This window comes from Myotis yumanensis, unplaced genomic scaffold (genome assembly GCF_028538775.1).
Source record: "Myotis yumanensis isolate MYYU_CA2020_CCGP unplaced genomic scaffold, mMyoYum1.0.hap1 SCAF_4, whole genome shotgun sequence".
Lineage (NCBI taxonomy): Eukaryota > Metazoa > Chordata > Mammalia > Chiroptera > Vespertilionidae > Myotis > Myotis yumanensis.
The window spans coordinates 23,317,643-23,389,731 of record NW_027223755.1 but is presented as its reverse complement, the minus strand read 5'-3'; positions in this window follow the sequence as shown (position 1 = coordinate 23,389,731).

Sequence of the window (72,089 nt, the reverse complement as noted above, 5' to 3'; positions counted from 1 at the left end):
AACAAAACATTGGCTCCGACTCATGTTTTGTGCTCATTAGTAAGTCTTGCTTTTCCTGGAGGAGATTGTTAATTTTGTTTTTTTCCTCCTAATGATTCATTTTTACCGACACAACTTCTGAAGGTAAAATTTCCCTGTGGCTCAGTCGAGACGGTGGATCTGAAAGTCCCTGAAAGACCAGCCCTCTGGATTGGATCACTGCAGCGGTAATGTGCAGAGTGAAACTCTCATATTTCTAGCTCACAAACGGTGATTTCACTAATTATTTAAATCCAGCCTCTAGTTGGCATACGCCAGTATGCTCCGGAGGTTCTCTTCCAACTTATTATTTGCAAACTATGCTCTCTTGTGCCAGATAAAATTTGAAATGTCTCCATCAATTTGAATTGAAATAAGGAATATCACTTTCTTTTCCTGATAAATATATTTTTATCACATTAGTATTTAAATATGGATTTGGTCTCTTAGTAAGATTGGGTGTGTGGTAAAAAAGAGGGAGGAAAAGCAAAGTACTGGAAAGGAATTTTAGTTCCCTGGTAGAAACAATCTTGGGCTCAGAGTTGGAAGCAGAGGAAAAAGTGCAGACACACTACTAATACTCCAGAACTATGAAATATCTAAGTAGAGATATTAAGGACAACATAAAATATGAATGCGTAATATTTCTAGTCATACACTAGAAAACAATTTTGAATCTTTCAATATTCTAATAAATATTTAATGGCCACATTTACTCATTTTTGTACATCATCAGGCTTTTTATTTAATTATCACTTGACAAAATAAAAAAAAAAGGTTTTATCTTATTATGGACTAATTTGAACAATTTTATACAAACTTAGTTGATTTTGCATTTACTGCATGCAGGGCTTAATGTGCTTCTCTCTTGATTTAAGGATGTAACTGTGGACACAGGGCTCCCAAGTAAATACCCTAGGGAACTCACAGCGATACAGAGAACACAGGTTGTTTTTGTTTTGTTTTTTAATATAGTGTTATTCTTAAGGAGTATGTGTATGTGAGTGTTTGATATGAAAGCAGAGATAAGCTCTGTGTGAGGGACTCAATGTTAGCATATAACACTAGATACAACTTACTACTAGGCACTGTTAGAATTGCTTCATCATTATGGGTTCACTGTTTTAAATGAACTTAATCCATGCATTAGTATATATATCAGTGGCATAACATTTATGTTACTACATGTGCCGCTTAACCCTATGTTCTTTTGAGAACCAATATCTTATCAATTTTGTAGGCTGACATTAGGGGAAAGCACGATGCATGCGTATATGTCTGTTGTTGCAGTGAATGCCATTGTTCTGTGACAGCACCACCTGCCCAATTTCTCCCTCTTTCCCCCCATATTCTGACAACTGCTCTCTTCTGAGCTCTCACCATATGACTCCTGGACGACCCTCTTGTTCTGACCTGAACCTGACACTGGGTATGATTGATGAATATTTCATTGATTGTTTTGCCCGATAGGAGAAAAAAGGTTTAAAATATCAACATCAGGACCTTTTGGAAATTCTATCACTCCATGAGGAGCAAGCTTCTCTGCTGCTCAAGAGAATGACAGCTGAATGCTGAAGTCATGACAGAATTCAGGTCTCCATTTCTAGTTAATACTGAGTCCCGGTGGCAACACCACTGTCCCCAACGTTAGCTTTTTCAACTCCTCCCTTAATTATGTTATGTAGTATTATTTTTTGTCATCCAAATTGGTCTGAGTAGGATTTAAATAGCTTACAAATAATGTACTTTTTTTCAGATGCCAAATACTGAGTCAAATGTGTGTTGACCCTGTGGGAACCAATTATTATTCTTTCTGTAACAAGGAGTGAGAAGTTTTTGTTGTTGTTGTTTGGGGATTTATAAGAACAACAACAAAATAAAATTAGTTAGAAAAATTGAGGCACTAAGGGAATTACTTAAAAACTTTTCATTTTGTTGTTAATTAATTATTTTGAAAATAAAAATACATTTGTTTGCAGAAATAAACTCGTTCTTGGAACTAAAATCCAGGGTGTGCCAGGTCTGTGCCTATTCAAATTCACTTAACCTCTGTGCCTATTCAAATTCAGTTATTTTTAGTTAATATAAATTTATACAAATAATGAAAAATGTTAAAGCACAGAAAATCTCAGATATAGAATATTTAACATGTTTTAGATGATTTACTCATTTGTGGAATAGGAATTGAGGCCAACTAAATGGGGTGATGTCCAAGACACTGGGGATACATGGTGATTAAGGAGAGAGGCCTGGGCTTCATGGACATGGACTTGCGGTGGTGTTGGTACTGGTTCAAGGTTGTCAGACAGTATAAAAATACACACAGCAGTTTCAGAGATGAGTGTGTCCTATGCAAGAACTAGAATAATACAGTATGATATAATGGTGAGAGATGGATAGATACACAAGTAGGAAATAGTGATAATTTATAGACAGAATCATGACAAAGACTGCCCACTACTGACCTGACATCTACTTAACTTTTTTTTCACCGAAGACCTCTGACTTAGCTTGCCAAGTTTAAATATTATTTTTACCAATTTACTTTGTGTGAGACCAAGCTCAGGCCAATGATAAACACTTGGAAGTATTGTGTGGGGCCCCTGGAGAAGCTGCATTAAGAAGTTAGCTCAGTTGTAGATGTGCCCCCTTTGTAAGGATATAATCTTTAAAATACACCCCCTCCTCCTTCCCCTAAATAATCAAGTGAACTAGCCACCATCTCAGTCCTACTCTGCCAATGTATATTATGTGGGAAGCTCATTTTTACTTATGCAAATCTTCATTTATTTGGCTTTGTTTTACACTGGTTATGTATAGCCAAAATCAATCCTAACAGGTGTTCAGGAAAACTGTCTCTGAGGAGAAACTAATTTAAGCTAAGACCTAAATGTCAAAAAGAAGCTACAGTTAGGAATAACTACAGAATTTACATTGCATGATAGTAATATTTGCCATGTTAGGATAGGGAACATTGAAGATGGAGTAGAGATGTAAGCCTTGGTTAGAATATTGATTTTATTCTTGGACACAAATAAAAGGGATATTGATGGACTTGAAGCAGGAGAATGACATGAATTAACACATGCTTAATAAAATTCATCCTAGTCTGAATATGGAAATATGACTTTGGGGGATGAATAAGTGAGATTGAAAGCTAGAAAATACAATAGAAATATATTACTGCAGTCCATGTGCAATGAAAGCAGAGGTGGAGTGAAGTGAAAAAACATTGGTGACACATTTAGGAGGTAGAACTTACATATGTGCTGATGGATTAGACATGCATGAAGTCATCAAGGGAGGTGATGCATTTATTGTTGCAAAAGATTCTTTGTTCTCCTTTGCTCTGCTGCTACTTCTCAAGCTCCTTTTTGCCTTCCTCCTCAATATGTTGATTTCATGGATTAAGTTTCTTTCGTTTTATTCATTTCTGTAATTGTAACTGCACCAATATACACGAAATTTCTTATTTATTTAAAATTTAAAATTTAGCCCTCCTATGTACTAGTTACTACAGGGGTACTTAAATTTCAAAATGAAATAAGGTTGCCCTTAAAATAGTGATAAATGGGGAGGTAGTTATTTAAGCAATACAGTTGAGTGAAATTAGATAGGGGTAAGAACGGTTTAGGAGAAAGACGATAAAGAAATAGAGAGTTCTAACTACAGTAGAGGCCCTTCAGAAAGACTTCAAACTTATTTAAAACCAAGTTGAATTCAATATGAATGCTGTAAGTTTTGCAAAAGTATAAGAAAGAAAATTCCAGGTAAAAGCAACCATGTGATGAAGATGTATGGAAACAAAATGGTCTGGTTATGCCCAGGGAAACTTGTGCAGTTCAGTGGAAATGGAGTAGGTCAAGATGTTTGTCAAGAAATCGGGATTAAAAAGCAAACTAAGCTTTATGGCATATTATGTGAATACTAGAAGCCCATTGCACGAAGATTCGCGCAATTGGCCTTCCTTCCCCTGGCTGCTGGCACCGGTTTTCCTCCAGCACCCGGGTCCCAGGCCTTTGGTCCAGCCGCAGCGAGGCTTGGCTTCTCCACTACTGCCACAGCAAAGCCAAGCCTCTTCAGTCTTCAGTCTTCACTCCAGCTGGAGCCTTCAGTCTTTGTTCCAAGCCTGTGTATGCAAATTAACCGCCATCTTTATTGGGTGAATTTGCATAGTCACTCTGATTGGCTGGTGGGCATAGCAGAGTGATACCAATTTGCATGTTTCTCTTTTATTAGTGTAGACTAGAGGCCTGGTGCACAAAAATTTGTACACTGGGGGGGGTCCCCCCATGTGCCCTCTCGCAGTCTGGGACCCCTCGGGAGATAACGACCTGCTGGCTTAGGCCTGCTTCCGCGGGGCAGAGGGCAGGCCTAATCCCTAGGTGCAGCCCCTGGTCAGGCTCAGAGCAGGGCCGATCGGGGAGTTGGGGCGCCACCCCGTCATGCACAGAGCAGGGTGGATTCGGGAGGTTGCGATGCCACCCTCAGTCACGCTCATGGTAGGGCTGATTGGGGGGTTGGGGCACCGTCCCTGTCACACTCAAGGCAGGGTCGATGGGGAGGTTGTGGAGCCACCCCCGTCATGCACAGAGCAGGGCCGATCAGGGGGTTGGGGCACCGCCCCCTGTCACACACAGAGCAGGGCAGATCAGGGGGTTGGGGCGCTGCACCCTGTCACTCTCAGGACAGGGCCAATGGGGAGGTTATGGCTCTACCCTGTCACAGAGCATGGCCCGTGGAGGGGGGTTGGGCGCCACCCTCTATCACCCACAGAGCAGGGCCGATCAGGGGGTTGGGGCACCACCACTGTCACACTCGGGGCAGGGCCGATGGAGAGGTTATGGCTCTACCCTGTCACACACAGAGCAGGGCCCGTGGTGGGGAGAGGTTGGGGCGCCGCACCCTGTCACACACAGAGTAGGGCTGACCAGGGGGTTGGTGCACTGCACCCTGTCAAACACAGAGCCGCAGGGCAATCAGGGGATTGGGGAGCTCCCCCCTATCAGGCACAGAGCAGGGCAGATAGGGAGGTTGTGGCCCCGCCCCCTGTCACACACAGAGCCACAGGGCTGATCAGGGGGTTTGGGCGCTGCCCCCGGTCACGCTGATCCCGGTGCCGGGAGCCTCGCTGCTCCGCTGATCCCGGTGCCGGGAGGCATATTACCCTTTTACTATATAGAATAGAGGCCTGGTGCACAGGTTGGGGCCAGCTGGTTTGCCCTGAATGGTGTCCTGGATCAGGGTGGGGGTCCCCACTGGGGTGCCTGGCCAGTCTGGGTGAGGGGCTGAGGGCTGTTTTCCGGAAGCGAGTGACTGAAGCTCCCAACCGCTCCTTGTTTTCTTTTTTTTTTTTTTTTTATTCTGGGCCAGCTTTAGCTCTGAGGCCTTGCCTCTGAAAACATCGATACAATGTTGCTTAAGCCCGGCTGAATGAAAGCTGGTTTCTGGTGTTTTGTTTAGCTTCTTATTTGCAACATAGTACATAGTTGCTTAGAGTTGCAACTCAGAGGCCGGCAATGAGGCGGGGAACGTTGGAGTCCGCAGCAAGCAAGCCTCCCTGCTCGCTTCAGTGCCTGGCTGCTGGCCGCCATCTTGGCTGACAGTTAATTTGCATGTACTCACTGATTAGCCAATTAAAAGGGTAGCGGTCGTATGCTAATTACCATGTTTCTCTTTTATTAGTGTAGATTGGAGGCAGTTAGAGGTTTTGAAAGTTGGACTTCTCACATAACATAAGCAGGCAATATAAGATTGAGAGGGTGGCTAGGTCTATCCTTCACATGATTATTTAAATGAAGGTGTAGGGTTATATTTTAAAGATTACCATAGCACCCTAGCCTGTTTGGCTCAGTGGAAAGAGTGTTGGCCTGCAGACAGAAGGGTCCTGGGTTCAATTCCAGTCAAGGGCAAGTACCTCAGTTGCACGCTTAATCCTGGTCCTAGTTGGGGTGTGTGCGAAGGCAAAAGCAAACAATCAATGTGCCTATCGCACATTGATGTTTCTCTCTCTCTGTCTCTTTCTCTCCTTTCAGTTCTCTCTAAAAATCAATGGAAAAATATCCTCAGGTGAGGATCAACCAAAAAAACGAAAAAATAAAGGTTATCACAGTGAAGAAGGCACATCTCCAACTGAGCAAAATACTTCATCTTCATCATTTTCATCGACTTTCCTGTTATTCTGTCTGCCTTTGAGTTCTTACTAGAGTTAGTTATTGTGTCAAATATTTTACTTACTTTCTCTGTGTTATTCTTCAAGAGGGATATTTGCCTTCCCATTCTATATATGAAACCATGGCTATGTAACTAACTGAGGGTCACACACCTTTAAGGTATGTTTTATGCTCCATCTAGCTGTTTTTGATTTTGTTATTTTGTTTGTAGTACAGATAAGATTGTGATAAAAGTATGTAAAACTTTCTTTGTAGGCAGGACAATAAGGAAAATAAAAAACATCAAGAGAGGAAGTTTTGTAAGAGTAGAATGTCATGGACATTCTTATGAGACTTTTTTTCCTTGAATAGTAATGAGCAAATGACCAAGGATAATTTCATTTTTTTGTTAATTCACACTTTTTAAGAAACCAAAATTAATTAGATTGTTAGAGTTTACTCAGTTGTCCAAACTAAATTTCATTTCAGTTTCTTCATTCTGTGTGGAAGTGTGTACACATGTGTTTGTTTATAAACTAAATATAGTTTAATATTCTTTAGTACATAACAGGGAAGATGAAATATAATTTGTATAAGTAAAATATAGAAATGGAAGAAAGTATAGAAATTCTAGTATGTAAATGTCACCAAGTTTTCTTTTTCACAGCACTGAAATACTATAACAAAATGACTAACATATTTTAGGGAAGATAATTAGAATAAGATAATTTTTATATCTAGTAATTAATTTTCTTCAGATAGACAAAAATTTTGACCACAGAAATTATCATTAACCACAAATAATAGAATGTTCTTGTACTTTCTACTGCTGAATGACTTTATTAATTTAATATTTATGGATTTCATTATTGAAATCAAGTATAGAGAACAGTCTGAGATATTGATCACATTTGGGAGAAATGAAAATTACTTTAAAAAAATCTCAAATAATTTGCAGAATTTTGTCTTCATTTTAGCTGCTTTATTTATCTGGCTCTTGCTGGCCTGTCACAGAACTGAGGTTAAATAAATCCCAAATGACTAGGCCCTGCAGGCCCACCCTGTAGAAATGATTGTGAGATATGTCTATTAATCATCTGAGTCCAGTTCTGCTTCTGGCATTGTGTAGCAGATGTGTGTCAGCAGAGCAAAAGCTTCCAGCTAAAAACATATCTTTTAAAATTAACATGTATTTTGTAAGGATTTTACTTTGGGAATAAAGACAGTGTTGCAATTTATTGAATGTAAACTTGAATCTTATCAAGTAGTCAACATTTCTTACCTTAAATCAAATTAATGTTTGCTTTTGTTTTTAAAAAGTATAATAGAGGTGACAATAATCGGTGTAAATTGCAGAACCCTGAAGCCCTCCATTTTTTAAATTATGTGAGTTTCCAAGATCAGCAATAGTGATGAAGCTTCATTTTTTAAATAATTCATCCGAATAATATATAACAAGGGAAGAGCTTACCTTATTTCCCATAATAATAGTTAAGAACTACATATGAAGACTTTTTTAAGTTTAAGAGAACTTTTTCATCAATTTTTTCATTTGGACCTCAGAAAGTACTACCAGATTAAGATACACAGATATTATTTTTTATCATTTATAAAGAAGGAAATTGGGACTTAGTTAAGGGATATATGAGGTAATATGGTTATCAATTGGTAGAGCCTAAACTCAAATCTGTATCCTGTTTCCAAGTTCCACCAAGAGACAGAACATTTCAAAATAGAAAGCACTTAGACTCTGAAATCACAGATTTCTATATTTGAATTACAGACTTGTGTGTGTGCTCTAGAGCACATATAATAATTTCCCATAATATCCACTTCCTTTTCTATAATACAAAACTCACAATACTAAACAGTTTAAGTTTGAGGTGAGGATTACATGATATAAAGAAACAGTATCTTGTTAATAGTTATTTATATATCATTTGTTTGTTTTAATATACATATCCTTTCCACACTATATTTACCTTTTTATAGTTTTACTATAGGCCTGGTGCACAAAAATTTGTGCACTTGGGGGGTCCCTCAGCCCGGCCTGTGCCCTCTCGCAGTCTGGAACCCCTCAGGAGATGTCCACCTGCAGGCTTAGGCCCGCTCCCTGGGGGGTGGGCCCTAATCTGGCAGTCAGACATCCCTCTTGCAGCCCAGGAGCCCTCAGGGGTTGACCACTTGCAAGCAGGGAACAGGCCTAAGCTGCAGTGGGACATCCTTAGCACTGCTGTGGAGGCGGGAGAGGCTCCCGCAACCACCACTGTGCTGGTAGCCATCAGCCTGGCTTGTGGCTGAGCAGAGCTCCCCCTGTGGGAGCGCACTGACCACCAGAGGGCAGCTCCTGCATTGAGGGTCTGCCCCCTGGTTGTCAGTGTGTGACATAGTGACCAGTCATTCCCAGTTGTTCTGCTCTTAGGGTCAATTTGCATATTACCCTTTTATTATATAGGATAGAAGCCTGGTGCATGGGTGGGGGCTGGCTGGTTTGCCCTGAAGTGTGTCCCGAATCAGGGTGGGGGTCATTCCTGGGGTGCCTGGCCAGCCTGAGTGAGGGGCTGAGGGCTGTTTTCAGGCTGGCCATGGCTCCCGGTGACCCAAGCTTCCAGCCTCTCCTTTTTTTCTCCCCCCCCCGCCCCCCAGGGATTTATTTATCTTCTATAATTGACACTTTGTAGCCTTGAGCAGCGCTGAAGGCCAGACAGGGCAAGCGGGAAGCTTGGCTTCCTACATCGCTGGGGGCAACCCAAGCCTTCTGCTCACTACAGCTCTGTGGCCGCCACCATCTTAGTTGGGTTAGTTTGCATACTTGCTCCTGATTGGCTTGTGGGTGTGGCTTGTGGGCATGGCTTGAGTGTAGCAGAGGCACGGTTAATTTGCATGTTTCTCTTTTATTATATAAGATTAAATTTTGATCAAAGTGTAGGAAAATTTCTAGAAGCATTCTGTGAAATGACAGGAATACTCCAATTTGCATACCAAATACTCTGATTTGGATTTATAGAGCATGACATAGGGAAAAGAACAAAAGAATAATAATTGGTGAACCTAGATTCTAGTCTCTTTTCTGGTTATACCATGTGATAATTAAATTTATGTGTCAAGTTGGCTAAACCACCCTACCCAGTTTTTGGTCAAACACTAGTCTAGATGTTGCTATGAATGTGTTTTTTAGATTTTATTAATGTTTTAATCAAAGACATGGAATAAAGCAGATTACTCCACACCATATGGGTGGGCCTCAGTTGAAGGTCTTAAGAAAAAAGACTGAGCGCCCCTAAGGATGAAACTCTGCCTCCCAACTGCCCTCGTACTTCAGATTGCAACATCAACTCTTTCCTGGGTGTCTGCTGAATCCTGACAAATTTTTCTTGCATTTTTTTTTTTCCTGGTATTCAAATCAAAGCAAACGGAGTTTGGAAGCACTTTAAAACATAGGGGCAAAGGGCATTACATAAATAGTAAGCATTATTATAAAATAATAAGCACTTAGCTATAATAACAAAGTAAGTATTAAGTACATCATGTATGAAAGGAACTATTCTAAAAATAAAATGAAAGGTAACTCAAATCCTCAGAGCACACTGTAATATAGGTACTATTTTTCTACCCACTTTATAAATTAAGAAACTAAATCCTATGTACTTTTTAAATATATTTTTATTTATCTCAGAGAGAGAGAAGGAGAGAGATATAGAAGCATCAATGATGAGAGAATCATTGGTCATTGATAGGCTGCTTCCTGCATACCCCCCACTGAGGATTGAGCCCTTAACCAGGCATGTGCCCTGACCTGGAATAGAACTGTGACCTCCTGGTTCACAGGTCTGCACTTAATTTCTGAGCCATGCCAGCCAGGCATGAAGCGTATGGGTTTTAAGTAGTTATCCCGGGGGCAGACACTAAGTGGTAGAGCCAGGATGCCATGAGGAATATTGATTTCAGAGCCTGTGCTGTATATTTATGACCACACATATATTGTGTTTCTTGGCTAAATGTTCTCTCTACCTTTCCTAAACAATATTTTTTACATTATTTCCTCTTATTGCAGTTCTCCAAAATCTCCTCCATGCATTTTAACCTCAATAGATGAATTTATGTCCAATTCTATAGGGAAAACACAGACATACACAGAAGCATTCAGAAAAGATGTTTCACAAGTTCCCTACACTATATCAGGCAAGCCACCTACATCTGTCTTTCCACCTTAACTAATCACATACTCCCCAGGCCTGTATTTCTAGCCAAACCCTCCCTCTGCTCTTGACAACCATTGAACTCTGAGTTACAGTAATATGTAATTTACTATGTTTAAAACCAGCTGTCTCCACTTCCATTTCCCATTGAACCTACTCCAATATGGTTTTCTTTTTCTCACTTCTTCTCCAACTCACTTCCCCAGCAATCATTTTCTTCATAGCAACCAAAAAGAGCCTTTTAAAATGTAACTTAGGTTATATCACTTCTCTGCTAGAAGTCCTGCAGTTAGAGCTAAAACCAGAATCTCAGAGCAGCCCATTAGGTTGGCTCTCTGTGATCTGGCTGTTTGCTGCTCCTCTCTCAGGTTCACTCTCTCCAGCCACACTCAATCTTTCTGCTTCTCAAATACACCAGCCATGTTCTGACCACAACACATTTACACTTGCTGTTTCCTCTGTCTGGAATATTTTTCAGCCAGTTATCTTCATAGCTAAACTCATCAAAAAGGACTTCTCGTATCACTTATCCCAAAGTAGCAATCTTCACCCTTCCCTCATACTCTCCATCTCTTCATCTACTTCACTTTATCCATAACCACTCGTAACCATTGGACAATGTATGTATTTATTATTTATTTATTTATTCATCATGTCACTGCATAACTTTGAGAGCTCCATGTGGGAAATTACTTTGATCTTTTTGTTACTACTCTAATCTAGTACCTAGAGCAAGTAGTAGCAGCCAATGGATATTTCTTGAATAAAAAAAGTGAATGTATGGTTCTCATAGCTTATACCATGATCCCTATCACTCAATAAGTGCTAACCCTGATATTCCTATACAAACTACACTCTCCCTGCTTCAGGAACATCATATGTGCTGTATCCTCCTCCCTACCCCCAGTCCAGTTGACTCCATTTCTGTTCCATGAACTCTCTCTGTGGTGAGATTCTGTAACTATCACCTTAAATCAACCAATGAGAGTTCTTCCTCACTCCCCTAGTGAAAGGAATAATTCCATGACCACCTACATTCATGGGTATAAAATTATGAGTAAAAGTACAATACACTTCTAAGCACTTTGTCATATACTCTTGGATGCACATTTAAGAAACAGCCTTGAGGCTAATAGAAATTGTGGTACAATATAGCATACAATAGCCATGACATCTGGGTCAGGGGCAGGTTAGAAGGTGTCAATGGGGGAAAAAGAGGGGAATTATGTAATACTTTCAACAATAAAAATTTTTAAAAATAACAATAAAATGAATGATTTACTCTCAGAAGGTATATAAAGCCTCACACTGGAATTTTGAAATCTTTTCATTACTTATTGCCTTCCCTCTAAGAACTGAAGTTTTATATACACATATACATAAGCACATATATCTAATATGTATATATAACATTTATGAGTTATGATATATAGAAGTATATATCTTATTTTAAATTACTTTTATGTCTTTATTAAAATTTAGCATCCCTATACATTAGCATCGGTAGCATTATTAAAATTAATCTTTTTCAATTACATTGAGAAAGACCACCAAAATCTTCAATAAAATATTCATTTCATATTAAAAATATATTATAAAAATTTACTTTAATCTGAGTTAAACATAAGTTTAAGGGTTAAGTTCATTTTCTTAGAAATGCAAATTTAAGAGAGAGTTAACCTCATGCATGATTTAGTTACAGTTACAGTTTTAACTCTATTTTTATTAATATTTTTGTCCTCATTGGGGCTGACCATCTTCATCATCATTTGTTTATTTTAAATGTGTACTGTTTTTGAGGTTCTTTGCTAAACATCCGTTTCTCACTTAAATATGAAATAATTTCCCATTTCACAAATAAGACAACTGGAGCTTGGAGGAGACGTACACTTCTCCTCAAGTCCTACATCTCATTTGTGACATTCCTGGAACACAACTCAGCTACCTCAGACAGGAGGGATGCTTTTAAAGTCCTCAACAATAAACTATAATTGTTCCAGCTAGGAGTCCACTCTCTGACTTTCCTGGACTGTTAATGTGAAACATCGGTATATGGGTGGAACTGCTTCATAAACAGGGCATATGTTCTGAGTAAATGTGGAATCATCAGTCTAAATAAAATGACACGTAGGATTTTAAAACACTTAAACTTATTAGTTTGTCTTAGTTATTTCCATATCTTTCAATAGTGTATGCCTGCCTACTCATCATTACTGGCAAGACCTCCAGAGCACCCGTGTCTTCCAGTACACACATTTAATAGGGGTTTACAGGAAATACCAAGTAGCTGTAGGGTGGGCAATTGTTTTTCACCTTTAACAACAAGCAAATTGGAACTCTTCGTATCATTTTATTTTTAAAAAACATCCCTCCTGGAATGACAAGAAAGTAAAATGAATGTGAATATTTAACTGTTAAATAAAGGTGTCCAATATATATGTTGTCAGCCAATAAACATCAAACTTATGACTTCATTTGCATAAAATATGCAATGCTATATCTCTCTAGGCTTGTTATGCTTCATTAAAGGGTGAAGAGAATGACGTTATTGTCCATGTACTGGTATGGAAATACATTTAAGGTATTTTTGTTAAGTGCAAAAAGGCATATACAAAGATCTATAGTTTCTAGTTTTGTGCAAGAAAGGTCAATATATAAAATATGCAGCATACATTTTGCTTATACCTGCCAAAGAAAACTGCAAGTATCCATAAAAAATACTAGAAATAGTTGCCCATAGGGTATAAAAGAGGTCAAGGTTTGGTCTGTCTTCTCAGTGTGTCTACCTAATGAAGCAGTTTCACTAAATACATACTTTTAGTTCTAGATCTTGTTATAACTTACAAATCTCCAATTATTTTTTCTTGGAATTACTTACCTAATGAATCATTAAGAGCAGTTGCTCTAAGTAATTTTGTTGAATTTATATTAATCATCTTAAACATAATATCATTCAAGGTTACAATTTCCAAAATGAGAGGATGGAGTCAATAGAAAAGTAAAAGTAACAGAAAAAGTAAAAACTATTAGGTAATGATTGCTTAATTTTCCAAAAGTTACAGTTATGACATGACATTTAAAAACAGCTCATATGCGATCATTAAATTCAATAAATGATGCCAGGGAGCACATGTACATGTTTAAGGCCATAATGTATGAAGTATTCAATATTCATAGACTATATGAGAAGCCAAGACTCTGGTTCCCAAATTCCTAACTGTCTTAGGAAAAGTGCCAATTCATGACAAAGTTGACATCGAAGTTAGAGAAATCAGAAAGATGATTTGAGAGTGTTTCTTAAAAATGATGTCTTATGATTTAAAAATTTTCATAGTACTACAATTGTTATTTCTAATTTTTGATACCTCTTTTATGATATATTGGTGATAAATAAATCATTTTTGTTTTTATTTTTAATACACTGACCTGGAAAAAATGCAACTTCATGTGCCTTTGTGGCTCCTCATTTTTCTAAATGGTTCAAAATCCCAAAAATCTAGGAAATACTATTCTACAGAAATTATAAGACATCAAGTTGTAGCAACCAGGAATTCTATTCATAATGTTACACAGGTAGTGACCATATATATGCTCATGAATAGATTTGGCTCATGAATAGATTTGGTTTCAGCTAAGGCCCTATGTGGAATTTATATTATTCCCCTGAAACAAAAGGAATTTAAAATCTGACTCTCATTTTTATATCAAGGTAAAAAGCATAGCAGCAAAGAATGGCTCAGTCACAAAGTTGTAAGGTTATGTGCATAAAGCACGAGTTATTTTCTTTTCTGAGAGAATTAGAGGAAACTTCATTCTTTATCAATAGAGGAATTTTGCATTTAAAACAAGGATTCTGAGTAATTGTACAAAGAATTGAATGTTTTTCTTTAAAGAAATAATCATTTCTTTGGTCATAGAATCACAAAAAATTAAGCAATTGCTACAGAATTAAAAAAAATCAATCCCAACAGATCAGATTACACTGTCTATCTAAAGAGATAGAGATCCTACTGGGTAGGAATTCTGATTTATTAACAAAAGAAAACTATTTCATTTATTGTTTATGATTATCATCTTTTCCTGTCATGAAATGCACTGTAGTTGATCTTCATATGATAGTTAGTTCAAAGGCAATGGATGAAATTAGAAGAGAGGAGAGATCTTTGTGAATTTGATGTCAAAGGCATAGTGACCCTGCCAGCTGTCTGGCCCTCCTCTAGAGAAAGGCCACTGCATTCAGTCACCAGCTCCTGTCTCAAGCTGTCCCGCTGGGATGAGAGCACTCTGACAGAGTGCACTCTGGAATTCCCCCAGCGGCTGAGGAGGGCAGGCAGACAGTTTAAGATACTGTCATAGGACCCAAAAGTTTCTGGGCTTTCGTTTGACTTTATTGCCCCATCTTGCATAAACTGTATGCATTTTGTGAATGTGGCTTCACTGAATTCAGATGCTTGGGTTCACGGCCACTCTGGGACAAACGTAGCATTAAAAAATGGGGGGGGCGGGGAGTTGTTAAAACATAAGTATCTTACTATCATGACTTTTTCACTTATGTAAACCTCTTTTTATTACACAACCTTTGGAAATCACATTACTGTCAGCTCTAGAACAAATTTTATGTGGATTCCCAACTCTGTGTATTATTAGGTTAATTTACCAGTGTAATAAATGCTTATATTTAACTGGTTCTTTGTCACAATAGAGTCCAAATAAAAAACCGTCAGCTTTATTTGGTGTAGCTGGTTAATTCAGAGGTCATAATGGAAACAATTTTTTTTGTGTCTGGAGTGGGCATTTCATTTAAGTAAAAACAAAACAAAATACCTTTATAAGTGCTTCCTTAGCCAGAAGTCTTCCTTTCTGGTTATGCCTAATATCAAATTGATATAAATTTTTTGAGATCCTGTATATAAAATAATTTATTCTACAAATTTTAAAATTTTTGTGACACTAATTTTATAGAAAGGCTCTCTATTATGTCCCATGTATTATGATAATCATTTATGCTCAAAAACATGATCTATGCCATAAATTATGCTAATAAGCAACAAAATTGATGTAAAGACACATTGGGAGAGACATTAATTAAATATTCAGTGTGTATTGTTATCTAATTTTTTCATTATATTTTCTTAGCAATTAATTATTTTCTCTTTTATACATTTTGGCCTTGTTTTTTTGTTTGTTTGTTTGTTTGTTTTTAGCTCTGGTCATGTTTGATGTATGCTGAAGACCCCATGTCTATTTTATTGGGAATTTTAATGATGTAATTAAAATGACTCAAGTGTCATTATTCACAAACCACAGGCAAATAGTCCAATATTTGAAGTTAGTTATTCACGCTCTTTCAGAAAGAACTTATAACAAATACCTCCCACCCCCATTTTTTAATAGCCTACAACCTACAGTGATGGTTTTACTGTAATTTTTTGTCTGCTGGTATGAATTAATGCTTTCCTTAAGAAGGGACTGAGCCTTGTTCAGTTGGGACGTGAGCAGTGCTTTTCTCTGTATTCGGTTCCATTAGTCTCTGCGGAATTATTAACACCGGTTGAAAGTCTCCTTTTTCTGCAGCAAAGCAAAGGTTTCACAGAATTGATTTGATAAAAAGGTTCACCAGGTTCATGAAGTCTCCATGTGCACAGCTCAACTATTTTATATCTTATCATTGTATAAATACTACTTCTGAACAACTTTGAACTCTTTGTGAAATTCTTGAATAGATTAAAAAGACCTGGATTTCAAAAAGTTTAAGGGGACCATTAGAATAACATTTTATTATAATATCTGAAGCCTGTTTTATTAATGAAATCTTAGAGCAGAAAATTTTTCAAACTAACGTGTGGGTGATAGATTGATATGGAACTAATAGAGTACAAGTAATATTTTTCACATAATATAATTTTGCGAAATATTTGTGATCATTTATAGATAATAGATATCATATTGATTTAATTATTCAGTTGTTTGTTGCCTCAACAAATACTTGAGGGCTTATTCCTATGTGCCTGCTCTGAAGAAAAAGCTCTTATGCAATGTGGTATGTTCTATGTAGTTTATACTCTTAGAGTTTAAATAAATAGGTACACATCCATCTATAGCATTTTTCTTAGACATATTGCTTATTAATTTATTGAAGGTTTATTAAACTTATGGCTGTGTCAATACCTACATTGGTACTGTAAACAAATGAATGACCAACTTTAAATCTAAATAAGAAAATAATGACAGTTTTATTTCCTCCCTTTCAATTTGGATGCCTTTTATTTCTTCTTGGCTGATTGCTATGGCTGGGACTTCAGTACTATGATGAATAAGGGTGGTAAAAGCAGACCTCCAAGTCTTGTTCCTGATCTTAAGGGAAATGCTTTTAGTTTTTGCGCATTGAATATGATGTTGATTGTGGATTTGTCATGTATGGTGTTTATTATGTTGAGGTATGTTTCCTCCATTCTCACTTTGCAGAGAGTTTTTAGCATAGATAGATGATAGATTTTATCAAATGCTTTTTCTGCATCTATTGATATGATCATGTGGTTTTTCATCCTTCATTTTGTTTACATGGTCTACAAATTTTTTAAAAGTTATTATATGCTACAAAAAGTAATGGTACCCAACAGCCTAAGTACCCATCAGCAGATGAGTGGATTAAAAAACTGTGGTACAGCACTAACCAGTTTGGCTCATTGGATAGAGTGTTGGCCTGCGGATTGAAGGTCCCGGGTTCAATTCCAGGCAAGAGCATGTACCTTGGTTGTGGGCATATCCCAAGTAGGGGGTATGCAGGAGGCAGATGATCCATATTTCTCTCTCACCAATGTTTCTCTCTATCCCTCTCCCTTCCTCTCTGTAAAAAATCAATAAAATATATATATTTTTTAAAAAACTGTGGTACATCTACACATTGGAATACTATGCCACTATAAAAAAAGGAACTTTTACCATTTGCAACAACGTGGATGGAACTGGAGAGCATTATGCTAAGCAAAATAAGCCAGTCAAAGAAAGATAAATATCACATGATCTCACTCATATGTGGGATATAATGATCAACATAATTTGATGAATAAGAATAGATCGATCTAGAGGCAAATAGTAGGGGAGGGGAGGTAGAGAGCAACCAAAGGACTTGTATGCATGCATATTAGCATAACCAATGGACATAGACACTGGGACAGTGGGGGCTTGCCCAAGGTGGGAATGGCTGGGGGGGGGGGGGGAGGTTAATTAGGGAAAAATGAGACATATGTAAAACTTTAGACAATAAAAAATAAATAATAAAAAAAACTAAAAAAAACAACCACAAAACAATGGTACCCAGACAGGAATGCAATTAATTCTGCTTTATCGTTCTTTTAAATAAATTAAAAATGTGGAAGACTAAAATAAGGACTATAGTGTCAAATGTGGAATCTAGAAAGTAAACTGACCTGAAAACAAGAAACTGAAGTAATATTTATGTATTTTATATTAGCTATGCAAACCTACTTTCTGATGATTTCACTACCTTTTGCTATTAAATGCATAATCTCAATGCCATATATATATATGGTATATCTCATGTTAGGTTTGTGTTTGACCAAGCTCATTAAAAGTCCACCACATGAATATTACTACATTTCAGTTTGCAATATAAAATGTAATTAAGATAAAATGTTCTGAGCCTGTATGATAGATTGTACTGGATCCCATTCTTCATGGGTGGAAACTCAGCCATGAGTAATGCTAATGGATCAAAAAACAGCAGAATTAAGTTGAAAGGGTCTGTGTTTACTTTGTCATATGTTCACTCAGTATATATTAATTTTAAAATTTATAACATAGAATTTTATTGGGAATGCACATAAAATAGCATATCAAAAATAGTTTTTAAAAAAAGTCAGTCAAATTAAATAGGATTTAATTAAAAGTAATGAAGGCAATTATTATTTAACCATTGTGCTAAATAATTTTTAAAATAGTTTATGAATTTTTATGGAATTCTGGTGGCAAAACTGGAAATGAAGACCATGAGGAAATGATCCTTTACTATTTTTAGGCCTTTTCCATAGAATTGGATGTGGAACGATTTTTTTCAGATACATTTTATTAAGAAAAATATAATATACTTTATTGTTATTTGTACCTGTATGCAAACATAATTGCATGATTATTTTTACCAACTAAGTTTTTGTTATGCCTTTGTTCATGGGTTTTACTTTTAATATTTGTGGATAAGTAATGGTAGTATCTTTATTCTGGGATCTAAACCAAAAAGGGTTTAAATACTTGATCAATAAATTGGCCAACAGGGATCCTAAACAACAACCTCTATTAACAATTGAACTTCATTCTGATGTCAACTAGGCTCTGGTCAGCCAGGTTTCATTGAATTTTCTACATAAATCAATTGATCCGAGCTTGTTAAGACTGTCAATAACAGTTCTCCCACTTACTCTCTTCATCCTGCTCTGGCATTTATGACCTGTTAAAGTTGTGCTCAAGCCCAGCTGACTGACAGTTTCTGATTATACAGGAGAGATTCACTCAACCAATCTACAAAAATAAGATTGTTCTGTCTGCAATAAAAAAAAAAATTCCCCAAAATAAAATTCCTGGCATAGTTGTTAGTTATCGCACAAAATATTCAGTGTGTCTGAGTGAATTTGAATAGGCATGAGCTTTGGAGCTCTTGATTGAATCCTGCTAACTAACCCTGACTAACCAGCTGGTTTTCTTGGTTTCTAACTGCATTTTAGGCTTGTCAACTGTAAAATAAAATTTCTACATGCCTACCTTTCTGGATGTTTATTATGTGATTTAAAAATATAAAATTCTCACCCTATCTTGTTTGGCTCAGTGGATAGAGCATTGGCCTGTGGAAGGAAGGGTCCCAGGTTCGATTCTGGTCAAGGGCATGTACCTTGGTTTCAGGCTTCTCCCAGGCCCAGGCCCTGTTTGGGGCATGTGCAGGAGGCAAATAATTGATGTGTTCTCTCACATCGATATTTCTCTCTGTCTTTCTCTCTCTCTTCCAATCTCTCTAAAATTCAATGGGAAAATATCCTCCAGTGAGGATAAATCAATCAATCAATCAATAAACAAACAAATAAATAAAATAAAAATATAAAATTCTCAACACTTTATCATATACAGGCATTTCCAAAATATTAATCATTTGCATCCCTCGTTAAGTCTGAGTCCTCGCTGAACAAATGTAGATTCTCCCACTTTTTAATTGGGAGAGTGACATGATATTATTAGCACTTAGAACAAGGAGGTATGCCATGTACTTAATACTGTTCTGTGATTTAGCCAAAAAAATTGCTTTTAAAATATGTTTTTATTGATTTTTTTGAGAGAGAAGTAAAGAGAGGGACAGAGACATAAAAACATAGATGAGAGAGAAACATCAATTGGATGCCTCCTGCATGCCCCCTATTGGCGACCTAGCCCACAACCCAGGCATGTGCCTGACTGAACCATGACTCCTTGGTTTTATTCCCCATATCTTTGGTAAGTGTCCACTGTCACCTCACAACAAAATCATTAAGTTTCTCACAGTTTAACTGAGTGGCAATAGAGGAGGATTTCACTACATCATACAGTAACAGACAGGGAGAACAAGTTAGTGTTTACTGACAAGAATGTTTTCTCCATTAAAAAATTACCAATATAAACTATTTGTTTTACTGCTGAGTCATTTTCTATCTGTTTTGTAATCCCTCAAAAGACTGCTGGGACTTACTATAGAGTTGACATTTGCAGACAAATATTTGGCATGCTGTCATTCTATGTACTGCTTCTCAGATAAGGAAATAACATTTTTCTATTTACCATAACCCAACAATCATTCATTTGAATTTTATTAGACTGCTGCTTATTTTGAAACACTCATTATTGTTTGCAAGTATGTAAGTGGCATGCTAAGTAGTTCCATATCCCATCTTTTAATTTTGTAATTAGGATGCATTCAAGCTGTGCTTCTGAGTTTTCCTAATGCCCTAAACACTAAATTGGAGTGTATTCCAAACTCATACATTACACAGAAAATCTTTGAATTAGTAACTTAAAGTTTAGCTTTATACACCAAGGAGTTTTACTCATTAGCAGGTAATTTAAATTCTCTCTTTTACCCACCCCCTTTGCCCCAGGGAATGCTAAGCTTGTTTCTCACACCCTCCTTCTGAAATATGAGGGACAAAAATAGTGCAAAAAGGATTTGAGGACACACAGGGATCCTTCAGCATCCTTGAGCTCTCTACGTGAACTCTTTGTATCAATCTGCTGTGTTAGGATAACTGGGCTGTCTTTGGCAAGGCAGAATGAGTCTTGAAAACTGGATCTGCAAAGAGAATACTGGCTTTTTAGGAATTGCTTTCATTTTAGCTCTAGTACCGGTTTGCAAAGGCTACCATAAAAAAGTATCTTTATTAAAATATATATTTTTATTGATTTCAGAGAGGAAGGGAGAGGGAGAGATAGAAATATCAATGATGAGTGAGGATCATTGATTGGCTGTCTCCTGAGCACCCCACATCGGGAATCAAGCCCACAACACAAGCTTGTGCCAGGACCAGGAATCGAACCCGGCCTTCTGGTACATAGATTGATGCTCAACTACTGAACCAAGCCAGCTGGGCATAAAAAAGTATCTTAAACAACAGAAATTTGCTCAAAATTCTGAGATCTAGGTATGGCAGGGTTGATTTCTTATGAGGCATCACTTCTTGGCTTGTTGTCTGTGTGTTCTCACATATACTTAACTCTGTGCATGTCTATGTCCCATTTTTTCTTCTAAAAAGGACATGAGTCATGTTGGATTAAGACCCACCTGAGTGACCTCATCTTAACTTAATTATCTCTTTTAAGACCCTATCTCCAAAGATGGTCACATTCTGAGGGACTGGGGGTTAGGATTTCAACCTATAAGTTTGGGTGTGAGGGGAGACTCAGTTCAGCCGATAACACAAGAAACTTTCTCATTTCCACAGAAATGTTCCTAACACAACCTAACCTCATGGCTGACTGTGATGAAGCAGCAGAGTTAAAGGTCACCGGGTCCATGGCTCACAAAGGTACAGTTGAACTAGAGAACTGTTGTTAATTGTGACAACTCTACACATAAAAAAAGTCTGCCCAGTTGTGTGGATGAGCTTCTGACCTTTAATGCCTCTTACTCCCTTGACAATCCATAATCTTTCCTCTCAAAATAAGCGTATGATTGAAATGGTAATGTTTTCTACAAATTCAACATGGATGGGGCTGACATAGATGATATAAAAAAATGAAGATTAAATTTGCCTTGTGAAGTATTCATAGGCTTTACTATCCAGTACAAAAATACATGAGGAAGTGCTTTTTCAAGTTTTTGCTAAGCCAGATATCTGAAGAATGTTCAAAGATGTTTTACTGATCTATAAATGCTATGAGTTTTGCTGATGGAATAGCATATTTTGCACAACTTAAGTTCTTGTGCACAAATATATGATTTACAATCACTCTATTCTGGGATTTTTCCATCTAGTCGATTTTCTCACCCAATAAAGAGCTGCATGGGCTTTTGTGTTCTAATTTATGTATGTTGGCTGTAGATATTAAGTTGCTGAGATGAGCATTATCCCAAAATTTAAATTTAGATACTGAAAAATAAACCATGATGAAATTCTAAAAATGTCTTAAATAGAGTAGCTAAGAGTTCTATATTTGTACCTACATTGAAAACCATTCCTCAGAGAAGTATTTGAGGTGGAGAAAGTTTCCTTTGAGATCAGCTCAAGGAATGCTCTTGTGATTCCCAGGGCTACCATCTTTGATGAGTTCCCCTGGGGCCTGACCTTTCCCACTTATATTTTAGACTTTGTAGTTTGTCACCCAGCCTTTAACTTAACACAGCCCCCAAACAACAATGAATATTTCTCCCTGAAATATCAAGGGGTGGGGTGAGGCCCTGAGGATCAAAGTGCCAAATCCAAAATATTATTCTTCCACTTTTATGCAAAAATATTTTTTCCTCTGGCCTTGTGAAATCCTGCCGTATCTTCCTCCACTAGACAACTGGGTTTCACCAGGCACTTGGCAGCTTGATTTTTAACTCAAGTCATGTTCTATTCCTAGAGGATTGTGGCACCATTTCAGATGACCATTTTATTATAAAGCTTCAAAGTCCATTACATACTTGACTTTTTAAACTTTTACTACTATTCCAGTTTTGCAACTCACTTCCAAACCACGTACTGAAAATGTTGCTGGCCTAAACCTACTCGTTAGTAATGTGATCCCTTCCATTCATTTGCATTCCTTATTCAGTACAATACCCATCATTTAGGATTATTTTGCATGTAGCTTCACTTTCATCAAAAAGTCCCACCTTGCCCTAGCCGGTTTTGCTCAGTGGATAGAGCATCAGCCTGGGGACTGAAGGGTCCTGAGTTTGATTCCAGTCAAGGGCACATGCCAGGGTTGCAGGCTCAATCCCCAGTGTGGGTGTGCAGGAGGCAGCCAATCAATGACTCTCTCTCATCATTGGTATTTTAGGCTCCATCCCCAGTGTGGTGCATGCAGGAGGCAGCCAATCAATGATTCCCTTTCATCATTGATTTTTTTTTTTTTTGTCTCTCTCTTTTCCTTCCCCTCTGAAATCAATAAGAATATCTTTTTAAAAAAGTCCCAACTGCAGGTCACCTTTGGTCAGTCCTAAATCTTTGGTCAATCATAGTATCTCCACTTCAACCTCCATGATTGGATGAGGTAGCATCTGCCAATGTTTTTTTGTCCCTGACTAACAGCTTCCTTTCTTCTTCCCCTGAGATATTATCCCAAATTTTTATAAGTTTTCACAGGTATCTGTCCTATTCCTGTGTATCTCTCTGCTCTCTCAGTAGAGAAACTGGCTTTATCTTCCACAGATAAACAGAGATTATTGAGTAAAAATCCTTCATATTTCTTATCCTCAACCTAAAAACCTATTTATACCTACCCTATGCCTCACTGCAAGTCTCCATTGCATCTTGTTCTTCCTAACAATGACCAATAATGTGTGTGCTGAATCCATATCTTACTTTTTCATCACGAATTTTCTCCATCAACCCTCTTTCCTCTCTGTATTTTCGGGCTTACCTTCTCCACTAGAGGACATTCCTCTCTCTTTTTTGTTTTATTTTATTTTTAAAATATATTTTATTGATTTTTTACAGAGAGGAAAGGAGAGGGATAGAGAGTTAGAAACATTGATGAGAGAGAAACATTGATCAGCTGCCTCCTGCACACTCCCCACTGGGGATGTGCCCGCAACCAAGGTACATGCCCTTGACCGGAATCGAACCTGGGACCCTTGAGTCTGCAGGCTGATGCTCTATCCACTGAGCCAAACCTGTTAGGGCCCTCTCTCTTTTTTAAAACAATGCCATTCTTTTACTCCACTTTCCTCTAGACTTATATAATCACTTCTTCTCCTTCCCATTCACAGACAGGTTATTGTTTTTTTTAAATACAGTAGCTGCTACTTTCTCTCCTTCCAAACCTCATTCACAGAGAGTTATCTACCCACCTAACGCCTTCCACACTGTTCTTTCTGAATATGTCAGCATCCATGTAAGTGCCAAACCCAAAGGTCATTGTTCAGTACTCATTTCCCTTGGCCCTTATGTGGCATTTTCAATGCTAAAAACTCTTCATTTTAAATGATTTTTACATATTGGTAACACCATTCTAGTTTTTCTTCTATTTATTCTCCTCACTTTCCCCGCAGCCTCAGTTCTTTTCTCCTTTCCTACCTGTCACTGAAATGTTAATCTTCCCCTGTTGGTCTATAAACCTCTTATGCACTTACAATCTACATTCTTGAAATTGCCTTTTGCATACCATGGTTCCTCTACCACCTGTGTGCTAGTAATTCTCAAATCTTACCAATCAACACCAATTCCTCTACTATTGCATACCAGAATAAAGCTATTCCTTAATGTTGCCTATTATAAGTCTGCATATGAAAGCTTTACAGAAATCCAAAACTCAGTATGACCAAACAGAAGCCATTTTATCTCCCCTAATTCCTCAATCTTTTTCCGTGTGCTTCAGTGTATAAATACTATCATTAGGAGCAAAACAGAATTTAAAAGTCCAGGTTCTGGAGTAAGGCAGCCTAAGTTCACATTTCTCTACTGCAGCAGGTAAACTAATTAACCACTTCTGGTTTTCTCTTGTGCAAAATGGGCATCATAATATTACCAACGTTGCTTGCCAATTGAGAGGATTAGATGGAATCATTGAGGAAATCCATTGGTAACATTGGCTATTTATCAGCATAAGGGAAAAGGCCAGATCACAGTACCTGTCACCCCTCAGTTTCATGCTGGGGATCACTGGGCTCAACATAAAAAGCCTCAAGCATCAAAATGGACACTGTCATTTCTCACTCTAACTACTCGCATCAAGATTTCATCCTTTTCCCCCAATAAAGAAGTGGTTTTAGGAAGGACTAGACTTTGAATTTTAATTCAATGGTCATAACGGTTTGGAGGACAGTAGTAAGAACATTTGCCTAGAGTTAACTGAGTCCCACACATTTTTCTCTGCTGCCTAAATCACAGAGGTCAGGTATGTCCTGATTTTACTCATAAGGACACATGGACCAGAGCATCAGTATACTGCCTGATGTATGTGGTTGGCACTATTTGTCTAAAGCCAGTGGAGGGGTGGGGCTGAGATAGTAGAGACCAAACAGGTGGGTAGTGGGTGAATGTTTATGGTCCAAAGTGGAGGTGGTAAATGAGAGAGTATGCCTCCAGTCTTGATTGTGCTATATTATTCTGTCATAGTGGTTCCTGATTGTCTCCTGCTTTAATCTAAAACCACCTCTCTAGCCATAACCTCTGTCACTTAACTGTTTTCTCATAATTATGTTTGTTTCCTTCTATAAGTCCTCCAGGCATTGATCTATGAGGAGGAAACTAAAAGTAATGCTAAATTTAGTATCGTCATAGAAAATAGGATCAGATTAGACTCTAATCAGGACCTATTTCAATTTCTCCCATGTCCTAAAATATACCCATTAAGTAAAGTTTGGTCTCTAGGAGCAAAGATGTTCTGCTATCAGTGGGCACTTGCTTGTGGGTATGTGTGCTAAAATGGTACACAATTTCCCACATGACACTCACCACATCATCTTTCCTGAATTGTTCAAAGTTTCACCAAGACTCAACTAGTGGCAGATTCCTCCCAAAAAGAGAATGTTGAGCTTGTTTTCCATTGTCGAGTGATATATTAGCTGCTTTTATTGTCTCACAGTTCTGTAAGTGAGAATTCTAGGTGCTCTCTGACTAGGCCCTCTGCTCAGGGTGTCACAGACTGTAATGAAAGATTCAGCCAGGTCTTGAATATCACCTGAGACTAAGGCAGTGATGGCGAACCTTTGAGCTCGGCATGTCAGCATTTTGAAAAACCCTAACTTAACTCTGGTTCCGTGTCACATATAGAAATTTTTTGAAATTTGCAACCATAGTAAAACAAAGATTTATATTTTTGATATTTATTTTATATATTTAAATGCAATTTAGCAAAGAAAAATCAACTAAAAAAATGAGTTCACGTGTCACCTCTGACACGCGTGTCATAGGTACACCATCACTGGACTAAGGGATCTCTTTTAATTTCAGAAGTTGTTGACAGAATTTTTTTGCTTGTGGTTGTAGGACTGAGGTAACCACTATCTTGCTGGCTGTCAGCAGGGGCTATTTTTAGTCCCTAGAGGCTGCCTATCATTCCCTGTCCTTTGATCCTCTCAAAACATAGCACTCTGCTTCTTAAGGCTGGCATGAGAATCTCTCTTACTCCTTTCAAGGATGTTACTCACATGGCATAATATCCCTTCCAATTAATTCAGAGTCAACTGAGACTATAATTCTTTATGCCATAAAATATAACATAATTATCACAGTGATATCCCATCACATTTTGTAAATACCACTCACACTTAAGGCTAGAAGATTAAATAGGGCAGGCACACTAGGAGGTCATATAAGAATGTTATAATGCCACACAACATAAAATAAATTAAGAGATATATTGCATTAATTATAGATGTTCAATAACGTGGGCAATTTTGATACCATCTAATAATAATTATGCAGACTGTTAAAGTTTAAGTTCTTCCAAAATGTAAATTAAAGTGGACAAGAATTAAACACCAGTGAGTAATTTAAGAAAGTCTTTTGACAGGAAGTTGGTCTTAAGGTAAATATTAGCACCTTAAAATAATTAATAAAGGAATAATAATTTAATTGTCTTGCTTAATTCTTATGAATTATGAATAAGTGTCTTTATGAGATCACTATAATTTAATTACAAAGGATCAAAAGGCTATAAATAATAAAGTCTTTAATAATAACAATGATGCCTTCATATGATAGATTGCTCTCCTTTTTGTCATTCTTTTCAGAAATCTCAGGTCTACCTTTCCAAACCTCTCAACAATTGCTTAATAATATATGAATTTCTGCTAACTCTTAAAGTAATGCAATAAAGTTTACATTGATCTTTCATATCTAAACCTAAAGGAGTAAAGCTAAATAAGACTGATTATCTCAGGACAATCCTATAAAAATCTATTATTAACATGAGCACAAAACAAGGATACTTTAGTTAAAGAGGAGGCCACCAGATCATTAAACATTTTCTTTCATCTTTACTAACCTATGGTATTCTGATGTGTAACAATCTTTAATTTTGTGGTTCCTGTTTTATAACACCTTATGAAAGTTGATAATATTTAGAGATTGTTAGTTTGAACTACCAGCTAAGTAAGGTAAAGACAAAAAAAACAGTGCACATTTACTTTGACAACAAAAAATAAAACAAACAGAAAACAAAGTAATGAAACAGCCATTTTTACTGAAATATAATGTCAGATAGCTCTGAAAATTTGGGAAAGTTACAAAATTTTGTGAAAGTTACAAAGCAAGTGTACATTGCATTCTTTCTCAAATGTATATGCTGCAATAAAAATTGTATCTATTTTGAAGTTCTGTTCAATGTATTATACTGGCATTAAAATGGAACATGGAACCTTGCGAAAGTTAAGCTTTTCAAAATCTTTCAGTTGCAAAAGTCATAAAATTTTAAAAATAAATTCATGATTTTAAGACATAATTAAAATATTTGGCAAAAATAAATGGCTATGAGGGTTTAAGTATCCTATCTAATAAAAGACAAAAAGGGTAATTAACCGTACCTTCGCTACACTTCCCATTGGCTAATCAGGGCGATATGCAAATTAACTGCCAACAAAGATGGCGGCCGGCAGCCAAGCAGCTGAAGCGAGCAAGAGGTTTGCTTGCTCCAGTGATGGAGGAAGCCAAGGTTACCTGCCTGCCGCGGCCTAGCTCTGAGCCCGAAAGCAACAGAGTTTCAATTATAGAAGCTAAACAAACCCCAGATACCTGCTTTCAGCGGGCTGTGGCCTCAGAGCTGGAGCAAGCAGGATGGCGACAATGTTTCAATTATAGAAGCTAAACAAACCCCAGATACCTGCTTTCAGCCATCTGCGGCATCACAGCTGGGAACGCCAGTGATGGCAACAATGTTTCAATTAAAGAAGGTAAATAAATCCCAGAATAAAAAAAAGAAAAAAAGGAGAGGCTGGGAGCTTCAGTCGCCGGGGGGCTTGGCCAGCCTGAAAACGGCCCTCAGCCCCTCACCCAGATTGGCCAGGCACCCCAGTGGGGACCCCCCACCCTAAAGGGAGGTGTGGCCAGCCTGAAAACAGCCATCAGCCCCTCACCCAGGCTGGACAAACCTCCATGGTGTGAGGGTCCCCACTGGGGGGGGGCTTGACCAGCCTGCAGACAGCCATCAGCCCCTCACCCAGGCTGGCCAGGCACCCCAGTGGGGACCCCAACCCTGAAGGGGGTGTGACCAGCCTGCAAACACCAATCAGCCCCTCACCCAGGCTGGCTAGGCACTCCTATATAATAAAAGGGTGATATGCAAATTGACCCTAACAGCAGAACGACTGGGAATGACTGGTCACTATGACATGCACTGACCACCAGGGGGCAGACACTCAATGCAGGAGTTGTCCCCTGGTGGTCAGTGCGCTCCCACAGGGGGATCTCTTCTCAACCACAAGCTAGGCTGCCAGCTGCCAGTACAGCAGTGGTGGTGGGAGCCTCTCCTGCCTCCTCAGCAGCGCTAAGGATGTCCGACTGCAGCTTAGGCCTGCTCCCCGCTGGCAAGTGGACATTCCCCGAGGGCCACCTGGCTGCCAGAGGGATGTCTGACTGCCAGCTTGGGCCCGATCCCCCAGGGAGTGGGCCTAAGCCAGCAGGTGGACATCCTCTGAGGGGCCCCAGACTGCAAGAGGGCATAGGCTGGGCTGAGGAACCCCCCCCAAGTGCACAAATTCTTGTGCACTGGGCCTCTAGTAGTTTATAAATGGTAGTACTTCTAATTTCTTGGAAAGTATTTCCATAATTCAGTAAGTTTGGACAATATCCCGTAGTTTATCTCTCTTTTGAGAACTCACAATGCGCTATTGTTAATGAAATGCTCCAGGGAAATATATGTATCCTTTGCATTTATTTAAGCCTAATATTATGTCATTTATTTGATAGGGAGCCTGTGTATTCATTCTGAAATATACTGCTCTCTTGCTTTATTTCTACTTTACTTTTTCATCATTTTAAATAAGGATCTTCCTGTTATGTTTCTCTTGATAAAAGCAGTTCTTGAAATTCCACAGACAGAAATATTTATTTTACTTTTTTCTTATAGTTGAGGTGTTTCTACATTCACGTTGATGAGGCATGTTTGTTTGGCAGAAAAATTAGAGTCCTAAAGATTTCTTTCCAACTTCATCTGGAAACACTTCCAGTTTTGTTAGTGTAAACTAGCATCCCTTTAGGTCTCCCTGTTTGATCATTTAAATTCCCATAGACATTTTTCATGCATTTACCAAAATATGAAGTGAAATTTCAGTGCTTTCTTCAGTTATTAAATATACCCCATCCTTTAATATAAGGTCAGTTAACTAATGTTAAAAGAAAGCACTATGAAAATGTATCAAAACTGTTTCAGTTTTAATATCAAACACTCTGTCTAACAAACTTGAAGATAATTCCAAACGTAGAAGCAGTGCAGGTATAGTTAAAGCATGATTTTTTTTTTTGAGTTATGAACTGAGGATTGCAAAACGAAGAGGGAAAGCTATAAGAAAAATATTGCGCTTGCAGATGAATGGCAATGATTTAATCACCAGGGAAACTCTCTTTCCAGATGTTGCCCTTGTAGCATATTTGTAGCAGCTGTGTACACTTTCTGATACTAAAGGCGCAGCAAAATATCCTTCTTTTAACTTGCCTCTTTTCCCAGAGACAACATAGGCAGGTAGAAATGCCTCTCTGAGCACAATTGCATGCACAGCTTTTGAAAAGAAGAATATAGAGGTGGGGGAGGCAGAGGGTAGCATTATGGCTTCATAGCAGTTCTCAGGAAATCGAAGTTGGGGAGTTAAATATATTCTTGTAAGTATTATTGCTTTTATTCCTCTCAGAGTTCAAAAATATAACAATGTGTGTGGGGTTTTTTTTTTCTTTTCTTTTTTTCTTTCTGTTCTTGCCATATTCCTAAAGATCCTAATGTCATGCCAGGAAGAAAATTCAGGACAGACTTTCACACAAGAATAGTGGTGATACAGGGCATTTATTGTCCCTGTCTTCCACTGCCCCCTTCTTTTCCAATTGCTCTCATTTGCCCCTCCTGTACATGCCTTGTGGTGCATCATCGTTATTCCCTCAACAGATCTGCTCACAAAAAAGATTTTATATTTTTTTCATGAATTTCCTCCCAAATGTTATCTTTCTAAAGTTTATTTGCATTTTATTTTAAACCTTATCTCAGACTGTGGAAGCAAAGAATTTAACACCCTGTTAAGGGGATTTTCAGCATCACTTGGCAGGCAGGGGTATGTTTTCTGTGAGCAAATCCTTTTTCTGCTTCTCAGAAATTATATTCTCTGTAGTTGCTTCTCCAGGTGGGAAGTCAAAATAGCTCAGAAATAAAATCACTGGGTTTAGGGATGGGCAGACATAAATTTGGATCCTTGCCTCTGCCAGTTTCATCTTGAATGGTATGGGAACAGTCACTTACCTTCTCATTTTCCATTTCAGTTAGATGAATTTGTAATCAACTCTACCTCACATGGCTGCTATGAGAACTGAACAGGTTATTGGAAAAGCATATAATTAATAAATGAGAACTATTATTGTTACATTAGCTTGGTTTTGGTTGAAGAGTTAGAGTATTTTATTTTCCTTTAATTATTAAATTACCTGTAATAGACCGTATGGGTCTATCCCCTCTTATATGAAACGTTAAAAACTTAAAATATCCATCACCTTGGATGGTCACCTGAATTCAATCCAACATCCTTTGGAAATATCTTTGCAGTTTCCACTTCAGTACCTGCCTGTCACATCATATTCAGCATTTTCTCTCTTCTCTTTGCACAAGAATCAATACTTACCTATAGCAACCTAGCTTTCTTCTGACAACAAATAATGCCTGAGAAGAGGAATGACTCAGACTCAGCAAGAATACAGCAGATCAGAGAGCAAGCAAAGTCGACTGTACACTCACAGATGATCCTAGCATAGCCAGCACAGAAATTCAAATTGCATACTTTCTCACCTCTCAGGGTTGAGATATAGCTCAGTAAACTAAGACCTGGCTCAGTTGGCTTTCTGGACCTGGCACACTAGTGATGATATCCAGGGACATTTTCAAAACTTTCGTTGCTCAAGGTAATATCTGGCTATCTGATAACACCTCAATAGTAATTATATCCTATGGCTTGCTGCTTTTCTTTATTAAACAATTCACATTCATTCAGCATTTCCTAGATGCCAACATTAGGCATTAATTTGCTCACCCAGGATCTGAGTCTTTTTAAAATAGTCTTTTCCAATATGGTCAGAGACAATTGTTTTATTATCACCCTACCCAAATTATTTTCTTCATTTCATATTTTATTCTATCATCACCCCATTTTATAATCATGCAATAACAACATTGACTAGCTATAAAGTCTGGCTAATTCTTCCTTAGTAATACGTCCAGTATCCCCTACACTATTTTTAAAATTATGATTACCATTAATCAAATTCCGATTCCTACCATTTTATGCTAATACACATGTGTATTTACTTCATCTACTGCTATTAGATCCCAAACTTGTGTTTATGTCCTCGATAGAATAAGCACTTGCAAAGTACCATACCAGTCTCTCCATCTGCACAGACAATGCTGCCTTCTCTATCTTCCTACAAATTGAAAAGAATGCTTGCTGGCTTTGGTCATTATAATTCTATCCAACAGAAAGCTGGTGATAAGTATTTTTTATCACTTCATCTAAACAATTAAACTAATAAATTTAAATGAAAAGTAGTGTTTATTGATGTATCTAGAAAAGGCTGCATATTGTTTTCATAATTTGTTCTTAAGTTAGAAACTCTGGAAATGAAAACCATCTAATAGTTATATACTACTACATACTTATTTATGTACATAGAAGTGAAATTAAAAAAAGAAACTTATTTTCTCACCTAGCATTATCTGTGTATCCTAATGAGTCTATGCTTCCAACAGTTTTCTTCTTTTTTTTTTTTTTTTAAATTTGGGTGGATGGAAGGAGTACAGGATGATAGGTTATAGTCAAATTGATTAATAAGGTGATTCAATTCTCCAACAAATGTTTGCACTCTTGTATTAACAAAACTGAAAGATAAATTATTTTGTTATTAGTTTCTTGCTGCCAGCTTTGGATTCATTTCTCAAATGCATAGGTTAATAAATTTAAATTAACACATCATTCTTCAATGACTTGTGAAAAATATGTATATTTAAAAGGGTACCACATTAGAATAGAACCCTTAAAATGTCTGAAATTTTACTTCCTATGTTTTCTTCTAGGATTTTTATGGTTTTGAGTTTAACATTTAAGTCTTTAATCCATTTTAAGTTTATTCTTATATGTGGTGTAAGAAGGTAGTCTAGTTTCATTTTTCTGCAAGCATTTGTCCAATTTTCCCAGCACCATTTATTGATTAGACTATAGACAGGGTGACCCCCAAAATGTATACACACTCTGAATAATTATTAATTCCAATGGGTTAAATTGGAAAAAAAAAAAGAAACATCAATACATCAGTTGAGCTATCAGCTCTTAAGTGTATATACATTTTTGGGACACCCTGTATATCTCTTCCTTCTGTATAATGACTCCCTGAAATCCAAAGGAGGATAACTTTTCTACAAGCAAAAGGAACAATTATTACTTGATCCCCTTAAATAAATGCATTAGTCAAAATGACAATCCCATTGCCAATCAAAAATCCCTTTGTCTCTATAACAAAAACGTAGAAACAATAGCTAAAGCAAGTGGTCAGTTCAGTAAATCAGTTTAGTTAAACAATTGCTTGTCTAAGTGAGCAAGATTAACAGTAATTCATTTCAAGTAAACATTACAGAGCATATTGGTCTAACCATTCACCCACTCCTATCCTCTTCTCACCTTTCTCCTTTTCCTCAGTCCACTTTTATTGAGGACTTACCGATTTAGTGAAACAGCTCATTATAAAGTCTTACCTTATCAATATAAACTGAAGGTTCTCAATGGTTTAATATCACTGATTTATCTGTAATGAAGATTTTCTACTTTATAAGAATATTCCTAATATTTCTTGTGTGGAACATATTATAATTCTATAAATTATCCATGTGTACTTGATTAAAATTTCTAGAAGAAAATGAATAACATTCTTCCTCACCATCATTTCATAACCAAATCCAATTCACTTTTATGATACTGCTAGAGGCCCGGTACATGAAATTCATGCACGGGGGCAGAGGGGTCCCTCAGCCTGGCCTGCACCCTCTTGCAATCCTGGACCCCTCAGGGGATGTCCGGAACTGCTCGCCTACCTGCCTAATCTCTCCTAACCACTCTGCCTGCCTGCCTGATCACCCTTAACCACTCGCCTGCCTGCCTGATCACCCCTAACGACTTCTGCCTCAGCCCCCACCACAGCGGCTTCACCCAGAAGGATGTCCGAAATGACGTCTGGAAGGTCGTTCGGCTGTCCCGTCTAATTAGCAGATTACGCTTTTATTATCACAGATAAGTGGGCTTTTCTAATAATACTTTCTGATCCTCTTCATCCTCTGTCTCTTTCATTTTTCTTGTCTTTGCACTGTCATTGATTTCTTAAGTTTTTTTGTGATCCATTTTTCATTTATTCAAAAATTTATTTTAAAAATATATTAGGTGTTATGTTGGGGCTGGGGAAAAGACAATGATTTGATGACTTCTATCCTCAGAGATTTAAATTTTAATGAAGTCCCAAATTTGTGGCATTAACATAATACAGTATTATGTGCTTGATAGATGTAAGCAAAATCTTGGATAGAAATAAATGTTACAGAGGTACTAAAAATGGCCCAAACTGGAGGGAACAGAAGAACTTTATCTTGAAGGTTTCTAGGGCCAGTGACTTTTAAACTTTTTGAGTAAGCCTTCTTGATGTACTTAGTAAGTCAATAGTAGAAGAGGTGGTCCAGGACAGAGAAAGATACACAAAACCTAAAACACAGAAATCAAGCAAAAAGTGGAATGCTACAAAATGAACTGGTTATGTTACAAAACTCTAAAAACTGCATTTGGTACTAAGTTCCAATGTCTTTTGTAAGATTTCTATAAGAATAAGCCATGATTTTTAGTAATAGGAACCAGTTGTATTTCATTAAAACAGGAAGATACAGATGTACGTATATCTCCTCCTAGACCCACCTGGAAATCTAGAGAATAAGTCTTGAGGATAGGACAAGGAAGAAAGTACAAAATCTGACCACTGCCACTTCCTCTTGTGCTACGAATGGTACAGCTGGACCCACCACAGTGGACCTAGGAAAACTTGACAAAAGAGATTTGATATTGCTTAAAGCAACTTTCAGAGATAGTTTCTCTCAACTCAGTGACTCTCAGTTCAATGTCTGTGTCAGATATATCTCATGATTCATCCTAGCATTTCCTGTTGCCATGAGTATAATGGTTAATTTTATTTGTCACCTTGGCTAGACCTGATACCCTACTATTTGGTCAAACATTACTCTAGGTGTTTCTCTGAAGGGATTTTAAATGAGATTAACATTTAAGTTGGTAGGCTTTGAAAATACAGGTTACCCTTCACAATGGGTGAGCCTCATCCAATCTATCTATCTATACCCTGTTGGTTTGTATTTCTGGAGAATCCTGACTAACACAATGAGCCATAGTTTCTTTTTCAAGACTTATAAGGTAGGGGATCCCTTAAACCTAATAAGTGCTTCAAGGCTTAAAGGTCCAATGTTGCCTAGTCAATGTAAAAGTGGTTATGTTGTGATAATAAAAACCCCTAATATCTCAGTGCCTGAAAACAATATAGAGGCATTTCTTGCTCTTCATAGGAGGCCAGAGAATTACTGGGCTCTGTCATTGTCTCCTTACTCAAGGCCCAGGTTAGCAGATCAACAATAAAAACATTTTGAGGGACAATACTAACCACTGTGGCAGATGTAAAAGAAAGTATAATAAACATTATACTAGTCCTTAAACTTACCTCTCTCTACAAATATTTTTTATTTACCTTGTTAATTAAAGTAAGTCATAGGATAAAATCTGAATTTACAGACCTGGAAATTTATAATCCTTCAGGGAGAAGAAGTATTGGAAAATAGTATTTCTGTCTAACCCAAATATACACTTTTTAAAAAGTATATATTTTTATTGATTTCAGAGAGGAAGGGAGAGGGAAAGAGTAATAGAAACATCAATGATGAGAGATAATCGTTGATCTTCTACCTCCTGCATGCTCCCCACTGGGGCTAGAGTGCACAACCCGGGCATGTGCCCTGACTAGAAATTGAACAGTGACCTCCTGATTCATACATCAATGTTAAACCACTGAGCAACACCAGCAAGGCCCAAATATACACATTTTAATGCAATTATATGATTTGTAGAAATGTCACTTTATCTGGAGGAATCCAATTGTATAGAGTCAGGGTAGGTGAAAGGGCATTCAGTTTAGGGAACTATTGTAGTAATTCAGACAGGAGATGGTTAATGGTATATTAAATAGTGGTGGTAAAATTAGAAAAGAGTGAATAAATTGGGAGTTATTAAAAGAAAACAATAAACACAGACTTTTGACTAATTGACTATGGGATATAATGAGCAAAAGAGATCAAAGATGACAGCCAAGTGTTTAGTTTAGGTACCTGAATAAATAAGTTGGTTTTCTTTTTATGTAGCATAATGTAGTGAAAGCTAATATAACTGTGACTGGACCCATTCTCTCAGATAAACTGTATAGGAAAAGTAAAATATTTTAGTTGACAGATATTAAAGTCAATCACTGCCATTTTGAGTTTGGGATACATGTAAAGTGTCCAAGAAGTGTTATGCAAACAAATTTTGGCTGTAGGTATAAATTTAGGGATATCAGAAAATCCTTGATGGTCTTTTTCATGTAAATGCTATAGAGAAGGAAGATAAGAAAGGAGAAGACAGAAGCTGATAGTTAAGGGTCTTTAATCAGAAGATAATTAAGTACACAATAAAATACATGCACATATATACCAAGTGAGAATGAATAAACTTAGAGATAGAAAGCAAACCAAGATAGAGTGGAGGGAGTGAACTTAAAGCCAAGGGGAAAGAAAATATATTTCAAGAAGTGAGGGCAAAAAAGCTTTTGTTATTAAGATAAAAAGGAGCTGAAAAGTTAACTTTAATTGCAAATTATCGTGGTAGGGTAGTGATTACCCTATACCTGTAGTATATTCTGGCTGTTGACCATGGCAAGCCAGAATGTCGTTAGGGGAATCATCCTGCTTAGCCATAAATCTGATTCTTATAATAGAAACATTACTGTTATTATAAAAATATTGTGTGCTTTTGACATACATGACTAGACCCTCTGGGTATGTGTTGACATGCCATAGAGAAGAAATCATCTGCCCTTGAGTAAGACAAGAGTGACAAATTGTTGGAGATTTGTACATGTTTGTATAAATTTAATACCTATGGACATATTTTGCAACATTTCCAAAACAGAATTTTTATAAAGTTATATATCTAGCTATAGATACTATAGCAAGAATGTATATTTTGACATATTCTAGGGTAAACAACCATGTAAGAAGGGAGAAAATATTTATGTATGCAGCTCACTAGAGATAGAGTGATGAAATCAGCTTCTATTTATTTTTTAATCTTCATCTGAGTATATGTTTTCATTGATTTTTTTAGAGAGAGAAAGGGGGAAAGGAGAGAGAAACAGAAAAGGAGAGAGAGAGAGAGAGAGAGAGAGAGAGAGAGAAAAGAAACATTGACTGGTTGTCACCTATATGGGGGTTGCCTTCTTTATGCATCTTTTCCAGGGATTGATCCTGCAACCTAGATATGTGCCCTGGCCGGAAATGGAACATGGATCTTTTTGGTGTATGAGTGATGCTCCAACCATCTGAGCCATCCAATTAAGGCTCAGGTTCTATTTAAAAGCTATAGTTCCATCCTCAACCATCCTCATCCATGATATGAATTCATATGTGATAGAATAGACTGGTTCTCACAACACCTATAAACACAACATTATGTGAAACTACTAGTATTATTTAAATTAACTTAAAACACACAACCAACCAGTTTTAGATTCCATAAAAAATTAAGTGACATCTGAGTATTATTTACCCATGTATGCCACACTAAATTAATATTATTTTTAGATTTCATCTAATATGTAAAGCAGAATACTAACCACTTAGAAATATATTTGTTGTAGGAGTTTATGTAATGTAATGTCAAAATTATTTTTATTGTAGTTTACGGGCTTTTCTGTAATTCATGTGTACAAAGTGATTTCTATATAAATTAGTATTCAGAAGAGAAAGAGGATTTTGTTTAGTGGGGTTTCCATTGACATACTTTAACTTTCTAATGCACTAATGTGAAAAATGTCCCTGTATTCTAGTTGATTTCTGCTGTCTTCCTGACATTAACAAATCAAACCAATTGCTGCAGTGACAAGGACATAGTAATTAAAGAGTAAAATATATTTACGTGGTGGTGGGGGGAAGAAGAAACATAAAACAAAAATCCAGACTTGCTTTTATTGTTTTTGTGTTCTTTCTAAATTGGAAGAATGAACCTGCTGTGTATGTGGAGGATATTTATCTTTTAAAGCTTTTTGCTATACTAGATAAAATACTAGAGAAGAAATAAAAAGAGAATAAGGAGAACTACATCATAATGCTAATATCTTTTTCTGACCTTGGGCAAGTCATTTAACCTTCTGGTGACTCAGCTTTTCCATCTGTAAAACTGAATGGTAATTACCTCATTTATTCTGTACTCAATAGGTTGCCATTTGTATAAGTAAAACTTGTTCAACATCAAGGACTTTTCTTCAAGGATGCCTTCTTTTCAGAGCCTGGTGTCTATTTTTCACAATTTTAATGATGATTAATCTGATTGCTATAAGTTACCTACTTCTGCTGAACAATAGCTGATAGTTAGCATGCACCATGTATATTTTCCAGTGAGTTTAAAAGTGTAGATGAAAGGCAAGAGCCAAACAGAACAAACTACACTTACTTAGATATCACCGAAGAATTATTTCTTAATGATTTCTATATTTTATTCCAACTCCTATCTATCTATATATAAAAGGCTAAGTGACCATCTGACCGTCTGACTGGCCAATAGGAATGATACACACTGACCACCAGGAAGCAGATGATCAATGCAGGCGTTACCGAGCTGCACTGATTTGGCAGTGTGGTTCTTAGGTGATGCACCCCAGAACCAGAGAAGAGGGAGCCTGAGAACTGCCTTCTCACAATCCAGGACCCCTCAGGGTATTTCACAGAGAGTCGGTTTTGGCCCAATCCCTAAAGGCCAGGTCAAGGGACCCCACCTGCCAGACGGACCCCACTTAGTCCGCAGATATCCTTCGAGCAGTGGCACCGCCCCAGGTGTGGCCAGCTGGGGAGGGACCATGGGAGGTTAGCTCCAGGGCATGTCTGGCCCATCTCACCCAGTCCTGCCCTGCCAGCCACCTTCTAGTTAATTTCCTTTCAATGTGCATGAATCCGTGCACTGGGGCACTAGTAATATTTATAAACTCTCTCAAATCAGAATCAAGGCTATCAAAGAAGGCTTTGTACCATCTGTTGTACATATGTGTTTTACCAATTTTTTTCTCAATATTTACTCATAAGGTCAACTACTTCACTCTTATCCCTTAAAAATGCAAACAGATGTTTCTCCTTTCTCATATCACCAAATCTGACTAATGATGGTAAAGTCTAGTTGGTGAATTTTTCCTGACCTATATTATATCTTCCAAATAACTTTGAGTCTCACTAGTTTCTTGACAGCACTTTTATCATTCAGTAAACACATTGATTACTTTACAAAAAATATTTCAGCTAAATTGAACATTTTAAAGATGGATTTAGACACTGTCTCACTATTAGAAGAGCTAATAGAATTTTAAGCACATTTGTATTTCTTATATCTGTAATACTGGCCTACAAATGCACTTCAATTTTTTTCAGAATCTTACAACCTGGAATCCATAATTATACAACTAGAGGCCCCGTGCACAAAATTGTGCACAGGTGGGGTTCCTCAGCATGGCCTGCAGGGATTGGGCTAAAACTGGCAGCCTAATGCCACCTGCTGCTCCTGACTGCCGCTCCTGCTCGCACCGGCCCTGCTGTGCTTGCTGTGGGCTCGCGCCCAGTCAGTCCTGATCAGGAAAGGCTTGTGCCGCCACAGCCGTGCTTGCCAGCCTTGAGCACTGCATCTAGCGCCCATCCCAAGAGGGGTGGGGGGCCGGATGCAATCAGCCCTCTGGGGGAGGCAGTGGGATGCCCTTGCTGCCCCAGGATCTGGATCCGTCCCGTTGACGTTCATGGTTCACGCCAGTTGTTGAGAGCCACTTGGTGGCCGCTTCTATATTGTTTCTACCTTGCGGAGCATGTAAGGATGGGAAGCAGCCGCAGTGCCCGAGGCTGACTTCCAGGAGGCCAGTGGCACTGTCGGGATCATGCCAGCAGTGCTGGTCTGTGGGTGCCTGGCCTGTTCTCTGGAGATTGGACCTGTAGGACTACTGAGGGAGTGAGTGGCTGCTGCCAGGCTGGTGGGCCTCCAGGGAAAGTCAGTCAGGTGAGCAGCACTCCCACTGTGGGAGTGCACTGACCACCAGGGGGCAGCTCCTGCATTGAGTGTCTGCCCCCTGGTGGTCATTGCATGTCATAGTGACCGATCGAAGAGTTGTTCAGTCCCTTAGGCTCTTATATATATATAGACTAGAGGCCCGGTGCACAAAAATTTGTGCACTGGGCGGGGGGGTCCCCCAGCCCGGCCTGTGCCCTCTCACAGTCTGGGACCCTCGGGAGATAATGACCTGCTGGCTTAGGCCTGCTTCTGGGTGGCAGAGGGCAGGCCCAATCCCTAGGTGCAGCCCCTGGTCAGGCTCAGAGCAGAGTAGGGCCGATTGGGGGGTTGGGGCACCACCCCCTGTGACACTCAAGGCAAGGTCGATGGGTAGGTTGTGGTGCCACCCCCTGTCACGCACAGAGCAGGGCCGGTCAGGGGGTTGAGGAGCTCCCCCCTGTCACTCACAGAGTAGGGCTGATAGGGGAGTTGGGGCACCACCCTCTATCACCCACAGAGCAGGGCCGATCAGGGGGTTGGGGTGCCACCACTGTCACACTCTGGGCAGGGCCGATGAAGAGGTTATGGCTCTACCCTGTCACACACAGAGCAGGGCCTGTGGGGGGGGAGGGGTTGGGGCACCACACCCTGTCACACACAGAGCAGGGCCTATCAGGGGGTTGGTGCGCTGCACCCTGTCAAACACAGAGCTGCAGGGCAATCAGGGGATTGGGGAGCTCCCCCCTATCAGGCACAGAGCAGGGCAGATAGGGAGGTTGTGGCCCCGCCCCCTGTCACTCACAGAGGTGAAGGGCGATCAGGGGGTTTGGGAGCTGCCCCCTGTCACACTGATCCCAGTGCCGGGAGCCTCACTGCTCCGCTGATCCCGGTGCTGGGAGGCATATTACCCTTTTACTATATAGGATAGAGGCCTGGTGCATGGGTGGGAGCCGGCTGGTTTGCCCTGAAGGGTGTCCTGGATCAGGGTGGGGGTCCCCACTGGGGTGCCTGGCCAGTCTGGGTGAGGGGCCGAGGGCTGTTTTCCGGAAGCGAGTGACCGAAGCTTCCAACCACTCCTTGTTTTCTTTTTTTTTTTTATTCTGGGCCAGCTTTAGCTCTGAGGCCTTGCTGCTGAAAACATCGATACAATGTTGCTAAAGCCCGGCTGAATGAAAGCCGGTTTCTGGGGTTTTGTTTATCTTCTTATTTGCAACATAGTACATAGTTGCTTAGAGTTGTCGCTCAGAGGCCGGCAAGTGAGACGGGGAACGTTGGAGTCCGCAGCAAGCAAGCCTCATGTTCGTTTCCAGCTGCCTGGCTGCCGGCCATCTTGGCTGACAGTTAATTTGCATATACTCACTGATTAGCCAATGAAAAGGGTAGCGGTTGTACGCTAATTACCATGTTTCTCTTTTATTAGTGTAGATTACCATCATAGTTAGAAATGTGTACAAGCAATAGAAGAATCTATTGTTTAGATTTAATCCATAATTAAAATATTTAATTATGATTACTGATTTGTGTATCCAAGTGACATAATGAAGTGTTTAGCTAGAAAGTAATTTGAAAGAAGTTGAAGATCAACACAAAGGAAAGGAGGTGTATGAAGTCAAAGAGGTTAGCGTTACCCAAATCAACTAGAAGCCATGAGACATTCTTGTCCGACTTAAAAAATACGATTATAACACACATTCTCACTTTTAGGGTTTTTTTAAAGTCACATGTATGTATTTCTATTGTTAAATACTTACTGTAATACAACCCCACAAATAAAATAATGCTGTCACTTTTAGTGTGCCTTGTATTACATCAAAACATACACCTTTAAAAGCCTTCTAACCAAAATTTAAACACATTGTACAGTTAAAGTATAAGCATTATCTAGTTATCTACAGATGACCATGTCACCAAAATTTCCCTCACATAACAAAGGTCCTACCCTCTTTTCTCCAGGCTCCAATCATATTTTCCTTATTGATTAGAAACTTGAAGGAAAAGCCCTTATTAAATCTTCTTGAGGCTTTTTGAGCTTTCACTATCATTCCTCTTGAGATCCTTATAGCTTTTGCCCTCACTCCATCCCTAAAGCAGTGCTATAGGTTGAGGACCTTAGGAAGAATCCCTCTTTCAATTACTAGATTCTTGATTCTGCTGTTGTTTTCTATTTCCGCATAGCAAACTACTTCAAACGAAGGGCTTTAAATAGCAACTTTTAAAATTATATTTCATGATTTTATAGGTCTGGCATTTGGGTAGAGCTGGGCTGGTTAATTCTTCTGCACCATGCAACATCACATTAGATGTGATGACATCACATGCGGTATTCACCTGACATATGGGCTTAATTGTAAATTAAATCTCTTCACTCACATGTCTAGTGACTTGGAGAGAATGACTGCAATGCTGGGCTCAGCTCAAACTGACAGAAGTGCCTATATGATTCAGGTGCATACAGGGTAGTTGGATTTTGTGTGTGACAACTCAGCCACCAGATTCCTGAATTTCTGTGGAATTTGAAGGACTTCAAAGACATGAGAGTGCTAATCCAAGACTAGCAATAAATATCAAGACATTATTTCTTATATAATGTATTATGGTGTCGTAAATATACATTATAAAGGCAGTTGTGTCTCAATGTCAAGAGAAACTAAACTGATTCAAAATGTATGAGCCAGTGTTCCAGTGGAAAGCGTGACATACCTTCATTATGATGACTCAAGAGAGGTTTAGTAAAAGGACTGTTTACAAAAATGTGTGAGGGGTCGAAGAATCCTGAGGGGTAACAAAATAATTCAGGAACAGTAAGAGTGGAGATGGTAAGGAGAGGGATTGACTACAAGAACCTGAGAACTGAAGAGACAGCTGCTACAGATACGGTCAAGCCAAGTTCCTCACGTGGAGAGAATGGTGGGACAAAACACAACCTCATCCCCCTGTGATTTCTGATTTGAGTTTTCCGTTAGCTAAATCCAACCAAAAGCCAGAGAACAATGATAGAACCTATTCAGTCCAATCATGAAAAAATTCAGGAGCCAAATCCCAATTGAGGGAAATAATACTTCCCCCAGATGTCAAGGTTATTAAAAAAAAATTGAGAAGCTATCACAGCCAAGAAGAACCTAAGAAGATGTGACAGGTAAATATAATGTAGTATTCTGAATGGAATCCTGAAACAGAGAAAATTATATTGGATAAAAACTGAGGACATCTGCAGAGTATGGTTTTAGTTAATAATCAGTGCTAGTTGACTAATTGTAGAATGTATTCCTAACAATGAAAAATGTTAAATACTAGGGGGAACTAGGTGTGGGCATATGGGAACTTTCTGTATCGCTTTTGTAAATTTTTTTTTGTAAAGTTAGAATTGTTCTATAATAAAAGTTTTTTTTTTAATTATAAACATTTTTTTTTGTTTTTAATGGTTTTTAATGTTATTTTCACTAAGATTTGAGTGACTATACCTCCCATTCCATTTGTAAGCACCAAACCACTTTCTAGAATAGAACATGCCTCAAAATTCTCAATAACTCTCAGTAATACCTGTTGTTTCACATGTTTTGTTCTCCTTCCTTAACTTGTAGAGTACTTGGTATGTTGTTTGAACGCAAATTTTAACTAACCTTTTTAAGTTCAGTAATATTAAGGATGAACCCACAGTTTGAAACAAGTTATTGTATAAAAAGATAAACGTTTTAATATTTAAGAATGAAAACATTAAAATGAAATATTTTTCTCAGTAATTAAATAGTACTGATATGAAGTATTGAATGCCTAAAAATTGAAATGTGTATACATGAGCTATAGGTTGGAAAAATATATAGAATATATAGAACAACAAACAACAACAATATAAGTCACTGGTTTTTACCACCATGAACAAATATTAATATTTGGGTTGCCCTTTGCTCTTGGCAATAATTTGCATTGGCAGCGTGTGTCATTGTGCTTTATTGTATGTTTGTAAATGCAGCAACTAATTCCACTTTGCAAGTTCTTGTGAAAGGTGACAGACATCAGATGAATTACTACAGATGAAGCTTAAGTAAATACTGCATGGTGTCAAAAAATAATAACTGTAATGATTATCCAAATAATACTGGATAAAGTTAATTGTCATCTCTCTGAATCTTTAACTCACTGTAAGCTCAATGGAAAGAATCCATTGCAGAGAGCGAGAAATGGCAGTATGTTTTAACCCATTAGCTCTCAAAACAATCTGTAACCTATGTATTTTATTAGCAGTGATTGTTAGAGTTTTCTTGCTGGCGTTCTGACATTAGAATTGTTTAACAAGTATCCTGGGAATTAGAGGGCATCCCGCGGGACTCACACGTGGCCTTCTCTGCTGCATTCACAGTGGTTCTGCGTCTCTCAGCCTGACCCGGTATTAACTAAACTGGATGTCAGGTATGTCAACATGCCCTAATTGCCAGTGGCATTGCTATGTGGGCTCCTACGATGAGAGACAAAACACCCTGAGAGGAACAGAATGCAAGATTCAAAGAAGCAGGTGGAATGCAAAGTGTCTGTCTTTTATTTTTGGGTGCCCTATATTCTGATACTTTAGTGCTTTATTGAAACAACTGCCATCACTTTCTATCAAAAGTGGATATAGAGGCGTTGCTTCATCATAGACTTGCATAAACCCAGAGAGCAGTGCAATTAAAACTACGGCTGAAAATGTGCAGTCCTCAGTTTCTCTTAGATCCTAGCTCATGACAGTTTCCTTCCTCCTACTGGCACCTAACTAAATTTGAGAGGTATTATTAGAGAAATGATGTTCCTTTATTTGCAATATCTTAAATAGTGGTAACTCTTGAAACCCTGGTCACATACCTAACCAGTATATGTTTAATTTTTTAATTATAAAAACATATTTGGGTTTGCTAATAGAATGAAATTTAATGTAGCTATGTTATAACCATAAAATAAATTAAAGATTCAACAAGCCTACTGATTTCCTGTAATAGGAATGCTATATCTTTATTAAACTGCCTAATGGTGTCATCTACATTAGGTTTCACTCTATTATTCCTGAACTGTTGTTTAAGAATTCCGAAGCTAAGAAGAAATTCCTTAGTTTTAATCCCTCCTTCAAAATGCATCTGAACCTATACACACCTTAGTATGCTTCTCAGAATTTCTTTAGATTATAGTAATGTTACATTTATAATTTTTTAACATTTCTGGACTATAAAAAAATCATAAAATCAGCATTGCAAATTTATATATTTTAACCATTAGATTATGTACTCTCTTAAAGATATATATATATATATATATATATATATATATATGAAGAAAACTATTAAATTGACACAAAAACATCAATATCCATTTTCCCACTTCCATTAGTCGAAGAAGTCCACATTTTAACCAGCAGACAGTTGCCCAGAATAAAAGACTACATTCCCCAGCATCTTTTACAGGCCAGTGTTATTGTATATTAATGTTGATTGTGAAATATGAGAAAAATTGATGTGAAGGGCTTTCGAAAAACCTTTGTAAAATGCCATTACTTTTCCACTCCTCTGCCTAGAAGTCTATGGCAATGGCTGTAGCTGTGGCTAACATTCTGAAGGAAGAGGTGCCCTGGGGGGCTTGAGATGAGGAAGTCAGGAGCTACAGTCCCTGGCGATAGTAGCAAGTTTCTATAATGTCCTAGGTTCCTAGTTTCAGATGTGTTTTTTGAGCTATCTAATATTGTGTTTTAGCCTCACTAAGACTGTGTGGTTTCTCCTACAATCAAACCTAATCCTAATAGAGGGACATAGAGGGATGAGAGGACTAACTTAACATTTGATTCTAACAAATTGTACAATCATTCAGTTTTCTTCTGTATCATTTTAATTCCTATATTTGTCAAAATTTGTATTTTAAGTGTACTTAGTTAAGAGTACCCTTTCACCTAAAGTTTCCAACCTTCATGATGAGGCATACAAGAGTATTCTAATCAGTTGTACCAAGAATCACATGTAATTTGTTTCTAATTATATTATTTCTATTTTTTAATCTTTATTGTTGAGAGTATTACAGATGTCCCCTTTTTTCCCCATTACCCCTTCCACCTGGTTCCCATCCTATCCCAGGCCTTCACCATCCTATTGTTTGTGTCTATAGGTAATGCATATGTTATTGATTAATTTTTTCCCATGCCACCCCCCCCACTTCCCTCTGAGATTTCTCAGTCTGCTTCATGTTTCCATGCCTCTGGTTCTTTTTTATTCATTCACTTATTTTCTTCATTAGATTCCGCCTTCTTTTATTTTGATTTTCTAGATTCAATTGTATTTATTGCCATTTTATTGTTCATATTTTTTTCTTCTTGTTGTTCTTGTTCTCCTTCTTTTTCTTCTTTCTCCTTAAAGAATACCTTTCAACATTTTATGTAATACTGGTTTGGTGGTGATGAACTTCTGTAGCTTTTTCTTGTCTGTGAAGCTCTTTATCTGACCTTCAATTCTAAATGATAGCTTTGCTTTTGCTGGGTAGAGTAATCTTGGTTGTAGGTCCCACTATTCATCACTTTGAATATTTCTTGCCACTCCCTCCTGGCCTACAAAGTTTCTGTTGAGAAATTAGCTGACAGTTGTATGTGCACTCTCTTGTAGGTAACTAACTGCTTTTACCTTGTTGCTTGTAAGATTCTCTCTTTGTCTTCAGCCTTTGGAATTTTAATCATTATGTGTCTTGGTGTGTGCCTCCTTGGGTTCTTCTTGTTTGGGAGTCTCTGAGTTTCCAGGACTTATAAGTGTATTTTTTCATGTAGGAGAAGTTTTCTGTCATTATTTCTTCAAATAGGTTTTCAATATATTGCTCTCTCTCTTCTCTTTTTGGCAACCCCATGATGTAAATGTTATTTTGTGAGTGCAAACATGAATGAAAATAAAGTTTTCACACATAGAATTCTGCCTCCTATTCCCCTATTGGCAGCCAGTAGTATATGTATTTCTATGAGTGGACTGGTCCTGACTATGGGCATCATTACATGTGTCACTGGTGATTTACTCATGGATTAGACTCATTTAAACTTGTTCTTTCAAATATAGTATATTGATAAAATGAAAATTTTTCATCATGGTATAATCACTTTAACTCTGAAATATCAAGAGAAGAAATATTTCCGTCTTATCTATATCTGTATCTGTATCTGTGTCTATATTTGTGTCTATATCTATCTATATCTAGATGTAGATATAGATAGATAGAAATAGATATGTCTGTTTGAAGAAGTAACTTGGAATAAACATCTGCTATAAAGAACTAAAAAATGGGGCTACATTTATGAAACAAAGATTTTTAGACCTTGTACAACAGATAGCACAGAACTGTGACCACTGAGAGAAGGGGAACACTACATGAGCTTTATAATCACCCACAGACTTCTACACATAGGCACTATGACAGTATTGAAGAATCATCAGACAAGGACTTTAATACAGCTTTTATAAACATGCTCAAGAATTTAAAGTAAATGATAGGCATAAAGAGAAGATAATGTAATACAGTATAAAAGACCATAGAGAAATTCTAGACTTGAAATATAAATTAAATGAAAAAAATCATAAAACAGATTCAATGCAAATTAGACTGTTATGAGCGTAGATAAATAAAATTAAAGCATGCAATAAACACTATTAAAGCTGAAGCACACAGACAAATAATAAACTGAAAAAACACACAACAGGACTATAGTGGGTTTAATGGTAGATCTCTGAAATATATGTTTATGCTATCACCCCTTCAGCACTTAAGGATCTTGAGCTAAGATCATCCTGGATTGCCTGTGATGGCTCTAACTTCAATGACTGGCATCCTCACAAATGACACACAGGGGAGACACACATAGGAGAAAAGAGAGGCGGAACCATGTGAAGGTAGAGGCAGAGATGGACAACAAGTCAAGAAATGATGCTGGAGTAACCAAAAGCAGGAAAGGCCTGGAAGGATTCTCCCATAAAGACTTCAGAGGGAGATTTGCAATAAAAGAACACTTAAATCAAGTTCTTGGTATTAACATAAAATACTATGACATTGATATTGAATTTATGCTGGAAACAATAAGTAATGATTAAATATAAAGGGGTTTCTTTTTTAGTTTAAATATATTCCATACAATAACTAATTACTTAACACAAAAATAATAGTAATATATTATGGGTTTTTTTCTATAGCAAGTGATTGCTTTTATATATACACTAGAGGCCCGTTGCATGATATTTGTGCACTCGGGGGGGAGAGGGTCCCTCAGCCTGGCCTGTGCCCTCTCGTAGTCCAGGAGTCCTTGGGCGATGTCTGACTGCCACAGAGGTGGGAGAGGCTCCCACCACTGCTGCTTTGTTCCCAGACATGAGCCTGGCTTATGGTTGAGCAGTGCTGTGGGAGTGCACTGACCATCAGGGCGCAGCTCCTGCATTGAGTGTCTGCTCCCTGGTGGTCAGTGCTCATCAGAATGAGAGGTTGATCGCCCTTACCATATCATTAGCATACTAGAGGCCCGGTGCATTAAAATTTATACACTGGAGAGGGGGTCCCTCAGCCCGGCCTGCTCACAGTCCGGGAGCCCTCAGGGGTGGGAGGCGACCAGGTCATCAGGGGATGGTGACAGTCCCATCATACCTCTGCCGCTGCCACTGCCTCGGCCAGCCCTGGTTACCTGAGCCTTGGGCAGCCCTGGGCGGCTGGGCAGCCACCATCCGAGGCTTGGCTGCACCTCGGCCTGGCCCTGGGCGGCTGAGGGGCTGAGGGCACATCTGGTCATACCATATGCCTGCCGCCCCTCCATCTGGGTTTAAAGGACTGTGGGACTCCAGTGGCAGGAGCAAGGAGTGGCCAGACCCCAGGCCTGCCATCCCCAGCAGGGCTGAAAGGACTGGGGGACTCTGGCGGGGCTGAGGGGACTGGGCACCGCCATCTTGTAGCTATGGGCGCCGAAATCTTTTGTGATGGTGTGATGGTCAATTTGCATATTTCATCTTTATTAGATAGGATTATTTTTTGATTGGTTGAACAGACAACTGGACACATAACATATTAGGCTTTTATATAGCAGTGGTTCTCAACCTTCTGGCCCTTGAAATACAGTTCCTTATATTGTGACCCAACCATAAAATTATTTTTGTTGCTAACTTCATAACTGTAATGTTGCTACTGTTATGAATTATAATGTAAATATCTGATATGCGGGATGGTCTTAGGCGACCCCTATGAAAGTGCCGTTCTACCGCCAAAGGGGTCGCGACCCACAGGTTGAGAACCCCTATTATATAGGCTATACATATATATTGGGAAAGGTAATTCAGTAGGGAAAAGTGAGAGTTTTACATATTTTAAATAAATGGTGCTAATTTGATATGAATATGGAAAAAAGTGAACCTCTACCTCTACCTCAAAGCACACAGAAATTTACTTAGAAATAAATAGACCTAAACTTAAAACCTAAGTCCTTAAAATTTCTAGAAAAAAATAGATAAGCAATAATGTTTGTGACCTTGGGATTGGCAAACATTTCTTAAGTGGAAAAAAGAAGCTTTATTGTAAGTCCAGACAGTTGATAAAAATGGACCACATAAAAATAAGAAAATAAAAAGTTAATTCAAGTTATATATCGCTAATAAGCACATGAAGCTGTCAACATCACTAGTCACTGGGGAAATGTTAATTAAAGCCACAAGAAGATCCCACTACAGACTTCCACCTTGGCTAAAATAAATTGGTAAGTGGTGAAGTACATTTGGAAGAACAGACACACTCATACTTGCATTGTAGAAATGCTAATTTGTGCACCACTTTAGAAAACATTTTGGCATTTTACTATAATATGCACTTATCATATGGCCCAGCAATTCAAGTCAGTCCATAATTATTTATCTAAAGGAAATGAAAACATAAGTAGATGGATGTTTATAGTAGTTTATTTATCATAATAGGCTTGAATTAAAACCAAGTATCCATCAACTGTGAATTAAAAAACAAATCATAATCCATAAACACAATGGCATATTACTTAGCAAAAAAAAAATAACAAGCTAATGATACACACAAAAACATGGACATATCTCAGAACATTATTTAATGAAAAAGAAGCCAGAGAGAAAACAAAGAAAGTGTGATTTCATTGATATAATATTATATATAAAAAAGAAATCTATAGAGACAAGAAAATGAGACCCCAAATTGCCAAAAGTCAGGGGTGTTGAAAGGATTGACTATAAAGAGGCATGAACAATATTCTGGGGTGTGTGAAATATTCTATGTCTTAATTATGGTGAAGGTTATACAGGTGTATACTTTGCCAAAAAGCATTGAACTTCTTTTTATAAATGGGTATATTTATTGTATATAAATTATGCTAGCATAAAATTGATTGAAAATTGCTAATACTCTGATTCATATATGCTATGCATATTTGCATATTGTGCTTGTGGGATCACTGATTTCAGTGATATTCACAAATGTTTACCTTAGTGTGTTTTATAAGCATACTCTTTAAAAACATTTACATAATCACTTTTTGCAGTTGAATTTACACTCTTTAAGCTAGTGTGTGTGTTTTCTTCAAGTTCATGTGGTTATTTAAATAAATTATCAGACAATTGAATACCTCACAAGTTTATAATCACAACAAATATCATTGGAAGGTGGGAGAGAAGTTAAATAATAAAGGACAGCCCTGCATACTTACAAATGACTATATTGCTCTCTTTCCTATAAAAACTGGGTTGTAGTTACATACCCCAGGTGGGAGGTGAAGCAATCGTTAAGCAAGCAGTTTCAAACCTTTTTGCTCACCTATCATCGAAAGACAAACACTTAGAATAACAATCACAGGCTACAGGCTTGTATTTCTTTAATTAAGTAACTATTAGGAAAAACTTTCTCCTACCTTCTACTTCCCACCATTTTTTATTTCAAACTCAGTTCATTACTGATAAGACTGGTTAACCTATTGTGCTATTTTTATTTGGTTAAGTTTTTAAATAATTGATTTCCTTGTGAACAGAATGCAATTAGAAACATAAACTACTGGAGTAATATTCTGTGGAGTAGTTTACATAAATAGATAGGTACATGGTTAAGAAATTGTTTCACATCAAAAGAAATTTTATTTGGGAGTATATGTTTCCTTGTGTGTGTGTGTGTGTGTGTGTGTGTGTGTGGTTCCTTCATTGTTTGCTTCTAGAGAGGAAAGCTCCCAGTGAGATCTTAGTCCTATAAATTATGCCCTAATTTATAGAACTAAGTAATATTTCAATAATCATTTGTACATGATTACTATAAATGAAGAGCCAAATAAATCATGTGTACATGGTATGTGCCCATACATAAACACTTTATGGATCTATACTTTAATATTGAAAGAAAGTTATAGCCTAGAGAAGAGGTGAAATTACAAATATAACAAAGAGGGAAAGCCACAAATTGCAAAACTAAATTGAAGAAAATAAATGATTGATAGTGCAATCATTGTGCAAATAGCTAAGGAGAATATTGGGAAGCATAAGGGCATCAGGACAATGGAATGTATTAAGCAAGAGTGGGAGTTGCAGGTTAATAAGTGTCAGTGTGGTAGACACTCATATAGGAGAAACAAGGGATTAGAATACACAATTTGAATGAGGACCATAACGCAATCCATGTGCATATTTGTAATGTGCATCCAGAATTGGAAATGAATATCATAAATAAAATTTTCCTTTAATATATTGTTGTTAGATATTTACAGTACAAGGAAATCCTTAAAGTTAGATATTTGGCTATTGAAAATAGCTCAGCAATTGCAAATATATACCAGGTAGTTAGGCCTATTGATATTTACAATCTTCTTCTACTTTGCAGTATATTAGCATATAAAATCCACCAAACCTCTAAAGGATAGACTCACAAGTTGACTTTGAATTATAGCCTTAGGTAGAAACAGGCTTTTTTTTTTTTTTTTTTTTAGTTGGCCACAATATAACCAAACAAGCAGTAGTTTTCTAATGGGCATAAATCTATTTAAAATCAACTTCCCATCATCAAACTTAAAGTAACTATAAAATCCTCCAAAGAGAATGAACCCAAAGAGAAAGACAAACATATTGAAAGGCTTGTTTAGTGTCTTTGTATAACATTTGCATAATAATGGCATCTGAAATAAGTCAGCACATGTTTAGCAATAATGGAGTGAACTAAGCATCAAGTACCCATATGTGTAACAGCAAAAATTAATAGGGTATCAAATTAATAGGTTTGATATAGATGTGTTTACTTTTCTCTATATGTATGAGCCATTTCCATCATGGTTTGTTAACAGGAGGTATGAATACCAATGTTAGGAGCCTAAGAAATATTCCTATGATTTATGTTTGCTAGTCTGCCATCTAGTTGAATGTAATGCTTCAGTTGCTAATTACAGCTTCATGGCACTATTTGGTGAAAAGAGTTCTTGTTTTGTTCCAGTGCAGACAAATTTCTCTGTAGATAGTCCAACCAGATTAGTCCACTTAGTCTGTATCTCAGAGATCAGAGGGAGCTTAAATGGCTATGCAGCTGGGATGACTATTAATATTCAGCTATTAAAGAGATTTACTTGTATAGTGCCCTGAAAAGACCACAGCTTTATATTTGTTGTGTTCTGTCTAAACTATGAGATTGCTTGCTCCCTGGTCCCACTAGCTAATGACTGAAGCAGGTGCCTCGTGCTCAGTACTTGACCCTCCTCTCCCCACCAGGCCCTGGGTGAGACCACAAGCTTAGGTGATGCTGCACTGTACGCTTTGGGAAGAACTGCATAGAAACCATAGCTGGGCCATTAACCAGCAGAGTGGCTTCGGACAAATCACATAGATTTCGAACTCATCAACCATGAACTGGGTATAAAATGTAATGCACATGGTTGTGAAGAAAATCCAATGAGGCAGGCATAAAATGTCTGGCCAGGCAATAGTCATACGGTGGCTGGTTATTTAGTGTTAACTCTCTTCCATTCCCCTTCTGTAAGCAAGTTAAACAAAATACTTTTATATTTTAACTAGAGGCCTGATGCACGAAATTCATGCAAGAGTAGGCCTTCCTTCCCCTGGCTTCCCTCTGGCCCTGGGACCCGAGCTTCCCTCACAGCTCTGGCTTCGGCCAGAAGGACATCAGGTCTAATTAGCATATTACACTTTTATCATTATAGATTTTTAATTTTCTTTTGGTAAGCTTTATATAACATATATTTGCATTATCTCTCATAAATGCCTAACCACCAAACATTGCTATAGCAAACATCAATATTCCAGGATATGGGTTATTTTCCCTCCATGGAAATGACTAAGGCATAACACCCATGATCCATATGTAGAGTGGAAGATATGTAACGTTTTCTTGGGAAGTTCAAATAGCAGTGTCATTAATTCAAGGTAATAAATATCAAAAGAAGAATATTTTTATCATCATGAAAGTTAAATGCTCAATATTTTCCTTGTCAATTGACATCTGCAGTACAGATTTGTTAACATGTATGATGGATAACCCAATATTAAATTAGTCCTGTCTCTTTTGATCACTGAATCATTTTCATCACTTCCAATACCATTATTATGTTTTCACTTTGTATTACAACACTCGGTGGCAAGAGAGAGTAGGATATTAAATCATTTGTTTCCATTACAGTTAATAAATTCAGTTTTAAAACTTTCATGTTCAAAAGTTCACATTATTTTCTCTGGGTGCTTAAAAATGGAAATGTTTTATAACAATTGTTTATTCATCTCTCAGTACTTTCGAAATAACAAACTGACATTTTTTATTATAAATTATCCTCTGTTAAAAGCTGTTGTTGTTTGATAATATAGTTTCTTCTCCCTGTGAAACTAGCTATTTAACAGCCATTAGGTTTGTTTTTGTTTTCAGTGCAATTCCAAATGGCTAACTTCAGGCATTGTAACTCCTCCGCTGCACTAAACCTCCTGAATATAATTTCAATTAACTTCTCCAAAAATGTTAGGGTTGACACTGATTCACATATCAACTTGAGAATTAAATGTGTCTACTTTCTTTCATCAGGAGGACATTTGTGGATAAAACAGATATTTCTAAGTAAAACACTTAGTATGTCTCCAAAGATCCATACTCACTTGGGAAGGTTTAATTATCTTTAAAATTTACTCCATGACTGTTGGAAATTCATTTAACAGATAATCTACAAAAGTCTATACTGTCCATCTTGGAACAAGTCTGTCTTTTCTAGCATATTTAACCTCAAAATATATAACACTTTGAGTTTAGGTAAATACAATTGGCAGTGTGTCATCAAAGTGAAGGCAGATGGTGATTAGTTGGCAAGAAATAGTAGCCTTGTTTTCTTGAGGATTTTGTTGTTGTTAGTTTTTCTATGATTTCCTAGGAGATGTCATGTTATAAAGTATTGCACATATAAAGTATGTGCAATATGTTTTAAGTTTTAAAGAAAAATAACTTGATTAACCTACAACTTTTATAATTTGTTAACAAATTAGAAGATACTTCTTTGGCATGGTTTAATTTTGGACAAAAGAAATCCCTCAAAGATGCTTAACTTAGCCATATTTCTTCAGATGTGATCTTAATGTAATTATTTAATATTTACCTGAAATTTACATAAAATAATGGATTCTTCAAACAAATATTGATTGGTATCTATCAGATGTCAAGTTCTGTCCTAAACATTTGGGAGGAAAATGTGAACAATAAATAAGAGCCGCCTCTCTCCACTTGGAACTTATTCCATAGGAGCAGGAAATTATTAAATTGGAGACATAATAATATCAGACAGTGGAGAATGGCATAAATAATCAAAACGGGTAATATGGAGATACTGCAGGTGAGTAGTTCTTTAGAGTGATCAGAAAAGTCTCTTCAGAGGAAATATGATCTGAGATCAGAATGGTGAAAGAGAGTGATGCTGTTATGAAGTCTTAAGCAGAGGGTACAGCAAGTACAATGTTCTTATGTTAGAACAAGTTTGGCATGTTTTAGGGAAAAACATACCTGTGTATCTGGGGATTATGAGAGGGAGACAATGATGGAGCAAGCAGATTTCAATCACAAAGAGTTATGAAATCCTTTGAAAGCTTAGTGGGAAGCTATTGAGTGGATCAATTGCAGGGGAACAACAGTGTAATTAAAATGTTTAGATCACACTGACTGGTTAGTTGAAAATAAATTTGGTGTAGTGAGGAGAAAAAGAGGAGCATGTTGCAATTATCCAGGTGAGAAGCTATGAAGGATATTGAAGAACAAATGCAAGTAGAAATGGGAAGACAACTTCTGCGAACAAACATTCAAAGTAATGGCACAGACAAGGGCAACAGAGACCACAAGGAAATTTAGACAGAAATATCTATCTCTGTTTAAAATTATAAGATACACTGTAACAGGTTATAGTAGTATGTCCATTTTTATTTTCCAATTGGCAGAGATAATGGTGGGGGAGAGAGAAGTGAAGACCTGGAAAACACACAGTTGAAGGTTTACTCAACCCAAGTATTCATCCCTGTCTTCAGAGGTGCAGGGACATTCCCTTCATTTAAACAAGAGAGAAAGAGGCTGTGGGTGTGGGTGCATAAACACAGGATTCATGGTGATTGTCATTATGGCATGTGGAATGGTTGGCATTTGGAGACAGCGTCCTGCTCCAATGATGTGCATATCTCCTAAGAGGAAAAGCTGTCTCAACAAGTCACCAGCAAGGTGATTGCTCTGTGCCAGGGAAATGCTAGCTCTAGCTATTTGTAAAAAATGGGCTTTGAAATTTCCATGGGCAATTGTTGGGAGACAGGTTGCAGCAGATACACCAGGTAATTTTGTCTTCAAAGGTTATTTTACAAACTCATTGCTGGCAGTATCTGTGTGACCTGGAATATCTTAGTCTATTTTCTCAGTTGATGGTGGTGGTTAGTATTCACTGAACTACCTCAAAGTCCTAGTCTGGTAATTCACCCACCCCAAGCATGGCAAGTTAACAGTGTAAACTTTAAGTATCTTTTCTGAAATAAGTAATAGAGAGGTAATAGGAAGAACAAATGCATATGCTATCTATATAAAACCCTAGTATGCAAATTGACTGAACAGCAGAACGACCTGTGGAACAACCGGCCGCTATGATGAGCACTCACCCCCAAGGGGCAGATGCTCAATGTAGGAGCTTCCCCCAGCCTGCAGGCCCCGACCAGCAGTGGCGCTGGGGGCCGGGGCCAGTGAGCAGGTGGTGCTAGGCCAGTGGTCGGCAAACTGCGGCTTGCAAGCCACGTGCGGCTCTTTGGCCCCTTAAGTGTGGTTCTTTCACAAAATACAACATGCGGGCGCACATGTACAGTGCGATTGAAACTTCATGTCCCATGCACAGAAGTCAGTATTTTGTGGAAGAGCCACACTCAAGAGGCCAAAGAGCCGCATGTGGCTCGCGAGCCGCAGTTTGCTCACCACTGTGCTAGGCCAACCAAGGTGGGTGTGAGCACCCCCCTCCCCCGATCACCCTGCTGGTTGCTCCACAGAGGGAGGCAACCAGCAGGGGAGGCAAGGGGCAGGGTTGGTGAATGGGCAGTGCCAGGCCAAGGCAGGTGTGAGTGGGGGCTCTGATTACCCCACAGGTTGCCCCACAGATTGACCCTGATTGCCAGCCAGGCCTAGGGACCCTACGGGTGCACGAATTTGTGCACCAGGCCTCTAGTTTCTTCATAAATGTCTTCCATCAGGTTCACAATGATGGTCACAACCTCTTCAACATTAGCAGGCAATATGTTTGAGTAGTCAGAGGGAATAGGCTTTCTAATTACTCTATTCTCTGTTATCCCTGCTCCAGGTTCCTAAATAGTACATGAATTATAGGGTATCAGAAATTTCAGATACTTCAGATTCTTCATGATATTCTGGTAATGATTCTCATTGTGTCTGTAGGCAGAGAAGGTTTTGAGCTGTGTATGACTGAAAGCCATTGTTGAGCTTTCGGACTGACCAGCTGGCACCAAAGATTTTCTTTTTCAGGATGGTACGATAGACCCTATAAGTAAATAATTCATGCTTCATTCCCAATTTTTCCAAACTCTATAATATCTACATGGAAAGCACATGATCTGAAGTAGATACAGCCTCTAGAAGTAGTCTTTTTTTCCAGAATTTATTTTGATTTAGGTAGACTCTATCTCTGGATGTCAACTGTACCAAATGAAGAAAGGGAAGATAAGAAGTTATAAGTGAGGTGATCATTAATTCCCAGTTGTTCTGGAATAGTCTTGGTCTTTGCCTGTTGTTCTGGCATAGTTAATAATAATGTCTGGCACATACTCCAAATAACCCATATTTTTAGGCTTTAATATATAGTCTAAGTAATTTGTCCTATGTCATATAGCTACATGATAGCAGAGCAGATTTCAGGCTCACATCTAGCTTAAAACTATATTCCTTTTTCAACAACCCAATAAATATGCAATCTCGATTCACTAAGTTAACCTATCTATTCACTAATTCTATAACTACAAGATTAAAGAGTTAAAATATATCAATTCCAATGTCAATTTCTTTTTTTAGACCTTCTCTGTTTCTACATACCATGTTAGCCATAACAGCAAAACATTAATCAAACTAATTTCAGTCATTTTTGCTTATTGAGAAATTTTTCCTGTGAGAATATATCTCTAATAATTAATTTTAGATGAAGAACTCTCAGTGGATACTTGCTTTAGAATTAATTTTGAATTCAGCCTCAATTCTATAAAACTAAATATGTGGCTACATGTTTCAGTTACAATATAATAGGGAAATAATATGCAATATTCAACATAATATTATTTAATACCTATTGAAGTTAAAACTGATCTTCTATTTTTGGATATTGATTATTTCTACTTTGTCTTTAATAAGTATAAACATTTTTTTCATTTGTCTCCTCTCTAAGGTAAATATTAGGGTATGGGCTTATTTCTGAGGGTTTATAGGTCTACTTGTTTTGTTAGTTTATGTAATTTATGAGCAAGGACATAAACCTGTAGTTTTATGCATCAAAATATATTTTTTTATTTTTTTATTTATTAATTAAGGTATTATATGTGTGTCCTTATCCCCCATTGCCCCCCCATCCCCCCGCTCATGCTCTCACCCCCCTGGTGTCTGTGTCCATTGGTTAGGCTTATATGCATGCATACAAGTCCTTTGGTTGATCTCTCCTCCTTAACCCCACCGTCCCCTGCCTTCCCTCTGAGGTTTGATGGTCTGATCAATGCTTCTCTGTCTCTGGATCTTGTTTTTGTTAATCAGTTTATATTGTTCATTATATTCCACAAATGAATGAGATCATGTGATATTTACCTTTCTCTGATTTACTTATTTCGCTTAGCATAATGCTCTCCTTTATGCCCCTTTTAAAATTATCAAACAGATAAACAAATTCAAATTCCACACATGGAAATAGCTAGAACTTTACAATAATAAATGATTGGGGTGAAGTTAGAATGGCATCTCTTAAATTCATAATTAAGGTGTGATATATTATCTGACACAACTTCCTGCATGTCAGTTTATCCTAATTAACTTGGTTGAGTTTGACAGGTATCAGCATCTCTTGTCTTTGTGCCCTTTTTATATTCTGGCATATTAAATTTAGTCTTAGAGCATAAAAAAATATTTCACCAAACTCAAGCCTCTCTGGAGCACTAAAATGCGTCATAATCTCCTTCATTAAGAGATACTTAGATAATAAAAACATGGAAATTTAATAAATTTTCCATTGAATATTTTTGCATGAGCAATCTAGTCAGTAACTTTCGAGAAAACATATTTTTTATTGTTTCAGTATAATCCTTATATAATTTTCTTTTTATGGCCATGCAGTATATCAAGAAGAAAGGTACAGTGATAAAAATCCATTTCTGAGCATACCTTTGCATGAACTGAGTATAACTATAATTTAAAACTGAAAAATAATTTTCAGTAGTAAATATATTTTAATATTTCTCTAAAATTATGTTAAAAAGTAACCAAATGAATTAAATTAATTATTTAAATAATTTCAATTATATATTTTATATTCAGTAAACATGTTTTTAGTTAGTGGGAATGAACAAAGAAACCAATAACTAGGACTACCCTTAAGAGTTGATCAAGCTCTATTATTATTTTGTCATTGTTATTATTTGCCTCAAAAATTTCTACACAATTTTAGTAAAAAACTCATTTAGAAATGAATTTTCAAGAAGAGTCCAGTTGAAACTCTTTTCAAGTGTTTCCCCCATAAGGTGCTTGAGTTATATTTTTTCTTTGTTCAAGTAACTAATTTTTGTACATGTGATCAAAATCTAAACATTAGAAAAATGGAATTATCAGATTTTGGGAGGGATTTGAAAAATGTTGGATTCCTGAAATTTTAGAGTGATCTTGAAGTAGTAGCTTGCCAACTTTTAATTGCTGCTGCTACCTCTTTGAGTGCTACATTCATGGGATATCTGCTAACTGGATAAAATCATGATGCAGGAGTAACACCATTACTATGAAATTAAGATGATAAAACTTGGCCAAAAATTAGAATTAGACAATGGTCTTTAGAAATGTTGCCTTCTGTTTCTTAATTGATATTAGAAACGCAACTGTTGATCAGGATAATTTTTACTTACCTTAGTTTCTAGGCAGATTTTGTTTTGTTGACTCAATATTGAAGTTCAAAATTTGTAATAATTTTGTTTATAATTTAAACCTTACTCTAATCTATTCACTTACTGATTAAAATGTTACAGTGCTTAAGAAATGAATAAACTTCTTTTCAATTTAATTACAAAAAAATGGATTCCCACCTGAAAAAGCAAAGCAAATATTGTTTTAGACAATTGTGCTGTTTCTGAAATGAAATGGGTATGTTTAGACAGCTATAGCCAATGTCCTAGATGTTCTGATCTGTTCTAATACCTTGACACCAAAGCTTATCAATTCATATAATGATAAAATAGTTTGAATTGATACTTTACTATGACTATTGAAAACATTAATTTATTCTGGGAAGGACTAGCTTTATTTTTAAGAACATAAGACAGTTACTTTTCTAGACATTATTCTTCATACTCAAAGAAATTGCTCCATTGTAATAATTAATTTGTTCTTGTTACTTTTTATTAAAAAATTATAACCTATAGACCTAGTAGATGCCAAAACCGGTTTGGCTCAGTGGATAGAGCGTCGGCCTGTGGACTGAAGGGTCCTGGGTTCAATTCCGGTCAAGGGCATATACCTGGGTTGCGGGCACATCCCTAGTAGGAGGTGTGCAAGAGGCGGCTGATCGATGTTTCTCTCTCTCTCATCAATGTTTCTAGCTCTCTATCCCTCTCCCTTCCTCTCTGTAAAAAATCAATAAAATATATATTTAAAAAAACAAAAAACAAAAAAACACACAACCCTAGTAGAATGGCAAAAACATGTAAATTAAAATGCCAGTTAAAAATTCTGGTATAGAACATAGATCAACCAGGACTCTCCTACATTCCTGGTGGCACAGCCACTTTGGTAAAGTATGGCAATTTCTTATAAAGCTAGTCATATATTTATATTACCTAGCTATGCCATTCACAGGTACCCTTCACCCCCTAAACTTTAGGATGTCAACCTTCCTAATGTCACAACCCTTTAATACAGTTCCTCTTGTTGTGGTGACCCCCAACCATAAAATTATTTTTGTTGCTACTTCATAACTGTAATTTTGCTACTGTTATGATTCGAAATGTAAATATCTCATATGCAGGATGTATTTTCAGGGGTTGTGACCACAGGTTGAGAACCGCTGCAATTGAAAGCTATGGTCACACAAAAATCTGTATATGAATATTTAAAAGTCATTTTATTTCTAATAACAAAAAAATGGTGAAAATCCAAATGTCCTTCATCTTGCAAATGGATAGACAAACTTTGGTATAATCTCAGAATCGAATACTACTCCACAATGAAACCAAATTAACCATTGACAATGTGCAATAGCATGGATGAATCTCAAATGAAAAAAGTCTTCCTCAAAAAACTACATTTTACATAATTCCATTTATATGGCATTTTAGAAAATGCGAATGTATATAGATAGAAAATTTCCCAGTGGTGGCATGGGGCTAGATGAAATAGAAGGGAATGACTGCAAACTGATAGTATAAGGAAATCATTTATTTGGGCAATGGGCATTTTGTCCATTTTAATTATAGTGAGAAATATTACAATTGTATATGATTTAATAGTGTGAAACCATACATCAAGTAAGTGAATATTACGACCTGTACATTATTGTTAAATAAACCTAATAAAATATATATTAAATTTAATAATTAATTATTCTCTTTAAACCCCATATTATTTGCTTTCCTTATAAGAGGGGTTTATATTGCTTCAAGCAAGTTGATGAATAACTATTTGATGAAAATTATTGGTAATTATATTGCAATAAAATGCCATTTAAAGACTATTTCAATTACTCTCAAAAGTTAACTTTTAATTGATTATAAGCAAAATATTTGAAATAAATGTTGTATTTTATTACATTATATTAATGAAACAAGCATGTTTTCTATATAGAAAAAGTAGAAACAACTTTTGTATGTGGGAACAAAAAGCTGCAATTTATTCACAATGCCAGTTGCCATTGTTTAAAGCTTGTTTTGTTTTTAGACTAGAGGCCCAGTGCATGAAAATTCATGCACTGGAGGCTGTGTCCCTCAGTCCAGCCTGCCCCCTCTCATAGTCCGGGCGCCCTCAGGGACGGGAGGCGACCTGGCGATCAGAGGAAGGCAACACCCCCATCACACATCTGCTGCTGCCACTGCCAGCAGCGTAAGCCTCAGCCAGCCCTGGTTACCTAAGCCTTGGCTGTCCCTGCATGGCTGGGCAGCCGCCATCTGAGGCTTGTCTGTGCCTCTGGCTGGCCTGGGGGGTTGGGGGGCTAAGGGAACTGGGGGACTCCAGAGGCAGGCATGTGGCAAGGCCGAGCTTGCCTGGGGGTAGGCCCGGCCTTGCACCATGCACCTGCTGCCCCAGTGTGGCTAAGGAGATTGGGCGCTGCCATCTTGTGACTGTGGGTGCCACCATCTTTGAGGGTGGGGCAGTCAATTAGCATATCCTCTCCTTATTGGCTGTGGGTGCCACCATCTTTGTGACAGTGTGAGGGTCAATTAGCATATCCCCTCTTTATTAGATAGGATTATTATTTTAGAAAGTGAAGCGTTAAGATATTTTTTAAAAGATGGAAAAAATTGAAATGATGCTCACCCTAGTCAATATCATTCATTTCATTAGACTTTATTTTATATTCATTAAAATAACTGACTTTTCCTGGGTTTGATGACATTGTATATGGGGGGGGGTCTGTCTCTTTTTAAAATAGTTTTGTTTGAAGTGATTTTGTTTCCCTGAAAGAAGGAGAAAGCAGAGACAATTACAGTAGTATGTTTTACAAGCTCATGGGGTTTCAACTTTTCCATAGTTACTTCTTAAATTAGTTCTATTATAAAAGTAAAACCTTTCACAGCTCATTGTTACTGGTGTAACTGCATTAAAATGAATAATTTCTCATATTTTCTTCTTAATATTTGACAAGGCAGAACTTTTCTTTTTTTAGCTTCTCAGATCAAACTTATAAAAAAAGAGACCTTTCTCAGCAGAAGAAAGGTAAAACAATTGCCTCCCAAACTAGGCAAATAAAAATAATTAAATTACTAGCTTTATGAGAAAAGTTTTGATGATTAATTTATTTTTAAGTGTTAGATTAAAATAGTTATCTCAATGAATCGAAAGCAGAACCATCCCTAATTAAATAATCTATTACCCTTGAGAATTTATAAATGTTTAATCACTAAGTACATATGGAGCATATCGAAAAAAATAAAGTTTGAGAAATGCTATTTCAAGAATCCTTATCTCAATAAATATAATACACTTATTTTTTACTAGGTTATGGGTTAAATATCACATCATATTTAAAGAAGAGTTGGCTATTTTGCCTAATTTATTTTCAACCACATATTTTCTCTTCTTCCAAACTTGAAACCTGCTTTAATCAAAAACAAACAAACAAACAAACAAAACACAAGGAAGCATAATAAATAATTTCAATTCTCTTTGGGCCTCATTAGGACCACAAGAAAGATTATTGATCTACTACCAATACATCTTCTTCCCACATTGCCTTTATGCAGAAGGTTGAATTGTGGCTCCCTTAAAAAAAGATACGTTGAAGTCCTAGTGCCCAGTACATCAGAATGTACTCGTATACGGAAACAAGTTTGTGTAGATGCTACTAGTGAAGAGTAGGCCATACTGGGTAGGGTGGGCCCTTAATCCAATCTGATTGGTGTCTGCAAAGAAATAGCCATGGAAAAACAGAGACACACAGGGAAATGCCATGTGTAGATGAAGGCAGAGATTAAAATGATGTAAGTACAAACCAAGGACTACAAATAATTGATGGCTATCACCAGAAGGCAAGATGAAGCAAGGAAGCATTCTCCCTTACATGTTGTGGAGGGAGCATGGTCTTGCTAATAGCTTGATTTTGGACCTTTAGCCTTCAAAACTGTGAAACAATAAATTTATGTTGTTTAGAGCCACTCAATTTATAGTATTAGGCACAATAGCCCTAGGAAATGAACACATTTCAGAAATACAACCCCTTTATTAGTGTTGACCTGAAAGTTGTGATCAGCCAGACACTACATTTCCCAGAGTTCCTTGCAAGTTAGATTGACTTTGCATTCTTTAAAATGCTGTATTTTTGTTTGTTTGTTTTTTCCTACCATTCTATGCTTTACCTCTCTATTCCCTGAAACATAGATAAGGGGCTTCAAGACATCCCGTTGAAAAGCAACCTCTAAAAATGAGGTATAGAAACTAGTATGGGGATAAATCATGGTGATAAAAGAGGGTATGGACACAAATATTTCCAAAAGCACAGGCAACATAGGAAAAAAAATAGACAAGTTGGACTTTATCAACATTAAACATTTGTAAATTTAAGGACACTATCCACAGAGTAAAAGGCAACCCCAGAATGAAAAAAAAATCAAATCATACAGGAATTAAAGGGCCAAGTGGTGTGAGGCTTTTGTGATAGCTTCAGAAAACACATTGTCTAAGACTCGCATGGGAGGATGAAATGTGGAAGAAGGCTTTATTGGCATGGAGTTATATTTGTTATATTTTTCAGGTGGATTCCAAAGTTCCTTGTCCTCAGCCAGTCCTGGAAAAGGTGCAGCTAGGAGTTCAGCAGAGCCAGAAACAATGCCAGTGTTCAGAGTTTCCATTTCATGTTGCAGCCGGGGGTGGTTCAGCATTCAGGCCAAATTAAAGTCCATTAGTCCATTTTCTGGTGCCCATAGTGGCCAGGCACCATGTATTCTCAGGGGAGCACAGCCCCCTCAGCAGAAGTCTCAAGGAGGCCCAGTGCTCTAGAGCCAACAGAGAGAGACAAGAGAAATCAAACTTCCTTTGTTTGGAAGTTTACATATTTAAGTTTCAAGCCTTTGCAGTGGCCACAACCATCCTGGCCAATTACCTGTTTCCAGGTGCGATTGGTGGGTAATTAGTCCATGTTACTCAGACCTTACTGGGTATGAGTCCAAATTGCCTTTGTCTAACCCTTTCCCCACCGATAAGTGTTAATTATAGCTTTTTGGCAAAGCTGTATAATTGGCATGCCTATATTATTTGGTCTCCCCCCTTTCACTCCTTTCCAGTAATAACCAGATTATTACAATGGTATCAATAAGAGATTAATATCTAAAATACATAGAGAAATCCTACTACTCAACAAGAACAATAATAAAACAAACCAATCACAAATGGATTAAGGACCTAAACAGACATTTCTCCAAAATATACAAAAGGCAAATAAGCACATGAAAAGATTCTCAACACTACTGATAATCAGGAAAATGCAAATCAAAATCACAGTGATTACCACTTTGCACCCATTAAGAAGTTTATCCTATATAATAAAAGGCTAATATGCAAATTGACCGAATGGCAGAACGACTGGTCACTATGATGTGCACTGACCACCAGGGGGAAGCTCCTGTGTTGAGCGTCTGCCCCCTTCTGGTCAGTGCGCTCCCGCAGGGGGAGTGCTGCTCAGCAAGAAGCCAGGCTCTAGGCTGGCAAGTGCAGCAACGGTGACTACCTAGAATAATGTTTGGCATAAGATATGTGCTCAACATTGATTTGGTGAATGGGTGAATCATCTGAGCTACATTTTTTAAGCGTGGAGTTAAAATCTAAATTTCACATATGGTTTATGAAATAAATAAAATTGATGTGTTTGCATTTTTCAATAAATATTGATTAGGTAAATGGAACATTATAAATGATATTTATTGTGAAGACTGAGAAAGGACTCTTGACAATTATTTGTGATGATGTTCGGTGGCCAAAATTCTAAAAATAACCTAAAAAATATTGTTCAGGATTTCATACCAAGCCCTCAAATATCTCTATTTTTAAAAAGCATATTTTTATTTTTTAAACTTTAAAGTATACATTACCAACACCAGATAAAAGATGCAAGTCTAAATTCATGCAGCATGAAATACAAGATCCAACTTTAACTCATTAGTGTAAATAAAAAAAAGATTAGATTTTCTGTTGCTAATGAAAGTATTTTAGAATTAAAATGTAAGTAGGCATTTTTATTTTCAGTTGTTTCTATTTAAGATTTCCAATTTAAAATACAATTCCTTATACTATACACAGTTGTACAATTAATATGCTTATACCTCTATTTAATGAAATAGAAATAGTGATGATGGTTTGGCAATGAGATTTTCCTATACCCAGCTCACTTTTATTACCTGCTTGATAAATACTCATAGAATTGAGTTCTGGGCCCAAAAGTTAAAACCCTTACTAAGAAGGGAATTATTTTCTGTTCTACATTTTTCAAGATCTCTTCATTTTCCATGGAGTCACTAAATAAATGAATATTTAACCACAAGAAAAGTGCTTGCAGCTCCTCTCAGCTCTTTAGCTTGACAGAGTTTAACAAAAACCAAACCAAAACACAACATACTCCTCATGGCTCCTCCTTTGGTTTCAGACGTAGCACCTTTGAGATGATTATTATAGTAGGATTTGATTGTATTCCAAGGTTGGCACTTTAATGCTCATTTTTATATGTTTTGATTTATTTTAAAGAGAGAGGAATGGAGAGGGAGAGATAGAAACATGGATCGGCTGCCTCCTGCAGGCCCCCCACTAGGGATTAAGCCTGCAACACTGAGCATGTGCCCTGACTAGGAATCAAAACCAGTGAACTCGTGGTGCATGGGAAGATGCTCAACCAACTGAACGCACAGGCTGGGCCTAAAATACCCACTTTTAATAACTGATTCAACCATGCAGAAAATCAACACCAACAAAACAAATTTGACCAACATTGTAGGCCAAATGGATCTAATAGACATATATAGAACATTGTCCCCAACAGCATTAGGACACGCATATTGAGGACAGATCAAATGACTGGTTAGAAAACAAAGCTTAAAAAATTTAATACGATTGAAGTCAGAGAAACTATCTTTTCTTACTACTGTAAGAAAACCAATAGCAGAAGGAAAACTGGAAAATTCACAAATATGTGGAAATTAAAACAATATTGTTTTGAACAACCGATGAGTCAAAGAAGAAATGAAAAAGAAAATTAGGAAATATCTTGAGACAAAACTACATTATATCAAAATTTATGGCAGTATTTCATATTTTCCTATGGCTGAGTAATATCCCTTTGTATGTATGCATCATATATTCTTTATATAATCATACATCAAAGGACACTTTAGTTGTTTCTATGTCTTGGTCATCATCTGACACAATTTTTTAAATGAACTCATTATAAAAACTAGCTTGGGAGTCACTGAGATCCAATTTTCCATAGTGTGCTCAGTTTAAAATTATTTGTGAATATAAGTTCTCATTAACCATTCAGATCTCACATAGAGCAAAAGGAGAGATTACACTTAAAGGAAATCTGTATAAAACATTTGGACTTATACTATAATTAATGACTACATTTTTCTTTTTAGTTGGGTAAAAGCCTTTAAATGTCACAGATATTGTTAAGGAGACTAATTGTGAAGGTAATGAATATGGTAGAGAAAAATTCATATTCCAATACAAGGGGAAACTAAAGACAATTGCATTTTAGTTTTAGAGAAAACCCAGAACTAAGAAACACTGACAAAAGCATTAAAGATCTGAATATATAAATACTGTCCTGTATATAAAGATGAGCTATTCTCCTAGAATTTTTTATGTGGCATCTATATTTCATTCCATTTTGATACATCCAGTACTTAAACCTAGCTCTTCCAAGCTGATTCACATGCACAGAGAATAAATTTATTTTCATGACTTAAAAGCTTCAGCTATCTGCTTCTGATGATAGATATGAATTCAAGTAATTAACCAAATGAAAACTTCATTCTATGTCATTAATGGATCTTCTACATTAAAATGAAAGGAAAATTAATTCTTTGATTAAATAAGTGAATGCTTAGGTAGTCTTACATAGTAACTAAAAAGACATGTAATTTCTAGTACAACCTAATTGTACTTTTTCTTACAATACACATATTTTTGGTGAAGCAGCAAGACACATCAATGACTATAATCTCAAAAATAATAAAGAAAAACATTCAGAAATTTTATAATAAATGAAAGAACAGAGATGGAAAAAATGCATCCTGAAAAAAGCTTCATTGGTATTCCATAGGATGCTTCTAAAGGGAAGATAATAACTTTTCCAGGATACATCAACCTTGTAGATGTATAAAAATATCTTACTGAAGCTGTCAGGTGTGTGTGTGTGTGTGTGTGTGTGTGTGTGTGTGTGTGTGAGAGAGAGAGAGAGAGAGAGAGAGAGAGAGAGAGATTGACTTGCTGCTGACTCCAGAGCACTGCTTCATAAGGTGACATGCTGCCCAATGCCTGACTCAGTTACCACTTCACAGGTTATTCATCATTTCTTTGCCAGGGTCTGACAAAATACCATCATGAGTCACTTCACTTTAAAATCAAGCTTCATCATGCCTTTCAAAGATTGTGCACGTGTGTGCAGTGTGTGTACATGAGTTTGACATGTGTATGTGTATTGGTTAGCAGCTTTCCTGGTTCATTTGCTCAAACACCACCTATGCACCTTTCATTGATGACAATTAGCATCAGTGACAGCAGCACAATAATGGCCAACATCACAACTCTCTGTGAGCCCAATTCTGGGCTAAAATATAGTCAGTTTTAACTAATTTTCAACATTTTTTCTAATTAAAGGGACTATTGTCTGAATTAATTTTTGTAGTATGCTCATTCATTCATTTATCAAGTCGTCATTGAATACTCTGTATTAAGCACTGGGATACAAAAAGGAACAAAAGACTCAAATATGCCTACTTTTGTGTTGTTTACATTCTATTGTGAAGAGGCATACATATGATAAGGAGAATTAAGATGACTAATTTATATAGTAAATTAGAAGGTGAATATGAAACGGATAAGAGGGAATAGCAGTGAAGATGGGGTTACAGTTTTATACAGTATAGTTGGTCTGGTCTCAAAGAAAATGTGACTTTTGAGAAAAAGTTTAATGAGGTGAGGAAAAACATCATCCTAGACAGAGGAATCCTGGACAGAGAAAAGCTTTAAGGTGGGAACTTGCCTGATATTTAAAGGCCATCCTAGAAGTCATTGTATTTGAAATGGAATGAACATGGAGAGAGTAATAGGTCAGAGATGAAAGGAGTATGGAAACTTGTAGCCTCCTGTGACCTTTGAGTGGAGAGCTGATATGAAGTTGTCTATGTGTTTTTTAAAGAACCACACTGGTTACTGTGTAGAGAACATGCTATATGTAGGCAAAGGTGGTGGCAGAGTGATTTACGAAGCAGCTATAGCAATAATTCTGGAAAAAAATGATGACGAGGTAGTTTAGAGAAAAGAAAATTGTCCTGTCAACAGTAAGTGAATTTGAATCCCTGACTACCTTACTTCAAATGTGCACCTCTGTTCCCTGTATTTGTTCAGCATGGTTATAACTCAGCCTTGGGACAGTGAATGCCAGGGTCTTTCTTGGCATTATGAAGGACATCAGAGTCTGTACCTTGAGATCAAATGTTAGGGATAAAGGAATTGCCTTTGGTTTTGACAGACTTATGACACTTAATAGTGAAGGCCATATTTGTGTTATTAAATTTTTCATATTTCCTTTTATTGTTCTGGATAACTCCATATAGAGCAAGGAGAATAAACACTGCTATGATAGTGACATAAAGAAAGCAAGGGGCAAAATGATGCCTTGCTCCTGAGAAAAAGAACTCAACAAAGTTTCCAATGATTTTAAACCATTGTTTTAGCATTGGAGAGCAATTCTTTCATAAAGGTTACATTATTCTGAATTCTTATTGTTCTGTGGAGCATGGAGACATGGCAGATACTATACTTAATTCATTTTTGAGAAAGTGGATATCATGTTGGCACTCGAGGCGAAATTTCAAATCAATAGACTCGAAGTGAGTATCTAGATAATTCTTGAGAGAATTTAGAAGATGGGATGGGTACCATAGAAACACTGAAAATATATATCCTGATAAAGTAGAGCAAAACTAGGTAAACAGAATAAAATATATATCCATGTATCATTTTAGTTGTTTACAGAGTAGAAAAAATAATTAATATATTACATGGATTAGAATCTTCCTATATAAACTTGTTAATCTCTACCACCATTTTGTTGTCCAAAAATAAAAGCTGAATAATTTTTCAATGAATTGTATGCTTCATAGAACTATTAGAATTGTCTTTTGCATAAAATCACTGTAATTGTGAATTTACTATGAGAGCATATATGTCACATAAAAAGAAAAATAAAGCTTGCCTGATTCAGATGATGATTAAGCCACACATTTCCTGCTTTAGACAGCAAAGGGGGTATTTCTATGCTTGTGCGCTGTGACGGTCTAAGTACAATAGTACTCAGCACATTGAAGCTGGAGACCATGGGATGCAATTTCCTGTGTTCAAAAGGCAGAGTGATTTATATCCATCAAGGGCACACACACACACATCATGCTAAAAAATACTATTGGAGAACATTAATACTATGTGATTTTGTAGTTCTCAGAATTTAACAATTTTGATCAAATGGGGAGTCCTCTTCACTAGCATCATTGGGAATTTCAAATTAGTCATGAAAGAATTGTCTTTGATATTCAGACTTCTGTGATTTTAGTCACAGAGAAATAGGAAATATATATTTAATATCAGTTAAATAAATAATAATAATCAATATCTTATTTCTCTTCATTTGTATAAATTCTTAATGGAAACTTTTATACCTAAATTATTATTTCAGTATACTTTTCTCAAAACTTTAAGAATCCCATTCCATTCAACAACCAACCACACCCATGAAAGTCTTCTTGAACTTCTATCTTCTTCTATTACTCTGTTTACTCCCCCTTCCGTGTGTGTGTGTGTGTGTGTGTGTGTGTGTGTGTGTGTGTTTGTGCATTGTAACTCCACATGGGCAATTTCTGATGTCCTGCTCTGCCCTTAATTTGTAAGCCTCTCATGATCAAAATAACAAAGACTTAAAACAACTTCACCTCTCCACAGTGGTGGAAAACAGGTGTCAGGTTCCCCAATATGAAGTCATTTTTAAATAATTTCAGCAATCTAATTTTTTGTTATTTTCTTCTTTATTAAATTCTTTGGAGGTGGCATCAGTTAATAAAATTGCATAGGTTTCAAGTGTACAATTCTACAATACATAATCTGTATGTTTTATTGTGTGTTCACCACCCAAAGTCAAGTTTCTTTCTTTTACCACATATTTTCCTCCCTTTACTGCCTTCCTCCTCACCCTCCTTTTCCTCTGGTAACAACCATATGTTGCCTGTGGCTATGAGTTTTTTGTTTGTTTGTCTGATTTGTTCATTTGTTGCTTTCAGTTTTCTATGCAACATATTAGTGAAATCATAAGGTTCTTGACTTTTCTGTGTGACTTACTTCACTTAGCATGATGATAGTCTCAAGATCCATAGATATTGTCACAGTGGCAATATTTTATCCTTTCTGATGGCTGAGTAGTATTCCATTGTATATATGTATCACATCTTCTTTATCCAGTCATCTATCCATGGAGAGAGGTTGCTGGGTCATATGGAAACTACATTCTTAATTCTTTTTTGAGGAATTTTCACACTGTTCTCCATAATGGTCGTACCTGTTTACATTCCCACCAGCAGTAAATGAGAGTTCCTTTTCCTCCTCAACCTCCCTAACACTTACTACTTGTCTTATTGATAATAGCCATTCTAACAGGTGTGTGATATCTCATTGTAGTTTTGATTTGCATTTCACTAATAACTAGTGAAGTTGAGTATCTTTTCATATGTATGTTGGCCATTTTTATGTCTTCTTAATTTCTTAAAAAGCATGACACTGGTTCTCCTATTATTATTATGATATTATATTCTAAACCTTATTTCATTTGATTAATTTATGTTACACTCTCTTCCTCTTGTATCCACCTTTTAACTGTGGAGAAGTATCTGTTCCGGTGCTCTGCCCATTTTTAAAAAATATGTTTTTATTTATTTCAGAGAGAGGAAGGGCAAGAGAGATAAAATGATGAGAGAGAATCATCCATAGGCTGCCTCCTGCATACCCCCTACTGAGGATTGAGCCTACAACTCCCAGGCATGTGCCCTGACAGGTATTTGAATGGTGACCTTCTGACTCATGGGTCAGCACTCAACCAGTAAGACACACCAGCCAGGCTATTTTTTTAATTGGATTGTTTTCTTTGGTGTTGAGTTACATGTGTACTTCATATATTTTTGAAATTAAGCTTTGATTGAAAGTGCTGTGTGCAAATATCTTCTTCCATTTGGTTGTCTCTTTGTTTTGCCATGCAGAATTTTTTAATGTGATATAGTTTGATATAGAACCACTCATTTATTTTTATTATCACTTCCCTTGCCTTTGAGGTCAAATTAATAAAATCATCTTAGAGACCAATGTTTGTAAGTTTAGTACCCATTTTCATCTATGTAATTTATTGTTTCAGGTCTTATATTTAGTTCTTTGATCCATTTTGTGTTTATATTTGTGTAACATGATAAATAGTCTAGTTTCATTCTTTTGAATGTGGCTTTCCAATATTCTCAGCACCATTTATTGAAGAGGCATTCTTTTCTCCATTGTGTATTTCTGGTTTCTTTTTTGAAAATTACTCCCTCTTCCTTTCACAGACAAATTCATTAGAAGAAAGATTACCTCCTGTCCTCGCTTCCTCATTATCAGTCACTACTCTAAACTCATTGCAATTTTACTTCATCTATCAAGGGCCTGTTAGAATTTGTTTCCTTAAATCCCTAGGATTCTTCTAACTGCAAAGTCAATGAATACTTTAGTCTTGATTTTCCTTAATTTCTCCTAGCATCTTTCTCCACTGGATATTCCCATTTCTTGAAAAGCCTT